Source organism: Dasypus novemcinctus, chromosome 29, assembly GCF_030445035.2.
Source record: "Dasypus novemcinctus isolate mDasNov1 chromosome 29, mDasNov1.1.hap2, whole genome shotgun sequence".
In the NCBI taxonomy this organism is placed as follows: domain Eukaryota; kingdom Metazoa; phylum Chordata; class Mammalia; order Cingulata; family Dasypodidae; genus Dasypus; species Dasypus novemcinctus.
In genome coordinates this window covers 18,291-85,816 of record NC_080701.1, presented here as the reverse complement: position 1 = coordinate 85,816, position 67,526 = coordinate 18,291, and the positions used below count along the sequence as shown (strand labels likewise).

Sequence of the window (67,526 nt, the reverse complement as noted above, 5' to 3'; positions counted from 1 at the left end):
CTTGCTCCTACATTTGCTGAAGTGCATGGAAAAAGGTGTATTTTGCTGTTGTTTGCACTCTTCTATATATTGGGCATTAAGTAAAATGTACTGTTCACGGTGATCAAATATTCAATATCTTTGCTTATATTTTCTCTGCTTATTTTATCAATTGCTGGAAGGTTGTAAAAAAAAACTCCAACTCTGTGACATATTGTAGTTCTGTCACTTTTCTAAAGCCATGCCATCAGATTTGTATGCATTTTAAAATGCTGTGTTTTCCTGGGAAAATTTTATCATTATTATAGGACACTCAATTTTTAGAATAGTCCTTAGTATCTCTTTTATTTGACATTGATAAGGTAAGAAAAGATTTACTATTTTATAAGTGCTTACATGGTATATTTTTTCCACCTTTTATTGTCAGCTTTGCTGCATGACTTAGATGAATTTCTTAAATCTATATATCTCTATAGATATATTTATTTTAAAGCTACTTGACAATTTTGATTATTTAAGAATAACACTTATATTCAATATGAGTAATGTTAAATATAATTCAATATAATTCACATGATTCAATATAATTCCATAATTAAATTTGCCTTCTTTTCATGTGCTATTTGTGCTCTGTATTCTATACTCTTTTTTCTTTTGAATACTTTCTTTTGGACTGATTATTTTTGTTCCATTTTTCTCTTTTATTTATTTGAATGAGATGCACTATTTTAATATTCTTTCAGAGTTTACCTAAGAAATTACAACATTTTATTTGCCTTACCAAAATCTGCACTTACTCTTTATCAACTTGCCAAAAAATGTATTTTAAAAAACTTTAGATCCATTTATCCATCTTATGATATATATTACTTTATGGTATATTTTAACACTTTATTGATGTTCTAGCCAGTTATCCTTATTATATGATCCATTCAATATTCGTTTAAATAAATGGGTTTAATTAGCAGTTACTTTTCTTCAATCCATCTTGAGTATTGAGCCTTCTATCTGGGATCATTTTCTTTCTGCCTGAAGGATAATCTGTCACATTTTTTTTAACAAATCAATTTTATTGATACATATTAATAAAGCATACAATATATCCAAAGTGTACAATCAATGGTATTTGGTATAATCACACAGATGTGCATTCATCACTTCAATCATTATTAAAGCATTTGCATTATTTCAAGAATAATAATAAATAAAAATAAAATAAAAATAAAACAAAATAAATAAATATTTATAAATATTTAATAATAAATAAATAATAAATCAAACAAACAAGAAAATTCCTCACCTCTCAATTTCTCTCCCGTGCTGTGCATAGCTGTTATTTCCAGCTATTCTTGCACAATTGTTTATTAAGCAGTTTTATTGAATATATACCATATGATCTATCCAAAATGTTCAGTCAATGACATTTTTTTTAGTTGTTAAAAAGTCCTTATTGGAAAGTGGATTTGGTCCAATGGATAGAGCATCTGCCTACCACATGGGAGGTCCAAGGTTCAAACTTAGGACCTCCTGACCCATGTGATGAGCTGTCCCACATGCAGTGCTGATGCTCACAAGGAGTGCCATGCCATGCAAGGGTGTCCCCCGTGTAGGGGTTCCCCATGTGCAAGGAGTGTGCCCCATAAGAGGAGCCTCCCAGCACGAAAAGAAAGTGCAGCCTGCCCAGGAATGGCGCTGCACGCACGGAGAGCTGACACAACAAGATGATGCAACAAAAAATGAGACACAGATTCTGTATGCCATGGACAAGAATACAAGCAGACACAAGAACACACAGCAAATGGACACAGAGAGCAGACAACGGGGGGAGGGGGGGCAGGGAAGGGGAGAGAAAGAAATAAAAAATAAATCTTAAAAAAAAGTCCTTTATTGTAAAATTGTAAAATAAGTAGAAAAATAGATTGAAAGAAATTACAAATTTTAAAAGAGAGTGCAAGGCCAAGTTAGATTTTAATATAATCCATTATAAAAAATAGATAGCATAGCAACAAACCTTTATAAATGTAAATAATAATTCAAATACAATAGAAATTAAATATAACATAATTCTAATTTTAAATTACAGCTCTAAATATAGGACATAATAATCCCTAAGAATGAAATAAATTATTGGTTTAGTTATTTAATTTCTATTTAGGTCATAATTTTTTCTAGATAATCAAATTCCTATTTGGGAATTTGTCACATCTTATTGGAATGAATTACAGCAGATAACAACTTGCCAACTCATAATTTATAAGGCAGAAAAACAAAATTTTGTTCAACAGTAGTCATGCTAAATCATTATTGATCCAGAGAGATAATTTTAATTAAAGAATATGAATAGGAAAGGGCTAAAGAAAATGAAGTATCCAAAAATATATCTCTTCTTCAGTTCTCCTCAATTAAAAGCAAGTATTTATTTTATATGAAAAAAAATTACAGAATATTGATCACAGAAACAATTTGCCAGGTGCACTGAATAATTGTTGTTCATATACTATAATGTTATATTTATTTGGTCTACTCCAGCTCTGTTTTGGTTACTCTTTGCATGGAATATATTTTTCTAACCTTTCACTTTTAACCTGGCTGTGTCCTTATGTCTGAGGTGGGTCCCTTGTAGACAACATATGGATGGCTCTTATTTTACCCATTACATCAGTCTATGTCTTTTGATTGGGGAGTTTAGTCCATTAACTATCAGTTTTATTATTGTAAAAGCATTACTTAGTTCATCCATTTTGTCCTTCAGATCCTTGTTGTCATAGTGTTCTATTGTCTATCTTCTTATTCTTTAGTTTATCCTTCTTAATAATCTTCATTTCTAAACTCTTCTCCAAATCTTTCACACTTTTTTTTCCCCTTTCAGGCTGTAGCACCCCCTTTAGTATGTCTTGCAAATCTGGTCTTTTGGTAACATATTCTATCAGTTTTTGCTTGTCTGTGAAGACTTTGAATTCACCCTCATTTTTGAAGGACAGCTTTGCCAGATACAGAATTTTTGCCTGGCAGTTTTTCTCTCTCAATACTTTATATACATCATACCATTTTCTTCTCTCCTCCATGGTTTCTGATGAGAGCTGGGCACTTAATCTTATCAAGTTTCCCTCTTATGCGATGCTTTGCTTTTCCTTTGCTGCTTTCAGAATCCTGTCTTTATTACTGATATTTGTCATTCTGAATAGTAGATGTCTCCAGGTAGGTTTATTTGGATTTATTCTGTTTGGGGTGCAATGTTCTTCTTGGAATTGATTTTTATGTCCTTCATAATGGTTGGGAAGTTTTTGGTCATTATTTCCTCAGATATTCTTTCTGCCCCTTTTCCATTCTCTTCTCCTTCTGGGACACCGATAATGCAAATGTTTGTGTGTTATGCATTGTCATTCAATTTCCTGAGACTGTGTTCCATTTTTTTTCCATTCTCTTCTCTTTCTGTTCTCCTGTCTTTTCTACTTTAGATGTTCTGTCTTTGAAATAACTAATTCTTTCTTCAAGCAATTCATATCTGCTCTTATGTACCTCTAATGTATTTTTAATCCCATCTATCATGTCTTTATTTTATTTTTTTTGAAACCTACTTTTTCTTTTTCTTTTTATTTATTTATTTATTTAATTCCCCCCACTCCCCTGGTTGTCTGTTCTCTGTGTCTATTTGCTGCATCTTGTTGTCTTGTTTCTTTGTCCGCTTCTGTTGTTGTCAGCGGCATAGGAAGTGTGGGCGGTGCCATTCCTGGGCAGGCTGCACTTTCTTTCGCGCTGGGCGGCTCTCCTTACGGAGATGCACTCCTTGCGCATGGGGCTCCCCTACGTGGGGGACACCCCTGCATGGGGCGGCACTCCTTGCGCGCATCAGCACTGCGCATGGGCCAGCTCCACACAGGTCAAGGAGGCCCGGGGTTTGAACCGCGGACCTCCCATGTGGTAGACAGACGCCCTAACCACTGGGCCAAGTCCGTTTTCCTATCATGTCTTTAATCCTCATAAGGTCTGTTACTTTTCTTTTCAGACTTTCAGATTGTTCTTTATGATTTCCTAATGTCGTCTTAATATACTTTATTTCTTTAGTCATATTTTCTTTAAATTACTTGAAAGGATATTGGGGAGTTGTGTGATTATCAGTGATTAATTGTCTTAAATCTTGTATCTCTTCTGTATATTTGCTTTGTTCTTTTGGCTGGGTCATCTCTCCCTGTTCCTTAGTATGGCTTATAATTTTTTGCTCATGTCTAGGCATCTGAATATGTTGGTTCATTTACTCTGATGGCTGATTTCTCTCTCAGCTATTTTTTTCACCATTTTTCTTTGATATTTGGTTCAATTTATTCTCAGTCTTTATTTTTTTTAAAGATTTATTTTATTTATTTCTCTCCCCTCCCCCCCTGCCCCAGTTGTCTGTTCTCTGTGTCCATTTGCTGTGTGTTCTTCTTTTTGTCCACTTCTGTTGTTGTCAGCAGCATGGGAATCAGTGTTTCTTTTTGTTGCATCATCTTGTTGTGTCAGCTCTCCATGTGTGCAGCACCATTCCTGGGCAGGCTGCACTTTCTTTTCGAGCTGGGAGGCTCTCCTTATGGGGTGCACTCCTTGCACGTGGGGCTCCCCTATGTGGAGACACCCCTGCACAAGTACTCCTTGCGCACATCAGCACTGCACATGGGCCAGCTCCACACAGGTCAAGGAGGCCCAGGGTTTGAACTGCGGACCTCCCATGTGGTAGATGGACGCCCTATCCACTGGGCCACATCCGCTTCCCTTTTTCTCAGTCTTTAAAATAGACCAGCTTAAGTTTTCAAAACTGGGCTAGGGATTCACTAGTGGGATCCAGATTTTCTCTGGGGGGCAGGGGTTGGATACAGAGAGCACGAAGTTTTTGTACATGCAATTTATAGGCCAGCCAGCAGATGGCACTAGTTAGTGCACCTTTCCATGGAGGTGTTTGTCTCTGCTTTTCTGTGTTGCTGTGTTGAATCTCCAGATGGGAGATTCAAAGCAGGCTCTGCTGGCTGAATTCACTGAAGAAAAGCACCCTAACCTCTTCCACTTTTCCCTTGCAAGTGCTGGCAGGGAGGAAGATGTCTGTTCCCCTCTCAGTCAGGTACAGTGGACCAGGTATTTTACCTCAGCTTAATATCTTGGGGTTGGGGGAGGGGAGCCCTTCCTGGCTGCCACAGGGGCTTGGTAACTCGTTTATAATTTCGACTTTTTGGTCTCTCTGTCCCTCACCCTCTTGGCAGTTGTGTAGCACTGTCCTGGTTTGTTGACACCAAAGCAGGCTCCTTGGACAGCTTTTGACTCTTTCTTTATAGTTTTTGTGAAAACATTCAGCTCTGCCGGTTAGTCCATCACCATCTTCCCACAATCCTCTCACAGTTCTTTATTTAAAAAATATACTTTTTATTTATTATTTTTAAAAGAAACTTAGATCACATAAGTGTTACACAAAAAATATAGGGAATTCCCATATACCTTGCTTTCTAGCCCTCCCACATGTACATTTGTCACAATCGATGAACACATCTTGGAGCATCGCCACTAAGTGGTGACTATAGTTTACCTTGTATCCACTCTCTCCCACACATTTTTTTGCAAGTTATTACATTATATACTGTGGCCTCTATCCATTAGTGAAATATCATTCAGGATAATTCACAAGTCCCAAAAATGCCCCTAAACTACATCCATCTCTCCTCTCACCCTACCCTAAACCTCCAGTGGTCACCGCCTCCACATCCATGAAAAAAGATTTCCATTGTTAGGACCACAACAAGTCTACAGTAGAATAACTCTAAGTCTGCTATAGACCATCATCCATTTCCTAATCTTGAGGATTCTGTGATGGCGATGCCCACTCCACTTCACATTGAGAGTGGGGTTAGTTCCCATGGGGCATTTGGATGGGACTCTCTTGCCTGCAGTTGCAGACTCTCTCCTTTCCTTGAGATGGTCGCCATCAGTTATCTTATCCTTGTCAGTTGTCCTGGGTTAGTCCAACAAAGCGGAGAGCAGGTGTTGCAAGTGCTAAGATTCAGGCCCCAGCTGGCACATGGACGGACCAAAGTCCAAGTGTCTTGGACTTACAACTGTCAACTCTAGTACTAACGATAGGTTCAAACAGAGGGGCAGCAGAGTCATGGGTGGGGAAAACACAACTGAGTCCAACTCTGCCACACTGGGGAGCATAAACTCCAAAGCAGGGCCCACTGAAGGGTGCCAACCCACTTTCTGCCCTCTCTCAGTGCCTGGGTGTCTCCATAGCCCTCAGGAGCCCCATTCTTTGAGTTAATATTTCCTGTGGCAGTCTACGAGTTCCTGCTGAGACATGCATAGGTGTAACCTCTGGAATGACCTTCTGACTCACTTTGAAGTCTCTTAGCCTTATAAACTCATTCATCTTTACCCTTTCCCTCTTTCGGTCAAGGCCTTTTCCCAGTTGCATTGCTAGTTGGTGCTTGGTAGCAATCCTCCAGTGCCAGGGAACCTCATCCGGGGGGTCTGGGCAGGCAGGGCTTCCCTGAGGGTGCTGTCTGGGCTGCACTGAGGGGATGGGGCAGAGGGGACAGAGCCCTCCCAGCAGTACCTGCACGGACCTGCTGAGTCCGGTTCTGTCCATATCCAGCCCCTCTGCTCTGTCCATTCAGCTTTCCAGGCCTGAGTCTGTCCACGTCTGTGTGACATGACATAAAGTCCTGGCCCGCCCCCCACCCCCGCCCCCATCCTGCCTGAGTTCTGCCTGACCCTGATGGAGCACCACTGCTGCCCGACAGAGCATTGTTGCAGCTCGATGGAGCACCACTGCCTCCTGATGGAGCGCCGCTATGGCCCGACAGAGCACTGCTGCTGCCTGACGGAGCACAGCTGCAGCCCAATGGAGCACCGCTGCGGCCCAGTGGAGCACTGCTGCAGCCTGACGGAGCACCGCTGCCTCCTAATGGAGCACCACTGCAGCAAACACACCTCTGAAGACATGCTCTCCCAGATCCCTGCAGACCCCTCCGGCTTTCCTGTGGGTCACCCGCACGTCACTGTCCACAGGCCCTGGGCTGCCCACGGCTCTGTCCACCTTTCTTGTCTAGCTGGAAAACAGTCTTGCATGGGGCCACTCCAAACCTCAGTGTCTGGAGTTCTAATTTAAATTTTGAAATGTTGCTAAACATTGTCCTTTCCTCTTGAGCCAATAGTCATTTAGGGCAGTCAATGAAAACTCTTGTCACTAAGATTTATCTGGCATGATGTTTGGGTTTTGGCTGGGCAGCTATTTTGTTTTGCTTGATGTCTTCTTGTGTTGTGCCTGGGAATACAGCACATGCGGTCTACTTTGGAGTTCCTGAGGAGGGGGACGCATCCAGGCCACTTCCCCAGGATCTTGGTTGACCTCCCTCTCCTCTCTTCTCCCTCTCCCTCTCCCCCTCCCCTCCCTCTCCCCATTCCCCCTTTCCCCCTTCCCCCCTTCTGTTCTTCTCCTCCTCTGGTAGAAACTGCACTAACAGCAAATGACGGCTATTCTAGAGCATGCTGAACAACAAAAAACATGCCTTTGCAGCTGTCGAGGTCAGTAATTGTGCAATGGCTCCTGGAGAAAGAAGAGCCCAAGAGCCCAATGGCCTGTCACCCCTGAGGCACAGTCAGGGCTCACCCAGGTTGAGTGGGGATGAAGTATTTGGGCCACAGTCAGGGCGACTGAGGGGTGGGCAGAGGGCAGGGCCGACCCCTCACAGCCGGAGGTGTTGGGAGAATCTCCACGGATAGCCGGGAGCCGCGGGCCCCAGGGGCCCCATCCTCTGCGCTAATACACAGCGGAGGAGTTTCCAGGAGTCCAGGCGGGATGTGCTCCTGGAGCAGGGCTCGCGTTTCCAGGAAGGGGGACCGTGGACTCCTCGGCCGGAGGTCCAGCTGGAGGAACCCTGAGGGGGCGGTGGCCGCGCCTCCATTTCACACTTTCCTCCTGCGCTTTCAGAGTGTCCCTTTCCTAGTTGGAAGCCAGGTGGCTGGGACCCTGGCGGGCAGGGAACGGGAGGCTTCTCCCAGCCACTGGACCGTGCTCTGCTCCGGGCCACTTGGGCTCCGTCCCATGGGGCAGTTCCAGGGCTTCGAGGATCAATTTGAGTCCCAGCCTGGGGTACTCCACCCCCACCCCCACCCCCACCCCCACACCACCGCCAGGATTTGGAACAGGTGCTTCTGTGGGAGGCGACCTCGGGACCTTCTGTGGCGGGGCAGGGAGGTGCTCGGGGGTTACTACTGTGGCTCGGGGCTCGCGGCCCCGTGGGCTCCTTTGAGGGAAGCGGCCTGGGGTCTGTCCCGGCTCCCTCCTGCGGAGCTTGAGGCTCCTCCCGCGCAGAGCGCAGATATCAGCGGTCCAACCTGCCCACCGGGAGAACCAGGCAGCTGGCGGCTGCGGGGCAGTGCAGACTGGCGCAGGGCGGGGCCTCTCCGCGGTGGGGGGCGTGGGGGCCGGACCCCGCAGGATTGCTTCTTCCCGCAGCCTCCCCGGCCTGGGTCCTTCACCGCAAGTCTGAGGGGTTCGGAGGCCGGCAGGGCGAGGTCCTAGTCCTCTGCCAGCCTGGGAAGTCCCGTGGAGGCAGGGGTGGGGGCAGTGGGAACCCGAGACCCCCGCGGCCTCAGGCCCAGCTTCCGTCCGTCCCGCCGGGGTCTCCTTCCCGCTGAAGCCCTGCTGCACCCGCGTCCCTCATTTCAAGGGGAAACACACCGGCAGCTGACCAAGCCCACGACCATGCTGTCCGTGCCCCCCACTCCCAGGCCGCCGGGGGGTCTCCGGGGTGGCACGAGCGGCCCCCACGCCCGCCGTGTCCCTCGAGAGCGGGGATCAGCCCTCACGGGAAGACCCTGCAGTCCCCGACGAGGGCGTCCGGAACCTTTCACAGCGTCATCCCCCCCCGAGGCCCGCGAGGTTTCTGGGCTCGGCTGTCCCTGGGGTCTCTGGCCCTGGGGACCACCCTGGGGTTCCCGCGGGCCCCTGCTCGGCGGCGGACGGCGCGGTGCGACGCGGTGCCCGCGGGCAGCTCGAAAGCCTTTGCCCGACCCGCTTAGGGGCCACCGGGCTCTGCAAGACCCTGCAGGACGGACACTGAGCCCCCGAGGCCGGGGCGGGGTCAGGGCTGACCACCCCCCGCCGCCCCCCCCCCCCCCGCGCCTGCGCTCTGGCGCCCCCGCGTCGCCGCCGTGGGGACAGTCCGTGACGGCCCCGCGCGGGCGCGCTCTGGGCGTCCACGGTGCCGCCGGCACTTCGTTTGCCCTGGGACTGTCTGGGCACGGACAGCACGGCCCGCCCGGGCCCCGTCCTGCCAGGATGAGTCACGCACATCCTTGCGCCCACTAGAGAGGCACGGACCCAGCGGCAGCGGGGCGCAGGGCTCCCACGACACGAGCAGCCAGGGTCGTGCGCGCTGACCCTTCGCGGAACGACCCTCCAGTGAATCTCCACACTCCGCGACGAGAACAGCGATGGGCTCAGGAAGCAGGGACGTGCCCGGAAGGTCCACGCGTGGCCTCCCTCACAACTCGTGCCCGGTTCGGAGGAGCCCCCAGGAATAGGCTAAGGCCCTCTCCGGGCTGGAAAGAAGAGGGGGCGAACCCCTGGGGAGGGCCTGGCGGCCGTCGAGGGCAGGCTCCGGGCGCTCCTGGCAGCGCCCCTGTGCTCCGCAGGCTCCAGCAGCGCCGGCCGGCCTAGCGGCCGCGAGGGCCCTCACCGTGGCCCCCGCTCCTGCCCGGAGCTCTCAGAAACTACCCCTGGCCCCGTCGGTTCACCCCCGGCCCTACCGCCCCTGTCAAACAGCGGCTGCCAGGCTGGACACGGGCCCGGCGCGGTCCTCGCAAGGCCGCCCACGGCCTGTCTTGTCCGAGGCTCTGGGCGGTCTCAGCCTGGGGCCGGGACAGGAAAGGGACGGCCTGGGTGGGCGTGGTCCCAGGACTGTCAGACCCCTGACCCCTGGGCAGCCTTCGCGGAGGCGGGTGCGCGGGCCTGGGGTCAACTCGCAAAATCTCCAGGACCCTCTTGGCGGCGGGTAGCCGGGCCTGTGCTCCCGCCGCCGGGAGGTTCCGCAGGACGCACGGGGAAGGGATCCTGCCGTGGCCTCCTCCGCTGTCCCTGGACGGAGCTCGGGCTCCCGGGTCCTGGCGGCCAGAAGGCGCCTGCGCTCTGGCGCCACCCCGTGGCCACCTGGCAGATCGACCCGGAAGGCCGGCGGGTCCACCCAGGGGCTGCCCACAGGTGAGCACATCACAGGGGTGCACGTCTCTCAACCTGTAAGGCAGGGATCGCTGGTCCGAATCCAGTGACCCCACGACGAGCTAGGGGAGGGTTGGGATGAGGGGCAGGGGGAGTTCATGTTCGTGTCTGAGAGTCAGGGCCACAGTGAATGTGGCGGTGACGGTGACACGAGCTGGCACCCAGCTCCTATTTCGCCCATTACGAAAGGCCCTGACCCACCTGGTGTCCCAAAGGCGGTGCACACCTGGCCTCCCTCACGCCTAACCCTAACACTAACCCTACCCCCCACAGGTGGGCTAAGTCTCCAAGTGCTGGAAGCCAAGGTTGGTGGGTTCCCGAGGTCCCAGGAGGCACCTCAGGCGCGGCCCGGGCCTCCCTTGTCCAGCGGGTGGTGCGTGTCCACGGGAGTCCCTCGGTGTCCCTCCAGGCTCTCCACCGCTTCCTAGTCCGAATCTCTGGGAGGCTGCCTGAGCCTGTTGCGGGTTGGAAAGGAACCTCCTGGTTTCTCTCTCCCCTGCCCCAGGGACAGCCCCTGTGGAGGAGGGATCGGGACCCCTCTGCGGCAGGTCGCTGGGGCTGTCCGGCCCTCGGGGCGAGCAGGGTTCGCTGGACGCTCGGGGAAGGCCCCCTTGCCCACCCTGCCTCGGAAGGGCTGAGCCTGGGGGCCTCCGGCCAGGGCGCGTGTTCTGCCGCAGTGCAGACCGCCCAGGAAAGCGGGCCCTGCATCTCACGGCTGACCACCCCGTGTGTAGGCCAAGGCCTGCTCGGGGGCCTTTCCCTGAAGAACCTTCGGGAAATTTCCTAGACTCCGCATGGAGGCAGAGACAGGCTGCAGGATCCAGGGAACGGACATCGCCCTGGAAGGCCGACCCTGCGTGCCAGCTGAGGCGTGCTGAGGCGTGCCGCGGCGGCCTGGATCACCAGGCTTGGCCACTCCAAGTGTGCAGGACAGGGACCCGCTGGGGTCCCCAAGCCGAGTTAGGGTGACACTCGGGGTGTGGGAGAAGCGCTGTGTTCCTTTTTGGGTCATCATACTGTCAGGGTGACAGTTAAAGTGGTTTGAGGCTGATGACCAGCTGGACCCAAGTTGCCTCAGTGGCCCAGGAAGGCCTCGTCACTTCTGGTGCCTGGTGGCCCTTGTTCCTCACCCCATGTGCTGAGACCGTTTCCGGAGGTCAGGAATTGCCAGAGGTGGGCTGGGAGGCCCGGGAGGGCGCTCGGGCTGCACCGTGGGAGGCCCCGGAAGCCCTCCTGGTGGGCCACGGTCACCCACGTGCTCCGGGTCCACTCTCCAAGCAGACTGCGCTCCCCCAAGGCCAGAAGTCCTCGGAGGGTTTTCGTCGGTCTTTCTGTCTTTCCTTCCTCTGGTGGTTGTCCTCCATCGGGTCCTCTTTGGAGACGGCGGCAGACGTATCCCACGAAGTAGGTACGATGGCAGGAAGGTGACCGTGGGCTGGGGAGCCCCGGCTGAGCGTCCTGCGGGTGGGCTGTCAGGGTCGTGCTCGCCGGCCTTTCCTAGAAGAATCTTCAGGAAATGTCCCCCACACCTCATGAGGGCAGAGAGAGGCCGCAGGGTCAGAGGAGGGAGTGGGAGGTCCAGCCCCGGCCTCCTGGGGGCTAGTGCCCATGGATCCGGTGGCGCCCCCACCCCACCTACTCTGCTTGAGCCACAGGCGCCCCTCGGCCTCCCCGGGGGCTAGCGTCCGTGGTTCCTGGGAGGCCCCCGCCGCACCCACCCCGCCCGAGCCACAGGCGTCCTTTGGTCTCCCTGGGGGCTAGCGCCCATGGTTCCAGTGGCGCCTCCACACCCGTCCCACCCGAGCAACGGGCTGGCCCCCTCCACACGTGGGGACGTCCTGGGAGTTCCCCCGGCTGTGGCAGGACCGCCCCGTGCGCTCCTGGCGGGGCTCGGGGGTTGGACAAACGTCACCCCAATTCCCTGCCTCTGCTAGGGGGGCACGTTTCCGCTCCAGCCGCCCTTGGGCCCTCGGCGTGGCGTCCCTTCGTCGGCCCAATGTCCACCCGGCTCCCCGCCCACGTGAGCCTCCAGAACCTTCTCCAGAGCCTCCCTCTCCACTCCCAATTGCGCCGCGCAGACCGCAAGCGCCCTTGTCCTGCCTCGAGGCCCTGCGAGGCGCCCCGAGGCCGTCTCAACCCCAGAACTGTTCTAGTCCCGAAGCAGCATCCGCCTGGGGACCGTGGGGTCTGCCGGGGTACTCGGGGAGCCCCCGCCCTGACTCGACGGCCGTCTTCCTGGTGGGAAGCGATGGGCAGGGCAGAGCCGAAAACCTTGTGCCCGACGCCCTCAGGCGACCGCCACCAGGCCCTGCCTGACCCTGCCCGCCAGGGTGCCCAGGAGGATGAGGCGGGTCAGCAGCCCCCTCCCACCGCCCTCACCCCCGCCCTGGGGGGCCAGGCTCAGTCCCGGGGGGTCCCTGCAGGCCTCGCCCGCCTGCGCTCTGGCGCACCGCCTGGCCGCCTGGGGGATCGTCCGCGCCGGCCGCCCGCGGGTCCGACGTGCCCCTTGCAGACAGGTGCCTGGTGCGCCTCGGTTGCCAGGTGGCACTGCCCTGGGCGGGGACAGCGCGGCCCGCTTCCGGGCCCCACAGTGAGGGTTAGGAGGAGGCAGAGGTGGAGTGCTGGGTTTCAGGTTCGAGAGAGCCGGGAGGTGACCGATTCCGTGAGAGTGAGGCTGAGATGCGTCTTGGCTCCAATTGACCCAGAGGCAATCCCTCCCTCCCCTCTGGTCATCAGCCTGACCCTTGCATTCTTGCCCTGCTCTATGGCCTGGACTCGTTCTGAGTCACGGGAGGTCTTGGGAGGAGGGACCTCTCGGCCAGACTCTTAATCGCCGCAGGTGAGGGTCAGCAGGTGTCAAACTGCCTCTGGTGCCCATTGACAGGTGTAGCGCCAGAAATGCCGGGAGCTGTCCCGGCGAGAGCAGTCCAGGCAGGTGTTCAGCCCGGGACCAAGTGGGAAGGCCAAGGGACGGACCAGAGGCCTCCCCCCTTCTCCCCGGGCCCGTGGCAGCCCTCAATGCCGCCTCAGACCCGGGAGAGGGCAGTGTCCCTGCACAGGGTCCTTGCTGTTGCCCTGGATATTGCTGAAGGCTCCCGCGTGTCCAGCAGGTGGCCCCCACCGCTCGCCCCAGCCGGGGCCATGAACCGCCTCCTAAGCCCCCTGGGCGCCTCAGGACCGTACCACGTAGCTCTGGAAGGGTCCCGTGGGACATGGCTGGGCAGGTGAGCCCTCCTCGGAGCTTTTGAGGTGTCACCAGTAACCACAATGTTAACATAATAATGAATTATAATAATAAAAAAGAAGCATCAGCTGACAGTCTGGAGTGTGTGCGTGCAGCCAGCTGTTTGGTGTGTGGTATCACACAGTAAGGTGTCTCCACATAACAGGAACTGCTTATTCTTCGCAAAACCTCTGGGTCTGCCAGCAGTTCTGCTGCTCCGGGCTGGGCTCAGCCGGGCAGTCCCTCTGGGCTGGGGCTCACTCAGGACAGCTGTGCAGTCCCTCTGGGCTGGCCTGGGGTTCACTCAGGACAGCTGTGCAGTCCCTCTGGGCTGGCCTGGGGTTCACTCAGGACAGCTGGGCAGTCCCTCTGGGCTGGGCTGGGGCTCACTCAGGACAGCTGTGCAGTCCCTCTGGGCTGGGCTGGGACTCACTCAGGACAGCTGTGCAGTCCCTCTGGGCTGGCCTGGGGTTCACTCAGGACAGCTGTGCAGTCCCTCTGGGCTGGCCTGGGGTTCACTCAGGACAGCTGTGCAGTCCCTCTGGACTGGCCTGGGGTTCACTCAGGACAGCTGTGCAGTCCCTCTGGGCTGGCCTGGGGTTCACTCAGGACAGCTGGGCAGTCCCTCTGGGCTGGGCTGGGACTCACTCAGGACAGCTGTGCAGTCCCTCTGGGCTGGGCTGGGGCTCACTCAGGACAGCTGGCTGGAGTTGGCTGCTCTGGGGTGGCCCCGGCAGGGTCAGCCAGCCTGGGCCAGTTTCCCACATTCCAGCAGGCTAGCCCTGGCTCACCCTCATGGGATTGCAAGAGCTAAAGAGAAGGCGCCAAGGCTCCCAGGCTTCCTGAAGCCTGGCCCTGTGTCCTTCTGGTCCTCCCACTGGTCAGTGCAGGCCACACCAGCCCAGACTCAGGGAGTGAAAACCACCCACCTCCAGGCAGAGGAGCTGCAGTCACGCTGCGAGGCAGGAATTCTGTGGCCAGCAGTTTCCATGAAAGTTGCAGTTTGGGTTCATTAAAAGCATCATCTTACGTAAAATGCCCCCCAAAGCTTTTAAACCTGTGTTTAGTGCCTTTTGTGATTTTCTCTCTCAGTGGTCCTTGACAAGTACAAGAAATCTACCTAACTCCAAAGGGACTGTCCCCTGGGGAATTATTTTTGGATTAGCAGGCGACAGTAACATATTTATATCCAATGCAGCTGTGCCATCACTGAGTACTCCATAGTGTGTTTTCTTATGACTTGTATTTTAATTTTGAGTGACTCAAAGGAGCTTGGGGTTTTGGGGGCCTTGTGGTACATTGGGTTTTTTCTTGGGGATTTAATGATTCTGCAAGGATCAGCCTCAAACGAGGTAACAAAAACAGAAAACATTTAAATATTTACTTTTTAGTTTTTTTTTCTGTCTTTTAAGAGCTCTCAGAGGACCTTCAAAACCTTAGCAGAATAAAAAATTGAGCTCGTTCATGGAAAAATACATGATTTCAGTTGTGATTATAAATTTGAAATAAGTAAATATCAAAAGATAAAATCAGTTTTAATAGCAAAGTAAATAAATGGACCTGTATGCTTCCCTCTCACTGCAGCTCTTACTAAATGTCTGGGTTAAGTTCTGAAATCTTTCACATTATTACTGTATTTAATGCTGAAAATTTTCATCATAATATTACATGTGTGTGTAAAAAAATAGATCTATAGTGAAAAAAATCCATATTTCATATCCAGTTTTTCCTTAATGGCCAATAAATCCAAAATGTTCTATAATATACCAATATTTCCTCTTTAGTCAAGAAGTATCACTTGCCTTCCAGGGTGCAACATGAGGATTTTACCTGAAAGCTATTCACTACCTCCCCTCCCTGCCTTTCAGTCCTGAACTTGAACACTTTTCATCTTTCCTTTGTTTTTCTGTGTTTGGTAGGCCTTTATCTCTCCTTTCCATCGACTTTAGACCAGATCCTTCCATTCCTGTGCAGGTGCTGACACTGCTTCCCTCCCCGCCCCATTTTCTCCTACCTCCTGCACCAACCTGGGGAGCATTTGCACCTGGCTCCCTAACCACTGTTGAATCGCCAGGGTTTTCTTTATTAATGAAAACAATTGTTGCTTTGGCTGTTTTCACTGAAGCAAATTCAGTGAGCCAATGATTATTAGATGCTTCAGTCTTGATTGGGAAAAGATTTTCAGCCAAAACACATAAATGAGACACCCCATAGCACCTGGAGAAATATTTGCCTGGACTTTAGCTCCTGATCCATTTAATGGTTATTCTCCTGCCTCAGCTCGGGCATGGCACCAGGACAGGCAGGTCCTGTCACCTCCAGGGACCACCCGTTGTGCACAGTTCGGGCGGCCAGACCTGCTGACATGCACACTGGTTTCCTGTTTTGTCCAGTATCAGGTAATGTTGGCATGTCCATCCTGTGCCTAGTATGTACGTACTTCTGTAGGAAACATGCACAGCAGAAATGCTGGGTTCCAGGACATGCAAACTTTATATTTCACCACTACTGATAATTTCCCTCCCAAGAGGCAGTACAAATTTATATATCCCACAACAGTTTATGAGAAAGTGTTTTGCTGCTACACATTATTTTCAATCTTTTACAAAGTGTTTTTACCAACACAATGGGTAAAAAAATGGCACTTCATTATTTAATTTGCATGTACTTAATCACACATGAGGTAGAATATCTTTTCACATGTTAGATAGTATGTTATTACTTTTACTTTTTAAAAGAAATTTATTTATTTATTTCTCTCCCCTTCTCCCTCCCACCCCGGTTGTCTGTTCTCTGTGTCTATTTGCTGCATCTTCTTCTTTGTCTGCTTCTGTTGTTGTCAGCAGCATGGGAATCTGTGTTTCTTTTTGTTGCGTCATCTTGTGTCAGCTCTCCATGTGTGCAGTGCCATTCCTGGGCAGGCTGCACTTTCTTTCACGCTGGGCGGCTCTCCTTATGGGGTGCACTCCTTGCGCATGGGGCTCCCCTATGCGGGGGCACCCCTGCGTGGCACGGCACTCCTTGCGCCCATCAGCACTATACATGGGGCAGCTCCGCATGGGTCAAGGAGGTCCGGAGTTTGAAACGCGGACCTCCCATGTGGTAGATGGACGCCCTAACCACTGGGCCAAGTCCACTGCCCTATGTCATTACTTTTAAAACATTTTACTATTATCCTTTGCTAATCTATATACACTTCCAAAATAAATTACCAATATTGGTATTTCCCTTTTACACATCCCTTCTTTTATCAAATGTTTGTTGAACATCTATTATGTTCTCAATGTTGTAATAGTGTGTGGTTTTACTCCAACTGCATTGAATTATTGAATTTGTGGGGCAATGGACAACTTTAGGTATTAGGTCTTTCCACTCACCAAAATGGGTATCCTCATCTTCTAGTTGGCAAGTTTTTGAGTATTCTTTATTAAACATTCTTATTTTTATTACAATTTTTTTCTAGACATTTCATAATGTATGTGGCTGTAATGAAGGGAATGACTCTATTAATTTGCCTGTGGATCACATGTCAGTGATGAGCAGCTCTTGACTGCACTTGGGAGGGCTTGTAGATTGGCACCCTGTCTTTGGCTGGCTGCCAATGCCTGGCACTCGCATTCAGGGGCATGATCTTGTGGACGTGCCCTGAGCCCTCCACCCTTTTCCTAGCCTCTGCTGCATGACCACGGAGCAGCGCCAGGCTCCACCTTCTCTGTTGGATGACTCCACCCCAGCCCTACCTCAACTAGGAATGGCAGTTGGTGGGTGTATTAGTCAGGGTTCTCTAGAGAAACAGAATCAACAAGAGATATTAGTCAATAGTGTGTGATTCTGTAAGAGTCTCTCACGCAGCCATGGAGATGCACAATTCCAGGTTCTGCAGGCAGGCCACACAACCAGCGGCTGCAATGAAAGTCCAATGAAGGTTTTTGACAAGTTCTAGGAGATGTTGGCTGTCCAAAGATGAGCTGGGAAATTCTCTCCCAGTGCTGGAATCACTTCCCCTTTTAAGGGAATCAACTGATTGGGTTAAGGGTCACTCATTGCTGGTGGCAATCTCCCTGACTGATGTAATTATAACCAGGTATCTATGATTTACCACTGCAGTAAAGTCAGTGGTGACTAAAGTCCATAAATGCCCTTGTAGTACAGTTAGCCCAATCCTTGCTTGACCAAACAGTTGGGCACAATTAACTGGCTGCGTTGACACAATGCATCACAGTGGGAGAGCCCACCTGCGGGTCCTTCTCAGGTGTGTGTGCAGGAGACAGACCAGATCTAGGCACCCTCTGCCTCTGTGCTGCTTATTTCTCCAGGGAGACACATTCTAAGTGACTGCTGTTTTAAAGTTCCTGGGAGAATTTTGTTTTTGCAATTATCAAAGTTAGGAGAAGTACTTGCAGCTTTTGATCAGGTTCCTGGAATCTCCAGCCCTGGTTAGCAAACTTCTTAGGGGACTTTTGCTGTGCTGGTAATGAGAGAAGCTGAGGACAGTCCAGATCCATTGGCTCACACAAAGGTATCTAACAGTCTGTCTGCATAGTAAAATTACTCTAATTCATTCCGTGGGATAAAGGCATGATGGAGCCTTTGCTTTCCTGGTAGAAGAAGATAGTAAAGAAAGAAATGCTGTGGCTTCTCTGTGCTTTTCTCCTCTCCTACCAGAAGGACAGCAATTGCATAGTCCAGTAAATTAATCCAAAATGGACTTCTAGTCTTGCCTTAACTTGGGTCCCAGTAACTGACTTGGAAGGACTCAGTGTTGTTTGAGGGGTGAGGAACTGAGAATGGTTATCCACCCACTTGTGTCCTCCTGGGCATCCTCCCAAGTGGAAAGGGTAACCATATAACCAGGTGGGGGTGGGGCAAAATGCTGAGTATCCACCTCAATATTCCGTGCATGGTTAACTCTCCATCAGAGGTCTTAGTGCAGTTATATGGAGTTCTTTCATGATACCCAGGTGGGTAGATAAGATGGTTGGGTCTGCTTGTGAAAAACTGTATTGCAGGAGATGTTGTCCTGCTCCCTCACCCCCTCAGCCACCTCTGTGCACCTGGGCCAACCACCAGCCTCCAGGGTCACGTGGCAGCTGGCACCTACTGCTCACCCCCAGGGCCAGAGTTTTAACATCTAAGGGTGGGAGTAGCTATACTAATATCGGACAAAATAAACTTTAAATGCAAAACTATTGTAAGAGACAAAGATGGATACTATATATAAGTAAAAGGGATAATCTTTCAAGAAGAAAGAACAATTATAAATATTTATGCACGTAAGTGGGGTGCCTCAAAATACATGAGGTCAACACTGGAAAAACTAAGTGGAGAAATAGATGCCTCTACAATTGTACTGGGAACTTTAACACACCATTAGAAAGAACACCTCGACAGAGAATCAATAAAGAAACAGACTTTGAATAATACATTAGAGGATCTGGGCATAATAGACACGTACAGAACTCTACACCCAAATACTGTGGGATATACATTCTTCTTGAGTGCAGATGGATCATTCTCCAAGATAGACCACATGGTAGGCCACAGAAAAATTCTCAATGAACTCAGAAAGACTGAAATTATACAAAGTAACTTCTCTGATCACAATGGAATGAAGCTGGAAATCAGTAAGGGCCAGAGAACCAGAGTAGGCACAAAGATATTGAAGTTAAATAACACAGTCTTAGATAAGCAGTTGGTCAAGGAGGAAATTGCAATAGAAGTCAGTAACTACCTTGAAATGAATAAAAAGACAACATATCAAAACCTATGGGATGCAGCAAAAGCTGTGCTGAGAGGGAAATTCATAGCCATAAATGCATATATCAAAAAAGAAGAAAGAGCTAAAATCAAAGACCTAACTGCACACTTGGAGGAATTAGAAAATAACAACAAACTAACCCCAACGAAGTAGAAAGAAGGAAATAACAAAAATTAGAGCAGAACTAATGAAGTAGAAAATAAGAAAGCACTAGAATAAAATAAAACAAAAAGCTTGTTCTTCAAGATCAATAAAATTGACAAAACCTTAGCAAGACCAACAAAGAAGAAAATAGAGGCAATGCAAATACACAAAGTAAGAAAGGAGGAGGGGGATATCACCACTGACCCCACAGAAATAAAATGTATCATAAGAGGATACTTTGAAAAAGTATATGCCAGGAAGTGGCTGTGGTTCAATCAGTTGGACTCCTGTCTACAATAAGGGAGACTCTGAGTTTGCATCCTGGGGCCTCCTTGTGAAGGCAGGCTCATCCATACACTGTGGAGTGCCACCAGCCTGCAAGCACCACGGAGAGCCAGCTCAGCTAGGTGATGCAACAAAAAAAGAGAGACAAGCAAAAACACAGAAGAGCATGCAGTGAATGGACACAGAGAGCAGACAGCAAGAAAAAAAAAAAAAAAAAAAAGCTGCAAGCAGGGATAAAAAAAAGCATATGCCAACAAGAAGGATAATTTAGAGGAAACAGACAAATTCCTAGAAACACACAAGCAGCCTATGTTGATGAAAGAAGAAATTGATAAACTCAATAGACCAATCACAAGTAAAGAAATAGAACCAGTCATCAAAAACCTCACAACTAAGAGTCCATGACCAGACAGCTTCACAGATTAATTCAACCAAACATTCCAGAAAAAACTAACACCAATCCTGTTTAAACTCTTCCAAAAAATAGAAGTAGAAGGAACATAGCTTAATTCATTCTATGATGCCAACATTACCCTAATACCAAAGACAAACAAAGATACCACCTGAAAGGAAAATTACAGACCAATCTCTCTAATGAACCTAGATGCTAAAATCCTCAACAAAATACTTGCTAATTGTATTCAACAACACATAAAATGAATTATACACCACGGCTAAGTGGGTTTCATCATGGGTATGCAAGGATGGTTCAACATGAGAAAATCAATCATTGTAATATACCACATAAACAGATCAAAAGAAAAAAATCACATGATCCTATGTATAGATACAGAAAAACCATTTGAAAAAATACAACACCCTTTCTTGATAAAAACACTGCAAAAGATAGAAATAAAAGGAAATTTTCTGAACATGATAAAGGGTGTATATGAAAAACCCACAGCTAAAATCATATACAATGGTGAAATCCTAAAAGCTCTCCCTCTAAGATCAGGAACAAGACAAGGATGCCCACTATCACCCTTTCAATTTAACATTGTGTTAGAAGTACTTGCTTGAGCACTGAGGCAAGAAAAAGAGAAAAAACATTCAAATTGGAAAGGAAGAAGTAAAAATTTCACTATTTGCAGACAACATGATCCTATACATAGAAAGCCCTGAGAAATTTACAACAAAGCTTCTAGAACTTATAAATAAGTTTGGTAAAAATCACAGTTATAAGATCAATGTACAAAAATTAGTAGCATTTCTTTACACCAATAATGAGCAATCAGAGGAGGAAATCAAGAAAAAAATACCATTTGCAATAGTAACTAAAAAAATCAAATACCTAGGAATAAATTTAATGAAAGATGTAAATGACACTGTTAAAGGAAATCAAAGAAGTCTTAAACAAATGGAAGAATATTCCCTGTTCATGGATAGGAAGATTAAACATCTTTAAGATGCCTATCCTACCCAAACTAAGCTACAGATTTAATGCAATCCCAATAAAAATCAACACAGCATTTTTCGCCAAATTGGAAAAACTAACTATGAAGTTTATTTGGAAGGGCAAGAGGCCCTGAATAGCCAAAGACATATTTAAAAAGAAAAACGAAATCCTAGGAATCACACTACCTAACTTTAAAACATAATGCCAAGCTACAGTGGCCAAAATTGCATGGTATTGTGTGGGAGAAGATGGACCCAAGGGTATCGGGAATGAAAGATAAAGAAAGACTGGGTTCAGGGGATCTGTGAGCATTGAAGCCTCAAGCTCATCAGACAAGTTTATTAATCTCAGGGGCTTCTTTATATACCCCAAGTAATTGTGAGAACCAGCAACTATTCTAGCTAACTATTCCCATTACCTCATTCTAAATAACACAGTGCACAGTGGGTAAGATAGTTACTAAAACTCATAATGTTCTATTATATTATTAAAACAAATATACTCATTAATCTTGTTGCTCAGGTTACTTGAAATATCAAGTCTGGGTTCTGCTGGAATGTTGTGTTTCCCAGAGAGATTAGCCACCTGCACGTACATCTCCAGGGAGAGCATGACCCAGTGTTCAGAAAGTAACTTGCTACCATGGAAACAACATGCCTTTGTTTCCCACAGTATTGGCACAAAGATAGACATACTGAGAAATGGAACCAAATTGAGAGTTCTGATATAGATCTTTGCATATACAGGCATCTGATATCCAACAAGGCCGTTGAGCCCACTCAGCTGGGAGAGAATGGCCTCTTCAACAAATCATCATTTGGAGAACTGCATATCCATTATAAAAAAATGAGAGATGAATACCAACTCACACCTTATAAAAATTAACTCAAGATGGATCAAAGATTGAAATATAAGAGCCAAGACCATAAAGACCTTCCAAAATAATGTAGGGAAGCATCTACAGTACCTTGTAATAGGAAATGGGTTCATGAACTTCACACCCAAAGCACGAATAGTGTAAGAAAAAATAGATAAATTGGACCCCCTCAAAATTAAAACATTTTGCACCTCAAAGGAGTTTGTCAAGGAAATGAAAAGACTGCCTACTCAATGAGAGAAAATATTTGGTAACAATATATCTGATAGGTATCTAATATCTAGCATATATAAAGAAACCCTATATCTTGAAAATAAAAAGATAAAACACCATTTTAAAAATGGGCCTGTGATTTGAGCAGACACTTCTCTAAAGAAGAAATACACATGGTTAGAAAGGACATGAAAAGTTGCTCAACATTATTAGCTATTAGGAAATGCAAATCAAAACTACAATAAGGTACCATTTTACACCCATTAGACTGGTGGCCATTAAAAAAACAGAGGCCTACAAGTGTTGGAGAAGATGTGGAGGAATGGGAACCCTCAACCTCTGCCGGTGGGAATGTAAAACGGTCCAGCCATTGTGGAGGACAGTTTGGCAGTTCCTCAAAAAACTAACTATAGATCTGCCATATCATCCAGCAATTCCACTGCTGGGTATATACCCAGAAGAATTGAATGCAAGGACACGAACAGATACATGCACACCAACGGTCATAGTGGCATCATTCAGTATTGCTAAAAGTTGGAAACAACCCAAGGGCCCATCAACAGATGAATGGATAAACAAAATGTGGTATATATACATACAGTGGAATATTACTCAGCTGCAAGAAGAAATACAGTACTAACACAAAGGATAACAGGGATGAATCTTGAGGACCTTATGTTGAGTGAAGCAAGCCAGGCATTGAAAGACAAATATTACATGACCTCTCTGATAAGAATTAAGCAAATTGAGCAGACTCAGAGAGCTAGAGTCTGGAAGACAGATTTACAGGAAATAGAAAGGAAGAAGAAGTTTGTGAGCCAATGCCCATAAGGGCAAAATCTATGATAAGGTGGAAATGAGTAACTGTGCAGTGAAGGGATATGACAGGGTTGTAGTGATACTATTGGGTTGGGCAATGCAACCTTGACAGGGGCTAGGGTGGGGAGGATGGGTTGGATGGTTCATGGAACTGGGGGGAGCACTGGGGGAGGGAGCAGGTGAACACTGGGGATTGGTGGGTTTGTGGTTGAAACTGCAATGTTGAGAAAGCTGTTTTGGCAATATGACAAGGAAGGGTTACTGGTTTAGCATGTTGGGTGGGTGGGGGGGCATGTGGGACAGGGTGCACCTGGGGCAGTCTTCTAGAGAATGTGTGAGTGATCATTTTGTCATAGTGTGTGGTATCAGTGAGTGGAGGCCCACATAATGAGCAGGAAGGAGTTGGACTCCCATCCTGCAGAGGCCCAATATGTTCTCAAACAGAGGAAAGGATGCTTCTTGAGACATCTTGGATCACAGAACAATTAAGACTATGGCAGGGGAGGATCATTGGTGTGGGGTGTTAGTGATGGGGAATACATGGGAGGAAGTACACCTGGATATACATATAAGGTATATAAATGTGTTCAAATGTTCATGGCTTATTGCCACAATGGGTAGAGACTACACAACAACCAAAAGAATATTGAATTCTCATTCTGGGGAGCTCTACCACATTCTTTACAACAATTCCCCAAGTACAGGGGCAATGACTAGTGAAGAAGGATGGTCCACGGATGGGCCCTTGATAATGATGGCTATGCTTATGAGCCTTTGCTCTTGAAATTGGGGGTGCCTAAGAGTTACCCACTGAAAGTCTCCATGTTGCTCAAATGTGGCCTCTCTATAAGCCAAACTCAGCATATAAATGCATTACCTTCCCCCCAGCATGGGACATGACTCCTGGTGATAAACCCCCTTGGCACTGAGGAATTACTACCAAGCACTGGCTGGTGATGCAACTGGAAAAAGACCTTGAATAAAAGGGGGGAAAGGTAAAGACAAATGAGTTTATATCGCTAAGAGACTTCAAAGTGAGTTAGGAGGTCATCAGAGAGGTAATGCTTATGCATGTCTCAGCAGGATCTCTTCGACTGTCAAAACAGATACTACCCTAATAGTGGGGCTCCTGAGGGCTCTGGAGACACCAGCTCTAATGGTCACTTGAGATAGCTCTGGAGTTTGGTGCCTTGGCAGTGGAACCTCCTTTGGAGTTTGTGCTTCTGAGTATGACAGATTTGGACTCAGATGTGACTTCTCTACATGTGCCTCTTCTGTCCCTTTTATTTGAACCTATAGTAGGTACTGGACTTGGTAGGTATACATTCAGGAGTTTTGAATCTCTGGGCTATGTGCCAGCTGGACCTAAGCCTCAATGGAGTTGTCACACCTACTCTCCAGTTCACTGGACTCACCCTGGACAACTAACAAGGAGGTGAAGATGGACAACCACCACACCAAGGAACCGAGAGAGTCTACAACCACAAGCAAGAGAGTCCCATTCATTAGCCATATGGAATCAAAGTACCCTCTCAATTATAGGTGGAGTGGGCATCACTATCCCAGAATTCTCAGGATTGGGGAATAAAATATGGACTAGAGTGGACTTACTGATATGCTACTATAGACGTATTGTGATTCTCACAATGGAAGAAATTATATAATTGATGTGGAGACAGTGGACACTGGAGGTGCTGAAGTCAGGGAGAGGGAAAAGAGTGTAACATGGGGGCATTTTCAGGACTTGGAATTGTCCTGAATGACATTGCAACAACAGTTACAGACCATTATATATCCGGCCATAACCTACAGGGTGGGAGAGAGTGTAAATAATGTAAACTATAATCTATGCTTAGTAGCAAAGCCCCAAAATGTGTTCATCAATTATAATGAAAGTACCACACTAATGAAAGTTGTTAATGTGGAGAAACGTGGGAGGTGTGGGAGCGGGGCATATGGGAATCCTGTATGTATATATATATATATATATATATATATATATATATATACATTTATGTAACATTTTATGTAATCTAAGTATCTTTTAAAAATAAAAAAATAAACTAAAATAAAATAAAATGTAGCTGGATTTAAGCCTACCATCTCGCTATTTGTTTTCTTTTTTTCCTATTTGTTATATGTTCCTTTATTATCCCTTTTGCCTTTTTAAAAAATAATCAAGTTTATGCGGCTGGGGCGGCTTGCACCCCGACGCTGACGGGGGGGGTTTGGAGGGGTCAGCTGGCTGCAAAGGCGTCTGAGGCTGCGGCAGACAGCCTCAGAGGGGCTCTCAGGCGTGGAGGACGCGCGGCGAGGGGAGAAAGAATGCCGCGGAGACCAGGTCTGGTACGCAAGTCCGGTTTATTGCGGAAGGGGACATAGCTTTATAGGGTTAGGGACTGCGTGGAAGGATTTGATAGGTGCGGGCGGGTACTGCTTCCTGATAGGTGATTGTAAGTGGTTGCTAGGCAGAGGGCTGGCGGAGAGGTTTGGAATAGGGTAGGGGAAAGGGGGAGTGAGAGCTGGCCGGATGTTGGGCTAGGCGGGAGATAGAAAGGGGGAGGGCAGCACCGGCCAGCCGTTAGCAGCAAAGGCCTAGTCAGGCGTGGTCACCTTATCTAGGCCCAGTGGGCAGAGGCGGTATCACTTCTTGCCGCACCGTTTGCTACTGTGGCAAGCCGGGCGCCCTTCCTCCCACAAGTTTATTTATGTTTTATTTTTCCATTTTCCATATTATCACATTAGTAACACATTCTTTGTTATTCTTTTATTATGTTAGTGATCACGGTATGCATCATTGCATTGCATTCTTCCTGAAATTAACACTTTTACTATTTCCTGAATATTGCAAGAATCTTTCAACAGATTAATCAATGCTTTTTCCTCCTTTGTGCTTTTATGGTCATATATTTTACTTCCACATATCTTATAAAACCTACATGGCATTATTAGTATTGCTTTAAACAGTCAGTGGTTATTGTTTACCCACATGCTCACCCTGTCTGGAGCTTTTCATTCTTTCATTCAAGTCCTGGTGGCCGTCAGTATTCGATCCCCCTCAGCTTGAAGAGCTCCTCTAATGTTTCTTGTTGAGCAGGTCTGCTGGTGAAACAATCTATGACCACTTGCTTTTCTGAAAACATCTTTATTTTGCCTTCATTTTTCGAGGTTATGTTCACCACATACTGAAATAAAGGTTTTTGTTTTGTTGCTTCCATCCTCTTGGAAGATGCTATTTGTGTTCTGGCTTCTATAGATTCTGTTAAATTCTGGTGTCTATAGATTCAGTTGAATGGTTGCCAGTCTTTTTGTTATTCCACTGAGATGGTGCCATTTTCCTCCTCTGGTTATTGTTTTTTGTCTTTATTTTTTTAATATTACATTAAAAAAATATGAGGTCCCCATATACCCCCCACACCCCTCACCCCACTCGTCTCCCCATAGCAACAATCTCCTCCATCATCATGAGACATTCATTGCATTTTGTGAATACATTTCTGAGCACTACTGCACATCATGGTCAATGGTCACATCATAGCCCACACTATCCCACGTTCCAGCCAGTGGGCCATGGGAGGACATACAATGTCCGGTAACTGTCCCTGAAGCATCATCCGGTTATTTTTTTTTATTCTTCTATTTTTATTAGAGACATTGTAGGTTTAAGAAAAATCATGAGGTTAAAACAGAGTTCCCATATACTCTCCCTCACTCACAGTTTTCCCAAAGATATTAACACTTTGCATTAGTATGGTGCCTTTTTAAACAATTGATGAAAGAATATTATTATAATTTTACTATTAACTATATTTCATTGTTTACATTGTCGTTCACTGTTTGTGTTGTACAGTGGGTTTTTAAAAACTTTATTCTAGTAACTAAAATTTTCCCTTTTAACCACATTCAAATATATAATTCTGTGGTGTCAATGACCTTCGAAATGTTGTGCCTCCCATCACCGAAACTTTCTTTTATTTCAAACAGAAATTCTCTATTGAATAAGCATTAACTCCCCATTCCCTACCCTCACCCTGGTCCTTGCTAACTTGAATTCTAGTTTCTGACTCTATTAATTTGCTTATAGTAATTATGTCATATCAGTGAGATCATACAATATTTGTACTTTTGTGTCTGGCTTGTTTCTCTCAATATGTTGTCTTCAAGGTTCATCTATGTTGTCACATGTATCAGAACTTCATTGCTTTATAAGGCTGAATAATAATCCATTGTATTTATGTACCACATTTTGTTTATCCATTCATCTGTTGATGGACACTTAGGTTGCTTCCATCTTTTGGAACTGTAAATAGTGCCTCTTTGAACATTGGTGTGCAAGTGTCTGTTTGAGTCCCTGCTTTCAATTCTTTTGGGTGTATACCTAGAAATGGGATTGCCAGGTCATATGGAAATCCAGTACCTTCTGAGGAGCCACCAGACTCAGAACTCACAGTGGCTGCATCTTTTTACAGTTCAGACCAATCAACCATGAAGGAGTGCTCCTATTTCTCCATATCCTCCCTAATACTTGTCATTGTCCTTTTAAAAAAAAATAGTAGCCTTTCTAGTGGATATGGTATCTCATTGTGGTTTTGATTTACATTTCCCTAATGGCTAATGATCTTGAACATCTTTCATCTTTTTTTTTTTTTTTGCCATTTGGATATCTTCTTTGGAGAAATGTCTGCTCAAGGATTTTGCCAGTTGGGTTGTTTTCTCAGTTGAGTTGTTTGTCTTTTTGTTGTTGAGTTGTAGGATTACTAAGGTATATTGAACCCTTACTGGATGTGTGGATTACAAATATTTCCTCCCACTCTGTAGGTTGTCATTTGACTTTCACAATGAAGTCCTTTGAAGCAGAAACGTTTTAAATTTTGATGACGTCCAATTGATCTAATTTTTCTTTTTTTTTCTTGTTTTTTTGATGTGAAGTCTAAGAAACTATATTGCCTAACTGTGGGGAGCCCTGCAAAGCAAGACTCTCAGAGGCCTGCAAAGCAGGCTCCAAGGTTCCCAGAGAGAATGTGGATAAAGGAGAAAGTGCACCTGGAGAGACTGGAGATAAAGAAGGAGGCACCCCTGGGCAAAGTTATGTGTTGATCAAGGCTATGTTGATTATGGGTAATGAAGTCTAGGAAAACTGTGTTATCAGAAGGCTAATAAAAACAAAGAAGAACTTGTGTATTCATAATGACCTAGTAACAAGAGCTTCCTGTGAGAACAGCTGTATGCACTGCTTGTACTAAGGGTATACAATAAACTGCATGATTACGTTGGGGCTGTGTGGTAGCTGTTGCACTCCTGCAACTACTCACATCCCACCTGATCCCCACTTTTTTGTGTCTTTCATTTCTCCATCCCCTCACCTCTCCCTCCTCGGGACTGTGCAGACTCTGTTTGATTGTGACTACACTGCGCAGGTTGCAACACTTAAGGTCTTGAAGATGCTTCCCTATGTTTTCTTCTAGAATTTTTATAGTTTTGGTTCCTATATTTAGGTCTTTGATCCATTTTGAGTAATTTTTGTACAAGTATGAGATAGGGGTTCACCTTCAATCTTTTGCATATTGGTGTCTATATCTTTCCATATATAGGATCATGTCATCTACAAATAGGGAAAGTTTCACTTCTTCCTTTCCAATAAGATGACTTTTCTCTTTTTCTTGCCTGATTGCTCTGTATATAACTACCAGTACAGGGTTGATAACAGTGGTGACAGGGGGCATTCTTGTCTTGTACCTGATCTTGGAGGGAGAGCTTTCTGTCTTTCATCATCTAGTGTAATGTTAGCTGTGAGTTTTTCATGTATGTCCTTTATCATGTTGAGAAAGTTCCTTTCTATTCCTAGGTTTCTAAGTATTTTTATCAAGAAAGGGTGTAGACTTTGTCAAATGACTTTTCTGTATCAATTGAGATGATCATGTGGCTTTATCCTGTCATTCTTTCAATGTGATGTATTACAATAATTGCTTTTTTATGTGGAAACACTTGTATACATGGGATAAATTCCACTTGGTCATGGTATATAATTCTTAATGTGCTGTTGAATTTGGTTTATTAATATTTTTTTGAGGATTTTTGCATCTATAATCATAAAAGATAATGATGTGAAATTTTTTCTTGTGGTTTCTTTATCTGGCTTTGGTGTTAGGATGACGCTGGACTCATAAAATGAGTTATGAAGAATTTGCTCCTCTTCAATTTTTTGGAAGAATTTGAGCAGGATTGGTGCTAATTCTTCTTGGAATGTTTGGTAAAATCCACCAGTAAATCTATCTGGTTCTGGGCTTTTCTATTTTGGGAGGTTTTTGATTACTGATCCAATTTCTTATTGTAATTCTGTTAATATCTTTTATTTTCCCTTGTTTCAGTGCAGGTAGTTTGTGTGTTTCTAGGAATTTTTCCGTTTCATCTAGATTATCTAACATGTTGGCACAGTTTTTCATAGTATCTTTATTGTCCTTTTTATTTCTGTGGGGTCAGTAGTAATGTCTTTTTTTTCTCTATTAAGTAAAAATTAGATAATATTGTTGCCAGTTTTCTCTAGTTCCTTGGCTATGTTACAAAAAAGAATTTAAGAACATGCCAGTTTAGTTAGGCCAGGGGTTTATTAAGAAAAAAGGAGAAGAGAAAGAGATTATGGGCTCCAGGTATACTTGCAGACTGGTCCAGGTAGGGAAAGGAAAAAGGTGAAAAAGTATAAAAAGGGATGATTTTACTTCTTGCTTTTTAAATCATTAATTATGTTTGGGGGAGGTCCCTGCTGTTTGCAGTTTTGATTGGTTACCTTACCCAATGTTTCCCTGGTGGCTCAATGATAAGGCCTCTTGAGAATATCCAGAGCCTTTCCTTGATCCTGGGGAAAATCTTCTAAATATAGGGTCTCCTGAGGTTCCTCTACCAGCCTCAGGGGGGTCTCCATGGCCACGTGTTTCCCACAGCTGTGCTTTTCTGCCAGGTCCCAGATTCCTCTTTTCATTCTCTAAAGTAGCCTGCTTTGAAGGAGGGAGCAGGGAGGAGCAGGACAATGTCCACATGGGGCGGGCGGGGTGAGGCTGAAACAGGGCCTGGACACGGGCGCGGTGGCACAGGACGGCCGCTCCCAGCAGCTCAGCACAGCCGGGCTGCATCTGCGTTTCTGCCCCACAGGCTTCCCAGGGATCCCTCGGCCCAGCTGACTGCCACCCCTGTGTCCAGGCCACGTCCAAGTCCATCCAGCTGGGGCCACTAGACACAGTGCAGGGTGGGCGGGCTGCCCTGGCCCCTTAGTCCTCCTCTGCCCCTTCAAATGAGGCAGACAAATGCAGTTGCTAGGCAACCAACTGCAACAGGGCTACCCAGGGGCCAAAGCTTCCCCACCCCCCATGGGACAGACACCCCAGAAATAGACTTAGCAGCACTCGGACAGCGCTTTCCATGTGCCTGCCCGGCCCTAAACGCTCTACAAACGCTCACCATCATGCCAGAAGAAGTAGGTGCTCTGATCATCATCACGCATTTTACTAGAAACCGCAGAGGGCAGGCGCCTGCCCAGGGCTCGCCGCTGTGAGGGCTGCACCTGGGGCTTGGATCCAGGGTCTCGTTCTGCCCAAGTCTCCAGCCTCACCACACAGGGAGGGTCTCTACAGCTTAATCCCCTCCACGTCCATTCCATTCTACTCAACCCAAAACCACACCTCACACTCTGTCTTTGCCCCACACTTACACTGTTATTGATTTTCTGAAGGACAGCAGCTCCTGGTCTTTGCAGAACACTCAGATGGAATCACCAAGGCAAGGAACAAATTGACATTCAATTTGTAATGTCAAGTTGAGAGGAGAATTTTATTCAATGTAAGACTGAATGGGATGTAAAAAATGATATGAAACATTTGTGAAAAGTAACACTAGATTTAAATCTTGCTTCTTTTTTGCATTAAAATCAGGGAACTTGATACCGATTCTGATTTGTTTCTTTTGTAGAAGCCCCATGAAGCTCAGCTGTCCAGGGAAGTGCCTTCTGGGCCTGTGAAGTGGGCTCCGACCTGAGACATAGAGAATACACTGCCGTGTGCTGCTTTTGTCCTGGTCACTGGGCCCGACACGCCCAAGACCTCAAACACTATTAAAATGTTTGGCCATAATTAGTGTGATTAATGATCAGAGTTTCTTTTATTTAAGTGCCTGACACCTGGAAAACAACTCAAGCCTGGACTTCGTGGTGTCCACATTTCCAGATTTCCTATCTTAGGAATTAAACAATTCACTTTTGAAGCCACCTTCTTGTTGGGTGTGCATAACTTGATAAATAAATCATCACGAGAAAACCATGCAGTGTTAGCCTCGCTGTCAAAAAATAAATGCTTCAAGAGATGAGCACAACGCCACTAAACGACATTTTGAGTTTGGTGTTCAACAGAGTACTTCTGCCTACCTGATATCAACATGCCACTGGGAATGTCCTCCATTATACATTTCCCTTCTCCATCTCCCACATGGAAATAAAATGCAGTTGGAGTGAAAAGCTAAAACTTAAAAGAAGTGCTGACTTTTGCATTTCTTTCGCTTTTCCCACTCTTGGCACTGCTTTCTTTGAAATGGATCGTTGCAGTGGGCACTGTTTACTGAGCATTTGTATAGTATTTCTATCGCAGGGTGACACTGTTACCGTTTTCCACCGGACTGAGGCGTCCCTCAGGCCGGTGGGCTCGAACTAGTTGGCCCCCGGGGGAGTGAGGACGGATACGGAGACTATGCACATTCCGGAGACAGGGTTCTGGACCAAGTCTAACTTTATTATGTAGGAACAGCAATTTATATTTCAGGGCAATAGGGAAGGGGGCTAGGTGGTATTAGATTGGCGGGGGCGAATATATGCCCAAACAAGGAGAGGGGTAAGCTATGGTGGACCGTTAGGTTGATCACGTAGGCTGAGCTTTTTCACGCCATACTGCCTGATTGGTGGGGATCAAACAAAGGGAGAGGGGCTTGGAGAGGAGGAAGAAGATGTGGTGTAGCTGGGCAGGGCCTGGTTGCCATTCTAACTTGTGGTCAGCGGCCATTTTGTTTAGCTGTGTGGTTGCCTTAGAGACAGCGTCGGCAGCTGATAAGTTACGCCTTGTCGGCTGTGCGCAGGGTGCTCTTGGGCGCTTTTATTTCTCCTACAATTTCATTGGACAATTTTGTAAAATTGATTTCTGTGAAGAGACATATGGTGGCCGCCCTTGGGCAGGCAATTGCAGAAAATTCCACAGAACGAGATAATAGGTGATGGCGTCAGAGCTCACTGTGAGCATTTCCTGTTAGTCTTGAAGGTTTATGGTGTTCTTACTTTAGAAAGCTCCTAAAGATTCTGAAGTGTTCTGAGGGAGTAAAGACCAAGGGAGGCCCAGGGGCCAGGAATGACCCACGAGCTTCGAGGCCGGGCTCCAGGACCGTCTTCTGGCTGTTTCCACTGCTGGCAGGTGGGGGTTGGGATGGGGCGATGACAGCGAGGAGAGGCAAGGATACGGGGCAGGGCGAAGCCGGCTGCGAGGGGAAGGGGCTGCGAGGGGAAGGGGCTGCGTCTGAGGCCTTGTCCTCGCGTTGTCTCGGAGCTCCCTTCATGCAGCGGGGATTATCATTCAAAACATTTCACCTGAAATAATTATAGACTCAAGAAGTTACAAGAACAGTCCAGAGAGGCCGAGGACCCACGGCTGGCTCCTCAATGGAGATTTGGTGAGGAGGTGTGGACACTCGAAGCAAGCGGAAAGAAATAGAGAAACTTGGCCCTGTATCTCCAAGCAGACTTAACCCGGCAGCCTGGGTTCTCCCTCCGCACCGTTGTTTTGTTTTGTTTGCTTTTGTTTTTAATTTGAAGTATATCACTCATACATGAACGTACATAAACAATAAGTGTATAGCACACCACACACACGCACACACTTTAGAGTATTTTAAAGCCGATTCCAGACCACAGGCCATGGCCACCCACTGCACTTCAGGGAGCGTCACTGACCGGTGCGGATGCTCTCAGCCGATGACACCTGACAAGTGATGGATGTAGGATGACCGAATACCCGAAAGTGACTTGTTTCTCTCTCTGTTGCTAGGATACAAAGAAAAGAATTGTATGTAAATCAGAAGTTAATGAAATGCAACCCTTTCTTTGGGCAAATTCTGCTTTTGGTGGTCAAGAATATCCTGTTGAAACAATGAGGTATAAAAACCAGCTTCAACCAGTTGGCCAGACCTGCACAGAAGTAGCCCCTTGCTGTCCTCACTTCAACTTGTTTAATTAACATAGTAAAATTCCCACCCGGGGGTGGAGTTATCTGCCCCTTTCTTGATCATGCAATATATGTGCAAGCGTGATTTCCTGAACATACTAATCATACAATTATATAACCAGCTCAGTGTGTTCCTCCATATGCATAAAAACTAATGCACAATCAAAGCAAATGCTAAGTAGTAAACAAGAGTGAAAGTGCAGCACAGGGAGTCGGGTCTGAGTCACATTGGGCTGGCCTTGGCTCCTCACCTCTGCAGACGTAATAGATGTGAGTTGGCCTAACTCTCCTGTTGAAGGTTTCCTCATGCCATCTCTGGTTATCCATCAAGGCCCTGCTTTGAGGCCTAACACAAAGAGAGCGAGTCCTCCTCACCCGCTTACAGTCAGACGTCCCTCTCAAGGCTTGGTGTCCTTGACCAGGGGCCAGACGAGCTTCACCCAGTGTGTTTTATTGTGACTTCTGTGGGGGCTGAGGGTGTGCCCAGCCCCCAAGGTCTGGCTGACTTGAAGCCGGGCAGGCCCAGCTCTCCAGGCCTGGAGGTAGCCCAGGACAGGTCCCTGGAGAAGGTGGCAAGGCTGCAGCGCAACCAAGCTGGAGGGTGGACACAGGCCTGGCAGAGGGACCTGGGTGGATCCGTAGGGACAACTCCCCAGCCAAGCGGTGTGGGAAGCTGTCCTCCCAGCCTAGCTCTACTGCACCCTGCTCCCCTCCAGTCTTGCTCTACTGCACACTGCTCCCCTCTTGCCTTGCTCTATTGCCTTCTGTTCCCCTCTTGTCTTGCTCTACTGCACTCTGCTCCCCTCTTGCCTTGCTCCTCATTGCATACTGCTCCCCTCTCGCCTTGCTCTACTGCACTCTGCTCCCCTCTTGCCTTGCTCTCCATTGCACACTGCTCCACTCTTGCCTTGCTCTTTATTGCATACTGCTCCCCTCTCACCTTGCTCTACTGCACTCTGCTCCCCTCTTGTCTTGCTCCTCACTGCACACTGCTCCCCTCTTGCCTTGCTCCTCACTGCACACTGCTCCCCTCTTGTCTTGCTCCTCACTGCACACTGCTCCCCTCCTGCCCTGCTCTACTGCACTCTGCTCCCCTCCTGCCTTGCTCTATTGCCCCCTGCTCCCCTCTTGCCTTGCTCCTCACTGCACACTGCTCCCCTCTTGTCTTGCTCTACTTCCCATGGCACCTGGCAGCTGGTTGGCGCCTGCCTCCCCAGGCACCTTCACCACTTGGCCTCCTGGGTGGCCGCCCACAGTGCACCTGGTAGCCCCTGTGGGGTGGTGGTAAGCTGCCTGTCCTCGGCTGGTGGCTGCACCCCCTGGCCCCCGTTACCCCTGAGCCCTGGTGACACCGGGTCAGCCCCCTCCGTCTCACAGGCCATCTGTCCTGTTTCCTAGAAGAGACTGACTTTTCTCTGAAACTGTCTTTCCTACTTTTACAAATATCCCTTACAGGAGAGGATGACACGGCAGTGGTGAATGGAACTTCTTCACGCTTCTCTCTACCCAGGGCATCCGGCTGAAATAAAAACTGGGAATTCAGGGTCGGGGTGCCCCGGCCACTCCACCATCACCTCCTGTCTCTGGGGCCCCAAGCCCAGGCCCAGCTTCTTGTGCACATTCCCTAACCGCAAAAAAAAAAAAAAAAAAAAAAAGGACCCTCCAGGTGCGGCCTCTGGGCCTCCTTGGAGGGAGGCGATGGGAGCAGGAGGGAAGCCGCCGCAGCACCGCGCCAGTTGGGAGCCGAGCAGGGACCAGGGCAGCCCCGCGCCTCTCCCGCCGGCTCGCTCAGCTACCGGCACCCCAAAACCTTCCGACAGGGTGAACAGAGGGTCAGGATTTACCCCGGTCGCCTAAGCCCGCACGCCCTCCAAGGCTGCGCGAGAAATGCCAGGTAATTCCAGACGGCTGGTGGCGCCCGGCCCCCTCCGAAGGCTCGCGGTGCCCGAGGGGAGGGGGCGCGGGCCAGCCCCAGGCCGCAGGCAGCTGTTCCGCGGCCGTTTCCCTGGAACCCGAAGGCGGCTGCCGTGAGCGGGGCGCACAGACGTCGGATTTCCCGGGACAGTTGGCCCCGGTGAGGCGGGAGATGCTGCCGGTGAGCGAGGCGGGCCCGGTGGACCTGGTGGGGGCGGATTCGGCAGGAAGCGGGGTCTGGGGGTCGCGCGGGGAGGCGGGGGCGGCCGGTGGGGCCTGTGGGCGGCCGGGAGGTGCCTCCGAGAAGGAGCACAGGCGGCCCTGGACTGAGCCTCCGCCCGGACCTGCCCCTCGGGGGCCACGCGTGGTTTATCCACCCGCAGAGCAAGCCCGCGCGGGAAGAGGCTTCAGGCCGAGCCGGGTCCCGGGAAGAGCACAGGCGCCCGGTAAAGACCTGGGATCAACACCGGCGGGGCCGGGCGGGAAGGGCCCCTGTCCCGTAGCAGATCCCCAGTGGACAGGAGCGTCAGGCCTTGTTCAAATGTGGCCGCGCGGGTGCAGAACGGCCCGGGCGCGGGTCTGGCCAGGAGGTCGGTCCTGGGCTGGGACCCTGAGCGCGGAGGCCGCGTCGGGGGTCGGCGTAACTGTCACGGGAAGGAGGCGCGCGGGGGTGGGCACCGGGAGGAAGGAGGCCGGTGGCTGCGGGGGCGGGATGCGGGGGTGGGCAGCCGCCGGCCGGGCAGGGGCGGGCCCTGGGAGACTGGGCGCTGCTCATGGGCGGGTTCTGCGGGCGAGCCCGAAGCCTCCGGGTGTAGACACTTTGAAGCCTCTGATCCAGCTGTGCTGGGAAGGGGTGGCGTGACACGAGCAGTCCACTTTTCAGCGGTTCTGAATCACTTGGGGTCCTCGGGTATGAGCAGAGAAGCTGCCCTTGGCTCACCTGGGTCTTGGGACCGTGGGGGAGGCTGGGCCAGGCCTGGGAACCTTCTGGAATTGCTTGTACGGGGCCTGGAGGGGCGTGCACTGGGCAAGCCCACCCTCCTGCAGTCCCTCTCCAGGGCTGCAGGCTGCTCCTGGCTTTGGGGCTTCCAGGTGAGGTGCCACCAGGATCACCCTCGACCCCCAATTAGTCTTCAGCGGTGGGACAAGGACAGAGGTTCCCAGTGGAAATTGGGGTGAGGGTCCCACATCACTTCAAGTCGCGCCCCCTGGAGAAGAGCGCCGAGGTGAGCTGGAGCTCCTTGGAAGGGGTGCTGCCCTGCCTTGTAGCAATCCCAGTCTCGGTAACAGCCATTTCAGTTAGACCCCCCTCCCCGCTGTCACCAGGGTCCATTCAGCTCCAGTTCTCAGCTCAGACGTGGGGCGTCTCCTGGTGCCTGCCACGCGCTCCCCACGCCCAGACCATCTTCACCCTTGGAGTAAGTGCAGTTGTTGGTTGTGATGTGCTCTCTGGGAACCACAGGATGGGCTTAGGGTGGAGTTTCCAGCCACATCTGGATCAGAATCCAAATTTTACCCCAAATTCACCGTGTTTTCAGGAATGTTACCCCAAATGGTTGATGTAGAAATAAATACGAGCCAAGACTCCCTACCTTCATTTTCCTTTCATCATCCTCATGGCAGCACCTACCTCTCTGGCTCATTTTGAGCCCTAAGTGAGTCCATGTGTGAAACATGTTTAGGAGAAGGAAGGCACAGATTAAATGAGCCCATGTCTGTGATGTGTAGAGGGCAAGCAGACCTGGCTATTTTGGGTCCGGGTATGTGGTTTAGAGAGGACAGGGTCAGGCGTGGATTAAACAAGTCCATACGTGACGTGTAGGACAGGGACAGGCCTGGAGTAACTGACTGCATTTGTGTGTCGTGTAGGACAGGGACAGGCCTGGAGTAACTGACTGCATTTGTGTGTCGTGTAGGACACGGACAGGCCTGGAGTAACTGACTGCATTTGTGTGTCGTGTAGGACACGGACAGGCCTGGAGTAACTGACTGCATTTGTGTGTCGTGTAGGACACGGACAGGCCTGGAGTAACTGACTGCATTTGTGTGTCGTGTAGGACACGGACAGGCCTGGAGTAACTGACTGCATTTGTGTGTCGTGTAGGACAGGGACAGGCCTGGAGTAACTGACTGCATTTGTGTGTCGTGTAGGACAGGGACAGGCCTGGAGTAACTGACTGCATTTGTGTGTCGTGTAGGACAGGGACAGGCCTGGAGTAACTGACTGCATTTGTGTGTCGTGTAGGACAGGGACAGGCCTGGAGTAACTGACTGCATTTGTGTGTCGTGTAGGACAGGGACAGGCCTGGAGTAACTGACTGCATTTGTGTGTCGTGTAGGACAGGGACAGGCATGGAGTAACTGACTGCATTTATGTTTTGTGTAGGACACGGACAGGCCTGGGTTTTCTGGCCCATATATGTGATGTGTAGGGGACAAGGGTAGGCAGTTTGTGCTCATCGTTAGCTCTCTGGAGCTTACCACTGTTGCGATGCGAAGATACCTTTTCAGACCCTGTACACCTCACGGCACTATTCTGAGGCTCCAGGCAGACAGCTGCCGGTTCAAGGTCCATCCAGCCAGAAAATAAAAGACCTGACTCCACTCCCAGCTGTGGTCCAGGGCTTGCCTCACCTGGCTGCACACCAGAATAACCCAGGGGTGTTTCTTTGTCATGCCAACTGTGACAGTTTGAAATTACTTATGAATCCCCAAAAGAGAAAGATGGTTTGTAAACTAATCTGTTCCTCTGGGTGTGATACCCTTTGATTGTATTAAATTCAGTGAGGGGCTTCTGATTAAGTTTACTTGATAAAAATCAACTTAGGGCTTCTGATTGGGCTACATCAGTAAGGCGTAACTCAGGTTGAGTCCCACCCCTTTGGTGGGCTGGTATAAATGGACACTCACTCAAGCCACATGGGAACAGAGAGAGCTCCGTAGACACTGGAGGAGAGAACCTTGTTGTTTTGATCCTGCCATGTGACAGAAAGGAGAAGGGTCAAACAACTAAGGCCCTGGGGAGAGAGGGACCATTTGCCAGATAGCTCACAGCTGACTTTGGGAAAACAGCCAAGGCTGACATAAAAAGCCTGGAAAGAAACGAGCCCTATGCCAGGAGAGAGGAAGTCCAGAGACAAGCTGAACCCTCACAGAGAGCAGCGAAATCTTGCTTCAAAGCACGGAAGCCCATGTTGAGACTGGTGAGAGCAGCCTTGAGTTGGAATGTTTAGGGCCTTGGGACTAAGATTTTACCCCAAATAAGCACCCTTTATAAAAGCTAACAGATTTCTGGTACTTCACATCAAAACACATTTGACAGACTAATAAAGGAATAAAAGTCCTTTACTGGGGGGCAAGTTCAGGGCCACCTCTCCTCCACGGGACGGCGCAGCCTCAGGACCCTCCATGTCCTCCTGGGGTGGGCGTTGTAGGGCTTTCACCCTATGTTTATTTTGTAACGTGATTGCACTGCTCTGCCTCCTGCCATAACCCTCCACCCCTCCTGGACCTGGTGGAGCTTAGCCGGGACCCCCTGCTCTGCATGGTCATCCCCGGGCTTTGCTGGAAATGCCTCAGCGTTTCTGAGTGTGCTCAGGGAGGCCCGCTGCTCACGTCCTGTCCTTCCTTGATGAGGCTGTCAGTTGTTTGTTGCCTGGAAAGTTGTTAAGAGGTCAAGTTGTTGATCACACTCAAAAAGTAGGACTTTTGTTGTTATTGACAACTCTCTGAGGTCCAGGTAGGTCTGCTCCAGCTCTTGCCGTTCTTTGTTGTCTAATAGCATAAAGCCCATCACGCAGAGGGCTCCCCAGATGACATGCCACCAGGACAGCAGGTGGAGGTCAGTCTCAGATGAAGGTCTTCAGCCCTGGCCGTCAGGGGAACAGCGGGGGCTCGGACACTAAGGGCTGGGATGGGGCAGGCAGGAGGGGTCCAGGGGGCATCCAGTGCGGGTCCTTGGCTGGTGGTAGATAAACGGGGGCTCCAACAGAGGGTAGGGATGGGGGGTCCACAGGCTGGAGGGGGTCCAGGGGGGGTCGAGTGCAGTTCCATAGTTGCTGTTGGATTGGCAGGGGTTTGCACACTGAAGGCTGGGATAGGGGGTCCACAGGTAGGGGGGCGTCCAGGGGGCATTGGGAGTCGTTCCCTAGTTGGTGTAACAGCTGGGGCTCCAACACCGAGGGTTGGGATGGGGGGTCTGCAGGCAGGGGGGCGTCCAGGGGGTGTCTGGTGCGGGTCCATGGTCGCCGGGGTAACACCGGGGGCTCGAACCCTGACGGCTGCCATTGGGGGTCCGCAGGCAGGAGCGGGTCCAGAGGGCGTCGATCCGCAGACTCCCGGTCCCGCAAAGGGGAGCGAAGGAAGATGCGAACAAGGGGAACCCCGCTGTCTGGGCAGGGGGTCCGGGAGCGGTCGAGGGGGCGAGGGGGCACCCCTCACCCGCCTGGAGCAGCAGCAGCAGCAGCAGCCGCAGAGGCGACATCGCCACTCGCGGAGCGTCGGCTTGGCCTCGCCCCAGCAACCGGCCTTTTATCCACGCCCTCGTCCAATCAGAGGGCGGCTCGCAGCTTGGCTCTTGTGACGTCACCACCCCTCCCGTGATGTCATCTTCCATCCCCAATACCTACCTCCTTCCGTCCTTGCAGCCCCCGCCTCCCTCTCAGGCTGTCCCAGAGGCGGCCAATGGGTCTGGGCCAGTGACCAGCACTTGTCACTACCTGAAACACCTGCAGGTGTGTGTGTGTGTGTGTGTGTGTGTGTGTGTGTGTGTGTGTGTTTGTGCGCGTGCGCGCGCGCCTCTGGTCACGCGGTGCCGTCCCTCCTGGAGCCCCGCCACTATCTGAAGCTGTGCTGAGTGCACTGTGAATGGGTCTGGGGTCCCATGGGGACTGTAAGCACCCCTCAGCGCCAGTGAGGTGACCCCCCCCCTTTGAATGTGCAGCTTGGGGCCCTGACCCCGGTCGCGGGGGAGGGGAGACCCTAGGGCAGGGGTGGGGTGGGTGCTCCAGCGTCCGGAAGGGGCCTGGGGCCAGGGCGTGGGGCTGGAGGGCTGGGAAGCCGGCACAGCCCTGCCGTCCCCACCTGCCCGTCTGGCTCAGCTGCCCCTTTGCTGGCCGCAGCCTTTAGCCCCAGTCCCTGCGGCGCTAGGCCCTGTCCTCAGGGTCCCGCCTCCACACCACGGCGCCAGTCTGCTGGACTCCTGGACTTTGGGGTCCCCCACCTCCTGCCACCCGTTTCAAACTTGTTGGAATTTCCCCGACAGCCATGTCTTCCTTCTGACTACATCGTAGCACCCAGAATAAACAAACTGTTCTGGTGTCTTGAGGCAATGGGTTCAGAGAAAGTGGGCCCGACTCAGGGAGTGAATCTTAACTGGAGGAAACCAACCAGGTCTCCTTTTAGCTCTGTTGGGGGTGGCAGTCGGTGGTAGGATGTGGACAGTGTCTGAAAGTTTTACTCTTTAACTGAAGGAAGGCAGAAGGCTGGAATGAGTCATCATCTTTGATTTTGACCTGGGGGTGAACACGTGATGTTAGGAGCTGTGGCAGTCAAAATGAGACCATGAGGAAAGAGGTCAAGACCCTCTGAGAAGCTGATGCTAAAGCCTGTCCTTTCTGGCAGGACAGATTAACCAGCCTCGGGGTCTCTGTGCTGTCACTGCTGTGAAAGCAAGCCAGGGCAAACCAGGCCTCGCCTGGGCGGGGCTCCCGAGGATGGAAGGGCCTGAGTCGCTCGTCCTCTCAGTTGACCCTCCCTGCAGGCAGGAATGCACCCTCAGCCAGACCCTTCCCGTGGGCTAAGCACGGAGCACTGGTGGCTGGACAGCAGTTCTTTGTCTTGATGTGCCCCCTCCACCTTCCCACACTGGGAAAGCACCAGGTCAGCCGGCCCCGCTGAGTGAGACAGCGTCTCCCTGGCCCCTGGTGTGGCCACCTGACTAGTTTTGAGTAGAGAGTCTACACAGGATTTCTGCAGATCTGAAAGGGAGGCAGCAGCCCTTCACTGCCATTCCTGCTTTCTGCTGCAGGTCTGGAGAGTGGGTGTGATGGCTGGAGCTCCCCAGGCTGCTGAGACCATGAGGTGACTCATGGAGGGTGGAGTTGGGGGTCTCATGTTGGAGGGAGCACCAGGTTCTCTTACACGATGGTCTCTCTCCACGGCCGTTGGTGTTTTGGTTTCTTTGCTCCATGCAAACACTTGCTGCTTCATTAATCCTGGCTTTTCCCCTACATGACAGCTCCCAGGCAAGAGGTCCAAAGCAGGCCTGGAGCCCTGAGTTCACCACCAGTGCCTCCTGGTCCCCAGAGAAGAGGTCTGCCCTGTGGGTTTTTTTTTTTTTCCTGCTTTATTTTATTTTAAATGTTACATTAAAAAAATATGAGGTCCCCATATACCCCCCATCCCACCCATGCCACCTTTCCCACATCAACAAATGCTTCCATCATTGTGGCACATCCACTGCACCCGGTGAATACATTCTGGAGAACCACTGCAGCACACCAACAGTGGTCCACATTGTAGTCCACACTCTCCCCCAGTCCACCCAGTGGGCCATGACAGGACAAACAATGTCCAGCATCCGTCCCTGTAGCACCACCCAGGACAACTCCAAATCCTGAGTCCGACTCCATCACACTCAGGAATACAAACTCCAAAGTAGGGCCAACTGACATGGCCCTGAACTCCAGAGCCATCTGTCTTGACCATAGAACCTGTGGGTCACTGCAGCCCTCAGGAGAACCAGCACCTGGGTTTCCATCTACCGTGGCTGTCTCTGGTACTCTGCTGAGGCATGCATAAGCATCACCCCCTGATGACTTCCAGACTCTTTTGGAGACTCTTAGCTGTATAAACTCACTTGTCCTTTCCATTTTCCCCTTTTTATCCAAAATCAAAAAGCAGTTTTTAACACCTGATATTATATGTAGGCTGAGATATTCTACCTGTCTGAGTTGACCTCTTTGTTCATGGTCTTTTTGTAGTTACGTCATCAGCTGGTGCTTGGTAGTAATCCCTCGGTGCCAGGGAGGCTCATCCCTAGGAGTCATGTCCCATGCTGGGGGGAAGGCAATGCATCTACATGCTGAATTTGGCTTAGAGAGTGGTCACATTTGAGCAACCTGGAGACTCTCAGGAGGTAACTCTTAGGCACCCCACAGCTATAGGCCAAGTTCATATTTCAGGCACATAGGTTCATAATTGGAGCCATCAGTATCAAGGGCTCATCATTTGACCATCCATCTTTATTGGTCTTTGCCATTGCATTAGGGGGATTGTTGTTGTTCCACTGGGGAATGTGATAGAGCTCCCCTGGTCAGGAACTCAGCACTCTCTCATCTGTCGTTTCCAACTGAAACCACTATGAAAATATCCAAACCTTTCTATGTACCCTGTATACATTCCCTGGAGAACTCCCTCCCAACTGTGTGCCCCCCACTAATGACACCCCAGTAAGTGCTCCTCCCTTGCCATAGTTGAACCTCTCTGTAGTCTAAAACTTTTTCAAAAAGGAAGCCCAATATATTGCCAGGTTCCATTAATAGAAAAATGGAATATAGTGATGAGTTTAAAGGTTAGATATAGAATACATAGAAATTTAGAAAAATTAAATAAAGGAAAAATAAATTGAGGTATCAAAGAAATGAAAAAATGAAAAAGCTTTGTTTTTGACATTTTGCCTTTCATCATTGCTACAGGTGTTGCCCTGTATGTACAGTGGCAAGGCAATTTCTTCCATTTCTTCCTCAGTGTCTACCTCCTTTCTTTCTTTTTTCTTTTTCCTGATTATTACGTTTCTCTTGACCTAAGTTTTGGGTCACAGTAATTCACATATATAATATATGGTACTCCCACATATCCAACATCAAACCCTTTGTCCCTTCCCCAACAGGGATCTTTTTACATGTTCATATTATATTTGCTGCACCTAATGTACAGATATTGAAACAATAGCTTTCAAACATGGTTCCATTTGGGTTTACATAATGGTTTATATTTTAGACTATATAATTTTCTAAATTTTTAGCTATCTTATGTTTCACATTATGGTTTACATTTTAGCCTATAAACTTTTATACATTTTTAGTGTAATTTAACATGACCTATATCCATCATGGCACGATCTTGTGGAACATTTCCATTGCCCCACAGTTAACCCTGATTTCATGTATTCAACACCTCTTTCCCCCTTTCCTCAGGGCCCACCATGACCATCAGTCTTCATTACTTAAGGGACCATATTCAGAGATACTTGCAAAATTGTTGAGGGCTTGACATACTTGACTGCCCTAACCCATTGGGAGCCACCGATTCTCTCAAGAGATACAATTCCCTATGTTTGAGAACATCAGTCCTCCCCAGGATGTACATATACCTTCACTCTCATTATATGGGTCTCCACCCAATGATATAATCCACTATGAGCACTCACACACTCCTCAGAAGCTTGCCCTGTGTCAGCTGCCCCACCCGATAAGCATCACAAACAGGCAACCTTCCATATTACATTCTCTAAAGAGTTTTCTCTGCACCACAATTTCAACCACATGCCTGACAATCCCCCATGGTCAAATGTTCCCCTTACCCTCTCCCCAATTTCTTGGGCAATCTGACCCATCCTTCCATCCCTAGCACCCCTAAAGCCCACGCAGTCCCAGACAAAGTTATCCTGATGCCCCCATTTTATCCCTTCCTTGTACAAATACCTACCTCCAGCTTATCATAGATTTCACCCAAGTAGCTGTCAGCTCACAACTTCCCTCTACCTTCCAACTACCTTTAAGTTTATCATCCAGTCTCTAGCTCTCTGAGACAGCTTGGTTTACTTATTTCATATCATTGAGGTCATGTAGTATTTGTCCTTCAATGCTTGGGTTGCTTCACTCAACATAAGGTTCTCAAGATTCATCCATGTTATCATATGTGTTTGTATTGTATTTGTTCTTAAAGCTGAGTATTCCATTGTATGTATATACCACATTTTATTTATCCATTCATCTGTTGATGGGCATTTGGGTTGATTCCAACTTTTGGCAATAGTGAATAGTGCTGCTATGAACATTGGTGTGCATATATCAGTTTGTGTCCTTGTTTTCAGATCTTCTGGGTATATACCCAGCAGTGGAGTTGCTGGGTCGTATGGCAAATCTATAGCTAGTTTTTTGAGAAATCACCAAACTGTCCTCCAGAATGGCTGGATCCTTCTGCATTCCCACCAGCAGTGGATGAGTGTTCCCATTTCTCCACATCCTCTCCAACAATTGTAGTCTTCTGATTTTTTGATAGCTGCCAGTCTTATGGGAGTAAGATGGTATCTCATAGTTGTTTTGATTTGCATTTCCCTAATAGCTAGGGATTTTGAGCATTTTTTTCATGTGATTTTTTGGCCATTTGTATATCATCTTTGGAGAAGTGTCTTTTCAAATCTTTTCCCCATTTTTTAAATGGGCTGTTTGTCTTTTTATTTTCAAAATATAGGAGTTCTTTATATATGCAAGATATAAGTCTCCTATCAGATATATGGTTACCAAATATTTTCTCCCATTGCATAGGCTCTCTTTTCACTTTCCCAACAAACTCCTTTGAGGTGCAGAAGGCTTTAATTTTGAGCAAGTCCCATTTATTTGTTCTTTTGCTGCTCGTGCTTTTGGTCTGAAGTTCATGAAGCCATTTCCTATTACAAGATCCTGTAGATGCTTCCCTACTTTGCTTTCCAAGGTCTTTATGGTCTTGGGTCTTATATTTAGGTCTTTGATCCATCTTGAGTTGATTTTTGTATAAGGTGTAAGTTGGTAATCCTCTTTAATTCTTTTACATATGGATATCCAGTTCTCCAGGCTACATTTGTTGAAGAGGCCATTCTCTCCCTGTTGAGAGGGTTTGGTGGCCTTGTCAAACACCTTATGGCTGTATATATGAGGATCTATATCAGAACTCTCAGTTCGGTCCCATTGGTCTGTGTGTCTATCCTTATGCCCATGCCATGCTGTTTTCACTACTGTAGCTTTGTAGTATGTTTTGAAGTGAGGTAGTGTGATTCCTCCAATTTCATTTTTCTTTTTCAATATGTCTTTGGCTATTCAGGGCTTCTTTCCTTTCCAAATAAATTTCATAGTTAGTTTCTCTAGTTCATTAAAGAATGATGTGTTGATTTTTTTGGGGGATTGCATTGAATCTGTAGATCAGTTTTGGTAGGATAGACATCTTAATAATATTCAGTCTTCCTATCCATGAACAGGGAATATTCTTCCATTTATTTAGGCCTTCTTTTATTTCCTTGAACAGTGTTGTGTAGTTTTCTGTGTATGTCTTTTACCTCTTTAGCTAAATTTATTCCTAGGTATTTGATTGTTGTAAATTGTTGTAAATATATTTCAAAAAATTCCTCAGATTGCTCATTATTGGTGTACAGAAATGCTACTGATTTTTGTGCATTTATCTTGTAGCCTGCAACTTTACTGAACTCATTTATAAGTTCTAGAAACTTTGTTGTAGACTTCTCAGGGTTTTCTATGTATAGGATCATATCACCTGCAAATAGTGAATTTTTGACTTCTTCCTTTCCAATTTGGATGCCTTTTATGTCTGGTTCTTGCCTCAGTGCTCGAGCAAGTACTTCTAAGACTATGTTAAATAGGACGGGTGATAGTGGGCATCCTTGTCTTGTTCCTGATCTTAGAGGGAAAGATTTTGGGATTTCACCACTGTAAATGATGTTAGCTGTGGGTTTTTCATATATACTCCTTATCATGTTCAGAAAGTTTCCTTCTATTCTGATCTTTTGCAGTGTTTTTATCAAGAAAGGGTGCTGTATTTTGTCAAATGCTTTTCCTGCATTTATAGATATGATCATGTGATTTTTTCCCCTTCAATCTGTTTATTTGGTGTATTACATTAATTGATTTTCTTATGTTGAACTATCCTTGCATACCAGGAATGAACCCCACTTGGTCATGGTGTATAATTTGTTTAATGTGTTGTTGAATACGGTTAGCAAGTATTTTGTTGAGGATTTTCATGTCAAGGTTCATTAGAGAGATTGGCCTGTAATTTTCCTTTCTTGTGATGCCTCTGTTTGGTTTGGTACTAGAGTAATGTTGGCATCATTGAATGAGTTAGGCAATGTTCCTTCTGTTTCAATTTTTTGGAAGAGTTTAAGCAAGATTGGTGTTAGTTCTTTCTGGAATGTTTTGTAGAATTCACCTGTGAAGCCATCTGGCCCAGGGCTCTTTTTAGTTGGGAGGTTTTTAATGACTGATTGTATCTCTTTACTTGTGATTGTTTTGTTGAGATCATCAACTTCTTTTGTCAATGTAGGCCTCTTATGTGTTTCTAGGAATTTGTCCATTTCCTTGAAATTGTTGTTTTTGTTGGAATATAGTTTTTCAGAGTATCCTCTTATGATAGTCTTTATTTCTGTGGGATCAGTGGTGATATCTCCTTTCTCCTTTCTTATTTTGTGTATTTGAATCTTCTATCTTTTTTTCTTTGTTAATCTAGCTAAGGGTTTGTCAATTTTTGAAAAATTTTCTTAAAGAACCAGCTCTTGGCCTTATATTTTCAAGTGTTTTCTCTTTTTCTATTTCATTTAGTTCTGCTCTGATCTTTGTTATTTCTTTCTTTCTTCTTCCTTTGGGGTTAGCTAGTTTGTTTTTTAACTAATTCCTTCAAGTGTGCATTTAGTTCTTCAACTTTAGCTCTTTCTTTTTTGATGTACGAATTTATGGCTATAAATTTCCCTCTCAGTACTGCTCTTGCTGCATCTCATAAGTTTGGATATGTTGTTCTATCATTTTCATTAGTTTCAAGGTAGTTATTAATTTCTTTTGAGATTTCCTCCTTGAACCACTGTTTTTCTTTTTCTTTTTTAGATTTATTTTTTATTTATTTCTCTCCCCTTCCCCGCCACCCCCCCCCCCCAGTCATCTGTTCTTGGTGTCTATTTGCTGTGTGTCTTGTTTTTTTTTTTCTTCCCACTTCTGTTGTTGTCAGCGGCATGGGAATCTGCATTTCTTTTTGTTGCATCATCTTGTTGTGTCAGCTCTCCGTGTGTGTGGCACCATTCTTGGGCAGGCTGCACTTTCTTTTGTGCTGGGCAGCTCTCCTTACAGGGCACACTCCTTGCGCATGGGGCTCCCCTACGCGGGGACACCCCTGCATGGCAGGGTACTCCTTGTGCACATCAGCACTGTGCATGGGCCAGCTCCACATGGAGGCCCGGGGTTTGAGCCATGGACCTCTCATGTGGTAGATGGACGCCCTATCCACTGGGCCAAGTCTGCTTCCCAACCCACTGTTTTTCTAAGAGTGTGTTGTTTAGCTTCCAAATCTTGGTGCCAAATCTTGGTCTCTGGCCCTTGCAGATTTCCAGCTTCATTCTACTGTGGTTAGAGAAATTATTTTGTTTGAATTCTATCTTTCTGAATTCATTGAGACTTTTTCTGTGGCCTAGCATGTGGTCTATCTTGGAGAATGATCCATGTGCACTTGAGAAGAATGTATATCCTGCTGTATTTGGGTGTAATGTTCTGTATATGTCTATTAGGTCCAGATCCTCTAATATATTGTTCAAAGTTTTTGTTTCTTTATTGATTCTCTTTTGAGATGTTCTGTCCAAAGTTGATAGTGGTGTATTAAAGTTCCCCACTATAATTGTAGAGGCATCTATTCCTTCACTCAGTTTTTCCAGTGTTTGCCTCATGTATTTGGAGGCACCCTTGTTAGGAGCATAAATGTTTATGATTGTTATTTCTTCTTGAAAGATTTTCCCTTTCACTAATATGTAGTGTCCTTCTTTGTCTCTCACAATTGTTTTGCATTTAAAGTCTATTTTGTCTGATATTAATATAACTACTCTTGTCCTTTTTTGGATATTGTTTGCTTGTAAGATTGTTTACCATCCATTCACTTTCAACCTCCTTGAATCTCTGGATCTCAGATGTATTTCTTGCAGACAGCATATAGATGGGTCATATTTCCTTATCCAATCTTCCAGTCTGAATCTTTTGACAGGTGAGTTTAATCCATTAACATTCAGTTATTATTTTCAAGGAATTACTTATATTAGTCATATTTTCTTTGGATTTGTGTTTGTCATATTCTGTTTGATTTTCTTTTTCTGTTTTTGTATTTTTAATTGCTCTTACACTCTCCTCCAACTCTGTCTCGTTTTTTTCTTTCTTCCTGCAGAACTCACTTTAGTATTTCTTGAAAGGCAGGATTCTTGTTGGCACACTCTCTTAGTTTCAGTTTATCTGTGAATATTTTGAACTCTCCATCATTTTTGATAGAGTATTCCTGGTTGGAAATTTTTTTCTTTTAGTACCTTGACTATGTCATAACACTGTCTTCTTGTCTCCATGGTTTCAGATGAGAAATCAGGACTTAATCTTATGGAGTCTCCTTTGTATGTGATGGTTCCCTTTTCTCTTGCTGCTTTTAGTATTTTCTCTTTGTCTTGAGCATTGGATAGCTTGACAAGTATATGTCTTGGGGTAGATCTGTTGGGATTTATGCTGTTTGGGGTGTGTTGTGCTTTCTAGACATGTACATCCGTCTCCCTCAATAGGTTTGGGAAGTTTTCAGCCATTATTTCCTTCAACACCCCTTCTGTCCCCTGTCCCTTCTCTTCTCCTTCTGGGATGCCTATAATATGTATGCTTGTGCATTCTGCATTGTCAGTCATATAGGACCAAGTTCACAGATGTCTTTGTGTGTCTGTGTCAGGCCAGACTTTCTGTTATGTACACTTTGTCAGTCATATAAGACCAAGTTCACAGACCCTTGGTATTCCATGTACATTCTGGGATTAAACCATTGAATTTGTTTTTTTTTTAGCAGCTGGAAATTTTATTGGGGTTGGTTTGGACAAAATGTATATCAATTCTTCCCATCCAAAAACATAGATTCTTTCTCTAGTTATTCAGGTCTCTTTCACTTTTTCTTTTCATTTGAATATATATTTTATTTAGTTTGCAGCACTAACACCATGATGATAAATGGTCACAAGTTTTTTTTCTTTGTATATATCCTTTATTCTTAATATGTTTTTATATATTCTTGAGGAATTGACCCTTTTTATTTTTTATTTTATTTATTTTTATTGTATTTTTTGAAGATACATAGATCACAAAAAATATAAGAGCTTCCCATATACCCTCTCCCCCACTCATCCCACATCAACAACCTCTTTCATCATTGTGGCACATTCATTGCATTTGGTGATAATATCTTAGAGCACTGTTGCACTGCATGGATTATAGTTTACATTGTAGTTTACACTCTCCCCCAGTACTTTCAGGGGATTATGTCAGGATATATAATGTCCAGCTTCTGTCCCTGCAATATCATTTAGGACAACTCCAAGTCCTGAAAATGTCCCCACATCACTTCTCTTCTTCCCTCTCCCTGCCCTCAGCAACTCTTAATGGCCACTGTCTCCACATCAATGCTACAGTTTTTTCCATTACTAGTCACAATAGTTCTATAGTAGAATACCAGTAAGTCCACTCTAGTCCATATTTTATTCCTCTATGCTCTGTACTCTTTGATGGTGATGTCCACTCCACCTCTGTATCGAGAGGGGGCTTCTCCTGGTTGATGGATGCACTTCTCCTGCTTGCAGTTGTAGGCACTCTTGGTTCCCTGGTATGGTGGTTGACCATCTTCACCTCCCTGTTAGCTGACCTGGGTAGGTCCAACGAACCAGAGAGTAGGAGTTGCAAACTCTGCTGAGGCTCAAGGCCCAGTCGGCACATAGACAGACCAGAGATTCAGTCTCTATTTGTATCAAAAAGCACACAGCTTTCAAATGTGCTGTTTTTTACAAATAATTTAAATATAACATTATTTGTTACTAGAGTCAAAGATGACATTTAGATCTTTCTGTTTTTGGGCATTTAGTAACATTAAAATGATTGTCTATTCTACTATAGACTTATTCTAGCAATGGAGGAACTTTTATCATTGATGTGGAGGCATTGCCACCAGAGATTCTGAGAGGAGGGTGAGGGAAAAACAGGTGTAATATGGGGGCATTTTTGGGACATTGGAATTGTCTTGAATGACATTGCAATGATGGATACAGGCCATTATATATTTTGTCATAACTTACAAAATTGTGTGGGACAGAGTGTAAACTATAAACTATAATCCATGCTTAATGGTAGTGATCCGATATGTGTTCATCAATTTTAACAAATGTACCACACTAATGAAGGATGTTGCTAATGTGGGAAAGTGTGGGAGGGCTAGGGAGTGGGACATATGGGAATTTTCTACATTTTTTATGTAACATTTATGTAATCTAAAGTATTTTTTTAAAAATAAAGTATTAAAGCCATAAATAAAATTATTAGCTGGGCAGAGCTAAGAAATTCAAAAGCAGTTTCTTTTTCTTCTGCCAGTTCCTCTGCAGTAAGATCCATCCTCTCACATGAAAAATCATTAATAGGGAGACTCAGCAAATTCCCAGGTCTTATTCTTGCTCACGATTGTGAACACCTGGAGCAGATAATCAGGAATGCCATAGGAGTTGCCACCAGAGATAAAACCCATGGACCCAAATGCCCCCTCTGGGGTTCCAAGTCAGGTATCTCTAAGGTGCTCACAGATGACTTTTCAGCAGACATTGCATGGAGAGTTCCGGAAGCTTGGTGACGGCAGTGCCATGCTGCCACACTGTCGTGAGGAAGCCTCCCTGAGCCAGCTGCTATCTTTCAGAGCTTCATAAACACCAACTTCCTTTCCTTGCAATTTCACCTTGGCATGGTTGGCATATGGATACTGAGTTGGGGAATGGTTTCTCCAACATTTTTTATGTTATCAGCAGTTATACCAGGTTTAAGAGCAGTTTGACATTTAGCTCAGTTTTGATCCAAAGGATCTAGTAACTGAAGTTTTCTTTGGGAATGGATGGAGTCAACTTTGACGTAGCCAGGCAGTTAGTATTGGCTGGGTTTCCCATGAAAATAGCCCTGACTGACTTCTTGGCATATTTTTCCAAGGCTGTGCCTTGGACTTTGAAGATTTTCACATTTGCTTTCAGGAAATCTTTCCTCTCCATGCCATGCCTTCTTGGCATTGAGTCCATGAGAATGGCACATCCAAGTCTTTGAAGGCAACCTCTTCTTCATCTGCTTTGATGGCATCTTCCAGTAGAGGAAGTGCACAGTCTTGCAATTCCATAAGGACCCTGTCCAGGACCCCCACCATGGTGAGGGGGATATCCAACAGCATGGGAACCAAAGCCTGGTCTTTATGAAAGACAGAGCCATTTCCAGTACTACACAGCAGTGACTATGCAATTTGACCAACTGCTGTAGACACAAGGACTCTGATCTGCTCAGACATGGTTGAGCACCTTCAGAATCAACCTCATGTGGTCAGGTCACCTCTACCATGGAACTGACTCCTCTTTAACACCCTTGAATAGAGACTTTACGTGTTCACCTCAGCAATGAAGTGCATCCTTTGTTAACTGCTAGGCTATTTATAAAATGTGTTGCTAAGCTGGGTGGTACCAGGTCCTAACCCATTTATTTGCTCATCATAGAATCCATGTAGTGAGTCATAACATGGATCTTAAGAAAAAGAAATAGAAGACAGTGGAAGGGAACAGAATAGAACATTTCAAAGTGCTTGTGTGCAATTGTAGTGATTTTCTAAACACTTTGTTCCCCTTGGTATTTCTTTCCATGGTTGGCCAGAAGAGTTTGGGAGCCATCAGCAAAGACGAATGTAGCAACCTCAGCCTCTGATTCATTCTGTGAGTTCATGGATGTAGTTGGGCTTCCTATACAGGTAACTAGACAAATACTGACAGAGTTAGCTCTTCCCTTGCAACACTCAACATCTTATTTCCTGTTCTTAACTTACAGCTTTGGTCGTGACCTCCAGTGGAAGATGAACTGTGGGAGTCCCCATCTCTAGGGAGATGAATTGTGATCCTTGTTTTATAGATAGGGAGCCTGACTTGGAACCAGTCCTGGGCCCAGGACCTGGCCCAGGCAGAGCCAGCCAGGAGGGACAGGCTTGTCCACAGTCCCTGTGTGCTGGGGCAGCTGGAGGGTGATATCTGGAGACAGGGAGCCATGTGTAGCTGGTTGCAGGGTCAAGGTGCTTCCACCATGAGGTAAGAGGTAGGGAGAGGTCAGGGGGCCCAGCTCACTGAGCTCAGTCCTGGGGAGGTAGCAGGTGCCCTCCACAAAACAACATGCCAGTTTCTACTGTCATCAGTCCCTTTCATAGATGGGGAAACTGAGTTACCTCTCAAGGCCACAGTGAAAGTGCAGGGCTCTGGTGCAGCCCTGATCCCCAAGGACCCCCACCTCTGGGAGGAGGCAGGTGCCTTTGGCACCGCAATCACCCCTCCTCCGCCCCTCCTCCCACTCCCCACCTCCAGCTTCCAGTCTGCTGTGTCTGCAGCCACCTGGGGCTGGGGGCTGAGGTGTCAGGTACAGTGAGGCAAAGCTCCTCACAGGGCAGCCAGGGGTCTGTGCTGGGTGTGGTGGTGCGCAGGACACGGACCTGGGAGAGACCGGCCAGGGTCCCCTGCAGCAGAGGCAGCCCACCGGGTATCACCACTCCAGACAGGGTCAGGGCTCTCATGGCCTTTGGGGGTGCAGGGGGTACCTGGGTCACAGCTGCAGGGCCTTGTCCAGGGCTCGAGGTGGGGAATGAGGGCATGGGGAGGGGGCTTAAGCTGAGGGGACAGGGCCAGCGCCGAGGAAGACCCTTCACCGTTGAGCTGCTGCTAGGGGGTCAGGGGGAGGTTTCACTTTCAAGATCAGGATCCTCCAACTGTTTCCGGTGGTTAGATGGGTGGAGAGGGTGCAGCGACCAGAGGTTCTGAGTGCGGGAACACTGAGGAAGGGTCCGAGGGGCCGGACAGAGCTGGAATCCCCATGGCGACTCCTACCCCAGAGGAACGGGTACCACCCCGTCCACCTCCCCACAACCTCACGGTCCTTCTCAGTTCATTCGAGTGTCTGAACCTGCACTCCCCAGGGGTGCTTCTAGCAGAGATCACACCCACCCCAAGGTGCAGCCCTCTTGCCCCACTGTGGACACAGGAGATCCTCAAGGAAAAACCATCTCAGCAGCAGCTTCAACAGGTAGAGAGTCTCAGTGGGAAGGGAATCTGGGGGGCTGGATGGGAGATCCTGAGAACCTTCTGGGGCAGCCACCCAGCCAGGTGGGCTTCACCTCTATCCATCAGTCAAGTGTGCCTGGGGAAGGGACCATTTCAGACGTGTTAGGTTTCACAAAGTTATCTCCTCTGCACCATTCTCCGGAAGCTACTGGAGGAAGCACTTCAGCAAAATGAAGGCACAAATGAGAAAAGAGAAAGTGGTGGAATCAGAAAATGAGCTACTCAACACAGAGAACTCCCAGGGTGAAGCTGTGCTGCAGACTCACCAGATTCATTCATTCATTCACGCATTCATTCAGCAAACATGACTCATTCAGCAGTAAATATAACAAAGCTGTTGTCTCCTGAAGCGTATGTTTTAGTGAATTATACTAAAAAATGCTTTCATATGAAAATACCAGTTATGTTTCTAGTTAAGACATTTAAAGAGCTGGGAAGCCATTACTCTAGCCACATAACAAAACAAAGCAAAACTTGAAGATCAATGGCCTTCTCGGACCCATCAGAGAATTGAAGTCACAGGACAAACGATCTGGAGAGACAGGGAGATCCTGACAATCACAGCTGAGATCAACTTACCTGGAGAAGCCGGTACTCATCACTAATCAGGTTCACAAATTAAATCCAACAGTATACAAAAGTAATTATATATCACAAACAATAGAATTTATTCCAGGTTTGCAACACTGGTTCAACATTCAAAAATATGGACTTAGATGTAATCTTTGTCCACAAGTCTCTCCTGTTACTTTTACCAGACCTGTGGTTGGTCCTGATGTTTGGTGTATGCTCAGGACACCTGAATCTCTGGACTGACCATGTGATAGCCAAGCCCTGAGCCTCAACAGACCTGCAACTCCTGCCCTCTGGTTTATTGGGCTTACTCCAGCCAGCTAACAGGGAGGTGAAGAAAGTCAACCACCACACCAGAGAACCAAGAGTGCCTACAACTGTAAGCAAGGGAATTGCTTCCATCCATGTGGAATCTAAGCTCCCTCTCGACATAGAGGTGGAGTGGACATAACCATCCCAGGGTCCACAGAATGGAGGAATAGAGTATGGATTAGAGTGGACTTACTGATATTCTATTCTGGAACTATTGTGATTAGTAATGGAAGAAAATGTAGCACTGATGTGGAGAAAGTGGCCATGGTAGCTGCTGAGGGTAAGGAGAGGGAAGAAGAGATATGATGTGGGGGCATTTTCAGGACTTGGAGCTGTCCTGGGTGATACTGCAGGGACAGTTGCTGGACATTGTGTGTCATGCCATGGCCCACTGGGAGGACTGGGTGAGAGTGTCAACTACAATGTAAACCACCATCCACGTGGTGCAGCAGTACTCCAAAATGTATTCACTAAATGCAATGATTGTGCCACAATGATGGAAGAGGTTGTTGATGTAGGAGGAGTGGGGTGAGGGGTTGGGGGCTATATGGGGACCTCATATTTTTTGAATGTAACATTAAAAAAATAAAGACAAAAAACCCCCACAAAACAACAGCAACAACAACAAAAAACAATGCAAAGCTACAGTGGCCAAAAGTGCATGGTATTGGCTCAGTAAGTGAGAGAATCCTCACATTGGATACCTGACTTGCAGAGTGAGGGTTATTAGGAAAGGCCCAAGTGGAAGCCACTAAAACTGCTCCTACCTAGCAAAATATTAAATCAAAAGCAATACTGGATTCCTGGAGGGATTGCAGAAATGAGGGCTACCATGAAAGATTATAGGATGCAGGGGTGGTGATTCCCACCACACCCCATTCAAAATCTCTTGTTTGGACTGTGCAGAAAACAGATGGATCTTAGAGAATGACAGTAGATTATTGTAAACTTAACCAGGTGATGATTCCAATTGTAGCCACTGTCAGAGATGTGGTATCACTGTTTGAGAAAATCCTGAAAGATCCATTTGTTTTGTCCATGGATGCAGGCCAAATAGGAGAGTAGGGAGTGGAACAAGAGAAGGCTTTTTGACAAGCCCAGGCTGCTGTACAAGCTGCATTGACATTTGGACCATATGCTCCAGCAGATCCAATGGTGCTGGAGGTGTCAGTGACAAATACAGATGCTGTCTGAAACCTTTGGCAGGCCCATGCAGGAGAATCACAGTGCAGACCCTTAGGATTTTGGAGCAAAACTCTGCCATCCTCTGCAGATAAATACTCTCATTTTGAGAAATGGTTTTTGGCTTGCTACTGGACCTTAGTAGAGACTGAATATGTAACTATGGGCCACCAAGTTACTATGAGACCTGAGTTTCCTATCATGAGCTGGGTATTGTCTGACACACCAAACCATAAAGTTGGGCATGCATAGCAGCACCCCATAACAAAGTGGAAGTGGTATAAATGAGATAGGGCTTGAGCAGGCCCTGAAGGCACAAATAAGTTACACAAGGAAGTGACCCAAATGCCCATGGTCACCACTCCTGTCATGTTGCTTTCTTTTTCCCAGTCCATAGTTTTGGCCTCCTGGGGCGTTCCTCACAATCAACTGACTGAGGGAGAGAAAACTCAGTCCTGGTTTGCCGATGGTTCTGCATGATATGCTGGTACCACCTAAAGTGGACAACTGTAGCATTGCAGCCCCTTTCTGTTATGTCCCTGAAGGACAGTGGTGTGGGCAAATCCTCCCAGTGGGCAGAAATTTGAGCAGTGCAACTGGTTGCTCATTTTGCTTGGAAGGAGAAATGGCTGGAGGTGCATTTGTGCAGTGATTCATGGGTTGTTACCTATAGTTTGACTGGATGGTCAGGGACTTGGAAGTTAACATGATTGGAAAATTGGTAACAAAGAGGTCTGGGGAAGAGATGTGAATAGACATTTCTAAGTGGGCAAAAACACAAAAATACTTGTGTCCCACATGAATACTCACCAGAGGGTGACTTCAGCAGAGGAAGATTTTAATAATCAAGTGGATAAGATGACCCACTCTGTGGCTAGCATTTAGCCTCTTTCCCTAGCCACTCCTGTCATTGCCCATTGGGCTCATGCATAATGTGGCCATGTGGTAGGGATGGAGGTCATGCATGGGCTCAGCAACATGGACTTCCCCTCACCAAGGCTGACCTGACTAGAACCACTGCTGAGTGCCCAATCTGCCAGCAGCAGAGACACACACAGCCCCCAATATGGTAACATTCCCCGAGGTGATCAGCCTGCTACCTGGTGGTAGGCTGATTAAATTGGACCACTTCCATCATGGAAGAGGCAGCTATTTGTTCTAACTGGAATAGTCACATCATGTGGACATTGGGCTGCCTTTCCTGCACTCAGCAAATATTAACATATGTGGATTTACTGAATATCTTATCCCCCACTATTATATCCCACACAGCATTGCTTTTGATCAAGGAATGCACTTCACAGCAAGTAGTGTGTGTGAATGGGCACATGCTCATGGAATTCACTGGTCTTACCATGTTGCCCATCATCCTGAAGCAGCTGGGTTGATAGAATGGAGGAATGGCCTTATAAAGACTCACTTACAGTGCCAACTAGGTGGGAAAACCTTGAAGGACTGGGGCAATGTTCTCTAGGATCTGTGTGTGCTCTAAATCAGTATCCACTCAATGGTGCTCTTTCTCCCATAGCCAGGATTCATGGGTCCAATAATCAAGGGGTGGAAATGGAAGTGGCACCTCTCACTATTGCGCTTAGTGATCCCCTAGGGAAATTTTTGCTTCTTGTCCCTGCAACCTTAAGCTCTGCTGGTCTATAAATCTTTTTTTTTTAAGTTTTATTTTTTATTTATTTCTCTCCCCTTTTCCACCATTGTCTATCCTCTGTGTCCATTTGCTGTGTGTTCTTCTGCATCTGCTTAAATTATCTGGTGGTACTGGGAAACTGCATCTCTTTTTTGTGTTATCTTGCTGTGGCAGCTCTCCATGTGTTCAGTGCCTCTCCTGGGTGTGCTGCACTTTTTGCACATGGGGTGGCTCTCCTTGCAGGGTGTACCCCTTGCATGTGGGGCACCCCTACAAGGGGACACCCTTATGTGGCACGGCACTCTTTGCATGCAGCAGCACTGTGCATGGGCCAGCTTACCACACAGATCAGGAGGTCCTGGAGATTGAACCCTGGACCCTCCATATAGTAGACAGATGCTCTATCAGTTGAGCCACATCTGCTTCCCATGGTCTACAGGTCTTAGTTCAAAAAGGAGGAGTGCTTCATCCAGGGAACAGAACAATGATTCCTTTGAACTGGAAGTTAAGACTGCCACTTTGGGCTCCTTGTGCTTTTGAATTAATAGGCAAAGAAGGGAATTACCATACTGGCTAGGATGATTGATCCTGACTATCAAGAGGAAATGGGGGAAATGGATGTGGTTCAAGTGGGTGAGCACCTGCTTCTCATGTACGAGGTCCTGGGTTCATTCCCCAATACCTCCTAAAAAAAAAAGAGTAATTAGGACTGTACCTACACAGTGGAGGTAAAGAAGCATTTGCCTGGAATACTGTAGATCTACTAGGGCATCTCTTAGTACTACCATGTCCTATGATTAAAGTCAATAGTAATTTGCAACAACCCTATTCAAGCAGGACTCACATGGCTCCGAATCTTCAAAAAAAATTTTGGGTCACCTCACCAGGCAAAGAATTTGAACTCGTGCATTACTATGGTTGTGTGAGAAATTTTATAAATTCTCATACTATTTACAGATATTTCCTGTCCTGTTTCCTTAGAGAATCCTGACTAATACAGCTACCAAGTCTCTTCAACAATTGGTGCTGGGAGAACTGCACGTCCACAGCTGAAAGAATGAAAGAGGATCTCGATCTTACTCCCTCTACAGGGAAAAATTCAAAATGGATCAAAGACCTAAACATAAAAGCCAGGACTCTAAGACTCCTAGAAGATAATGTAGGGAAACTTCTTTAAGATCTTGTGTGTGGGAGGAAGGGCGCCCGGCTTGCCACAGTAGCAAATGGTGCGACAAGAAGTGATACCGCCTCTGCCCACTGGGCCTAGATAAGGTGACCACGCCTGACTAGGCCTTTGCTGCTAACGGCTGGCCGGCGCTGCCCTCCCCCTTTTTATCTCCCGTCTAACCCAATATCCGGCCAGCTCTCACTCCCCCTTTCCCCTCCCCTATTCCAAACCTCTCCGCCAGCCCTCTGCCTAGCAACCGCTTACAATCACCTATCAGGAAGCAGTACCCACCCGCACCTATCAAATCCCTCCACGCAGTCCCTAACCCTATAAAGCTGTGTCCCCTTCCGCAATAAACTGGACTTGCGCACAGACCTGGTCTCCGCGGCATTCTTCCTCCCCTCGCCGTGCGTCCTCCATGCCTGAGAGCCCCTCTGATGCTGTCTGCCGTAGCATCAGACGCCACTGCGGTCTAGTCTGACCCCTCCAAACCCCCCCGTCAGCATCGGGGTGCAAGCCGCCCCAGCCGCAACTGGCGCCTGAACAGGGACCGGGGCCGGTCCTACGTGACCGCTGCCTCACCCCCGTGGGACCTCGCTCCCACCCCTTCGCCGCGCTCTCAAGGTAAGGACCCCCGTTATCGGCCCCCGGCAGAAAAATGGGCGGGCGTCTATCTTCCCGCCAAGCGCCGCAAGTCAGAGCACTTGCTGGCCTACTAGCCTGCCACCAATGCAAAGTTTCGGGCAGGCAACTCCAGGTTTACTGGGATCTACTGGTCCCCTTCAACCCCTGGCTTTCTACTGCCAATCTCTCGGACCCTGATACCTATCTGAAATTGGCCCCGCCTATCAACAAGGCCAGCCACAAGCCCGAAAATCCACACAAGCTTATAAGGCAATCAACTCTGTTCCAGCAAACGCCCACCCCCTTTCACAACTCTTTGGGCTCCCTACTATCTACATGACAATGTATCTCTGGGCTAGTGAAGGCTGATATAATTAATCCACTGGTATGAGAGAAAAACGTGGCAACATTTGTGTTTTGTTTTATTTCCATGCTAATTCTAATTGGACTTCTTTAACCAAGATATTAAAATTAGTACAAAAATTTTATCAAGGTTTAAAAAGAAATTTTCAGTTTTAAATCAATAATTATCTCCAGAACTTCAAGTCTCACTATAGTCTTATAGTAATTATCCAAAAATGTGTGCTAATGGTCTGCCTAACTGCTGCTCAGGTTATTTTAGCTGATTGCTGATAACTGATAGGAATGTTTCCGAGCACAAGCTTGCATGTTACAGGCAACATGGATTCCAGAGAAAATCTTAATAAAAACTTAAAAGCAGCTATACCAAGAAAGTAAGAATTATGAATTAATTGTAAACTGTATGTTTCTGTTACTGTGTTGTGATTGTTCTGTGTTTGTCTGTTCATTAAATGTCAGTGTATATTTTAATACCTCTGGATGGTAAATATAAATTAATAAAAATTTATAAAAGAGCTCTATCCAAATGGCCAAAAATTAAATAAGCGCTTATATTAATACTTAAGTTTATTATATCAATACATGAGCTTAAATGTTAATAAAATATCTACAATAATAGAAATTGTAAGTCTTGATTGACAAGATTAACTGTACATCTTCATAAAAGGTTGTTCTTGCCCAGATTAAAATGAATAACTTATTTTTCTTCACAGGATAATATAAAGAATGTAAAGCTTAAATGAATATTAAAAAAGGTTAAAAGTTTGTGAAAATGCTAACTGAAATGTAATAAGTTTTGCAAAAAGGCGTATTTTGTCCTAAAGTAAAATAGCTAATTTTTCATGAACTCTTGAAACTTAATTTGCAGATGGCAAGCTGTAAAAGGTATTGTGATAACTTTAAGTAAGGGAATGTGTTCTATAAACATAAAATTTGTCTTCAATAGTCTATATGGTCATAAATAAAAGGTTTAATAAAGCATTGTTTACATTAAAGTATTAAATGGCTAATTCCAAAAGGTCATTCTTAAATATATATAAAACTGAATTGATGATGATAATAATAAAAGGTAATTTTATAACAGGAAAGATTGGCAGCAACCAGCCTCCCCTGCCAACTTGCTTCTAGAAAACTGTTTCTAATATTGCATGCTACTAAGTATTTAAAGAAAAGTTCATTATTTTAACAAGCTTGTTTAATGTTCACAGTATTGTTATAAGAGGTTTGCTTGATAACTTTGATGTAGGCTATATGGAATGTGTTTTTATTATTAAGGAAACAGAAAATAATTTTGTCCTGAAATAAAATAATTGACTATTGGAAAAAGTAGAGTATAGGACGAAACCTGAGTGAATGCTAAAACTGCAGAAGATTAATGGACAAAGAATTTTTACAGTTAAAGTTAAATAAAATTTAATGGGTCTATCTATAAAATTTTACAAGCTTTGGTGTCGGGTAGTATGCTGATGCAAAGTTGAAAATTTTTGTTCTTTCTCAAGGCCTCTCACCATTAATCTGTTTTAGTAGAAGTTCTTATCCTCAGTCAGTATACAAAGAGAGTCTGTCTTATGTTTCTTGTGCTTATCATTTCCTCGGTGTTCCAAGAAAGAAAGCTTTATCTCTTAAAGGAACATAACGTTCAAAACTGCTTTCTCAAGACCTAATCCTGAACAGTGGCCTTTTGTTCCAAACTAATTATAAGAGATTTGTTCTTTTACCTTGAAAGAAAAATTAAAGTAATAATTAAGTTCATTTAATATGTTATAAGCTAAATAAAGGTGTTTTACAGTGTTATAAAATTAACAACTTTTTCTTCCCTTAAACCCTCTATTAATTAAAGTCGTATGGATAAAAAGTTTCTATGAATGCTTAAAAGTGTATAAAGTTACCAATATTTCAGCATAATATTAAAGAGAAGTACAATGTGGTTGATTATAGTTTTAATTATTATAAAAGAGTATATGTCACAAAAACAACCCCTTACCATAGATTAAAGTAACAACACTAGTATGCAGCAATCCCAAATACTGCTAGTTTGTTACAAAAAGTTAAAGTCCAGCTGTATGGCTATCACTTTGTTTTAAAACTTGCTGAGACTCTCTTTAGTGTCTTACACAAATCAAGCCAACTGCATTCCTTTATCTGTAAAGAACCCAACAATAAACTTTTGCAGTGCTTTTCAAGGCTATGTGCACAGCCCAACCATCTTGTACAGTATTTACTAATAGTAATAGTAATGAAAAAGCAGCATAAAAAAAAAAAAACAGCATGTGTTACTTTCCAAAAAGAACAGGTTTAGCCAACTCCTTATTCATCTGCTCAATGCACAGAGCTTTGAGCCATCATTAAAGTTTTACAAATGTTTTAAGAGTCCTTGAATATTGTCTCTGATTCTGAATATGTATGCCTTACTGATAAGCACACCACTGCCCTTTTCTCCGAAAACCCCCATGCTCAAATTCTTCTAGAAATCTTCCACGGGACCTTTAACTGCCATTACCCCCCCCACACACACAAGTTGCTCCAGGGCCTCACAAGGCTCCCCCTCTCCCCACTATACCACCCTTTCCCTGGCTCCAAGCCTCTCTCCAACTCCACTACTGTCTTCACGGACGCCTCTAAGACCAAGTTTACTTATATTGCCTACTCTCCCAGCCGTGACTTGCCAACCGTTTACTGCCAAACCCATCCCGGATCGGTTCAGGTGGGCGAGCTACTAGCCATCCTCACTGCCTTCCAACACCATGGCAATGAGCCCGTCAACATCTTCACTGATAGTACGCCCTGCAAGTTTGTTCAGTTATTGCCCACGCTGTTTTCTTTCCACGTGACACGCCCATTGATCAAGCACTCCATGCCTTGCAGCAAGAGCTCAAGCTCCGCACACAGCCATAGTACATTTCTCATATTCGCAACCATTCAGGGCTGCCCGGGCCTCTAGCCACGGGTAATTCTGCTGCCGACCAAACCATCTCCACCCATACAATAGCCACTGTCGGAGACTTAGTCAATCAAGCCAAACTTCTCCATTCTAAGTTCCACTTTTCAGCAGCCTCACTTCAATGTCTTTTGCCGGGCCTCCCCAAGGAAACATGCAAGCATTTGGTGCGTGCCTGTAAAACATGCGTCCCCTTCTTGCCGCTTGGACTGTTGCAGCCACAAGGGGTCAACCCCCGCGGCCTCAAGCCAAACTCCCAATGGCAAATAGACGTCACCCATGTGCCATCATTTGGGCACCTCAAGTATGTCCATGTCACAGTCGACACCTTTTCCCACCTTTGCTACGCTGTCCCCTTACCGGGAGAAACAGCCAAGCATTGCATTAAAGCATTGCGGCAAGCCATCTTATTCATGGGGGTTCCTTGGGATGTTAAAACCAATAATAGGCCTAGGTATCGCAGCTCCTCATTCGCTGCATTTCTCCAGCTCTACAACGTTACTCATCACTTCGGCATTCCATACAACCCCCAAGGGCAGGCTATAGTAGAATGCATCCACCGCCAGCTCAAAGTGCAAATTCAATAAGAGAAGAATCTACGCCCACATAGTCAACCAGGCAACATTATCACTGCCTGCCTCATTCACATAAACCTCCTCTCCTTTGATAAAAACGGTCTTTCCCCCCTCCATAAGCATTGGGGCCCCTCCTACGCACCAACAGTTGCCCCGATGGTGTTTTGGAAGGACCCAGAAACAAACAATTGGCAGGGACCCAGTCCCCTTCTCACCCAAGGCAGAGGGTTTGCTTGTGTCTTTCCAGAAAATGCCTCCCAGCCACTCTGGATCCCCGAAAAAAAACGTCAAACCTGCCACTGGCCAGCAGCAGGTTCCAATGACGGATGATGAGAGCACTCGCCCATTGGATGGAGAGGCTAAATATGGCCACAGATCTAGCTCATGACACCCTCCTCCTTGGACAGCTAGTACAGCTTGCTGTCCGCACCTTAGCTTCAAACAAAAAACCTAAAAATCTACACTCTCTCCTGCTTTTCATGTTAGCTCTGCTCCCCTCCACTACGGACCAGGCTAGTATAAGCCATCAGCCCTTTAACTGGACACTCTCTCTTTGGCAGCAGGAAAAGCTCCTCGCTAATAACATTACTGTGGGTGCTCCCTCCTTCACAGTGCACATATGTAATCTTGCCAACCTTCCTGTCATCAGTTCCCTCGTAAACGTTACACACAATACTCACCGGTGTTGATACAACTCACTTACAGGCCTTGATGGCCCCTATAATCATGAAGTCTCAGGCTTCTATATTTGTCCTTCCACGGCCAGAGGCTGCTATGACCCAGCGCACTATTACTGCCCCTCCTGGGGGTGCAAAACCATAGCCCAGGGATGGTCAGGAGCTCCCAATAGGGACCCCTACCTCTCCCTTTCTTTTAAGGATAAAAGTCACAGGAGCAGCATTAAGCCCTACTGGAGCAGCATTACACTCACTGTCAAAAACCCTAAAAATGCAGGCTGGCTACAGGGCCGCACCTGGGGAGCCCGACTTTACATAAGCAACTATGATTACGGTGCCTTTTTCATTATAAAGAAAAATTCAATCCGCACACAATCCGCCGCCGTGGGCCCAAATCAAGTTCTCAATCCTCCCCACACACGGCCTCCCCCTCCTCCCTCTGTTTCTCCTTCTCCTCCCGCTACCACCTTAAATCCTTCCATCACTAGGTATCCTCCCCACCGCCAAACCCTGCCACCCCCCAACCCTCTTGTAGCCCTCCTCAACGCATCATTTATCTCCTTAAACTTATCCCAGCCCAACCTTACACAACGTTGCTGGCTCTGCTTCTCCGCCGCGGCTCCCTTCTATGAAGCCATAGCTACCAACGGCGCCTATCGCGCCTCCCCAGACTCCACTGGTACCTCTTGCAATTGGAACCAAACAAAAAGAGGACTCACCCTCCAATCAGTTTCCCAGACTGGACTCTGTATAATAAAAATCGGCGGCAAAGTTCTCCCCTCCATGCAGTCTCTCTGCAGCCTAACTCACACCCCTAATGCAGCCGCTAAGTTCCTAATTCCCCTTAATAATACCAAATGGCTATGTTCTTCCTCCGGCCTCACTCCATGTCTCAATGTTCAAACCCTTAACTCCACCAGCGACACCTGTGTGCTCATACTCATTGCCCCCCGCGTTCTCTTTTATACTGATAACCAATTCTTTGACTCCTGGCAGCACTTCAGCTCCCCGCAGCACGAGCAGAAACAGGAAGTCTTCACCGCCATCACAATTGCCACCCTTCTAGGTCTTGCCTGTGCAGCCACTGGAGCTGCAGCTCTCAGCCTCCAAGATAATTCCTTTTCAACCCTTAGGCAAGCTGTCGATGCAGACATTGCCCGCCTTGAGACTTCCATGGCCCCCCTTGAAACATCTCTCAACTCCCTGTCCGAGGTCGTTCTCCAAAACCACAGGGGCCTAGACCTCCTCCTCCTAAAAGAGGGGGGCTCTGCACAGCGTTAGAAGAAGAATGCTGCTTCTATGCTAACCACTCTGGCCTCATTCGAGATAACCTCGCACAAGTTAGGGAGGGCCTCCGCAAGAGAAAGCAGGAACGTGAAGCCGGATGGTCTTTCTCTTGGGGGCTGCCCAATGGAATCCTTTCTTACTTTCTCCCCTTTCTAGGCCTGCTCCTCACCCTTGTCCTCCTATTAGCCCTAGGACCCTGGATCATCAGGCGAATTGTCCGGCTTGTCAAAAATCAAGTTAACTCTGTCCTTAGTAAGCCCATCCAGGTCCGGTACCAGCGAATCTGCACCACCGACGAAGACGCACCAGGAGTCTCCATTAATTGCCGTCCTCCCCAAATGGCCAGCCGCCTCTCAACGCACCCGAGCCCCAGCTCCCCTGCCCCTACCCCTTCTCACCGCCCATCCTAACCCCTTACCCTTACCCTTTCCCCTCCCCCGCCCAGTTTATCTAAGGCCGCCAACATTCCATCGAGGCGCTGGACTGGTTAGCCAATGACAGGCAACGGGATCGGCCCGCCAGTCAACCTAAGGCAGGGACACGGCCTTTTGCTGCCGCGCTTCCCCATGATGGGTAAGACTGGCCACCTGTGTGGCACGGGCATTGCCCGGCTGGGCGCAATCCCGACCTAAGACAGGCACAGTCCCCCTCCCTCCTCAAATCAAGCTTTTCGGAGGAGCTTAATAAAAACAAAGGGGGAAATGTGGGAGGAAGGGCGCCCGGCTTGCCACAGTAGCAAACGGTGCGGCAAGAAGTGATACCGCCTCTGCCCACTGGGCCTAGATAAGGTGACCATGCCTGACTAGGCCTTTGCTGCTAACGGCTGGCTGGCGCTGCCCTCCCCCTTTTTATCTCCCGCCTAGCCCAACATCCGGCCAGCTCTCACTCCCCCTTTCCCCTCCCCTATCCCAAACCTCTCAGCCAGCCCTCTGCCTAGCAACCGCTTACAATCACCTATCAGGAAGCAGTACCCACCCGCACCTATCAAATCCCTCCACGCAGTCCCTAACCCTATAAAGCTGTGTCCCCTTCCGCAATAAACCGGACTTGCGCACAGACCTGGTCTCCGCGGCATTCTTCTTCCCCTCGCCGTGCATCCTCCACGCCTGAGAGCCCCTCTGATGCTGTCTGCCGTAGCATCAGATGCCACTGCGGTCTAGTCTGACCCCTCCAAACCCCCCCGTCAGCATCGGGGTGCAACCCCCCCAGCCGCACTTGTGGTAGGTGGGGCCTCTTAAACCTTATATCCAAAGCATGAGCAAGAAAAGAAAAAATAGATAAATGGGGCTTCCTCAAAATTAAAGACTTTTACACCTCAAAGGACTTTAAGAAGTGTGTAAAAAGGCAGCCTGAGGAAATACAAAAATTAAAAAAAGAAAGAAAAAGGAAAAAAGGCAGCCTGCTTAATGTCAGAAAATAATTGGAAAACACACCTCTGATAAGGGTTTTATATGCATGAGTTATAAAGAGATCCCACAACTCAACAATAAAAAGACACATTTAAAAATGGGCAAAGGACTTGAACAGATATTTTGCTAAAGGATAAGGGCCAATGGTGAAAAAACACACAAAAATGCTCAACATCACTATCTATTAGGGAAATGCAAATCACAGATACAATGAGATATCATTTCACACCTATTACGAGTGACCAGTATTTAAAACAACAACAGCAATGAGAACCACAAGTGTGGGAGAGGATGTGGAGAGATAGCAGTGCTTATTCCCCGTTGCTGAGGATGTAGAATGGTACAGCCACTGGGGAGTCCATTTGGTGGTTCTGAAAGAAGTTAGGTATAGATCTGTCATGTGCTGGGTTCAGGTTAGGGGTTAGGCTTAGGGGTTCGGGGGCTACAGCAGGCCTGTTGGGACAAGATGGTCCTTGGGGCAAACAGAAGCTTCTCTCTGGCCCCTTTGGCAGTCTGGACAGTGTCTGCCCTCCAGTCTGGGAGGCCATGCAGGGCCCCCCAGTGTAAACAGAGCTGTCCTTCTACCTACCCCCACTGGCGAGGGTCTTGGTGGTCATCCCGACTCTGAGATCCCCTGAAAGGCTAACGCCTGTGTCCAGGGGCCTCCTGCAGACCTTTCGTCCACCATCCTGGAAGGTCAACCGCTCTCCCAAATGAGGGATTCCAACAGCAGTCTGGCTCCTAGCCCGCTATCCATCAGGAACCAGGACTTGGGGGTCCAAATTCAGTGTTCCTCACCCCCCCAGCGAGTCAAGGCAAGGATTAGGGAGGGGTGCTGGTTTGGGAGCTCAGGGGTCTTGGCTCCACCGGAACAGAGGCCTCTCGGGTAGCTCCTCACAGCTTGACCCCGGCCATGGGGGCAGGGAGCCAGTCTGCCCCCAGGGTGTGGGAGGGCGCCTCCCATCCACCTGTGTTCCCTCTGGGGCCCCTCAGAGTCCCCTTGTGACAGCAGGGGGGCGGTTCCAGTGGAACCGAGCCGCTCCTCCTCAGCCAGTTTCCTTCCAGGAGGTTGCGGGATGAAAACTTCCTCTGCCTGGGCCCCGGGGAGGGCGTCACCCGAGGTGGTGGGGACCTCAGGAGTCCTTCTCAGGGCCTGTGTGTGTGTGTGTGTGTGTGTGTGCGCTGACTTCCCCCCACAGCTGGACCAGCGAGGTGGAGGGAAGGTCTGGAGAGCTCGCTCCGGCCTCACCAGCGGACAATTCTCCGGGTCCTTCGTGGACTGCAGGTGTCAGTGCGCACCAGGCGGGGACCTTTGATGCGTGTTGGGGTCAGCAGAAAACACCCTCAGGGGGTCCCTCCTGCTTTGAGTCCCGCTGAAGCTGCCTCAGAGGGTCAAGGGTGCAGAGGGACTAGGATGTGAGCACGTGCTCCATGCTCAGCTGTTGCGGCGTCTTGCAGGGGACGGCGGCTGGACGTGGGCGGGCGGGGCGTGGGTCCAGCCTCTCACCGTCCGAGGGCGCGGGGAACCAG

The 67,526-nt window shown here is 47.4% G+C and overlaps 1 long non-coding RNA gene and 1 pseudogene across 2 annotated transcripts; one reads left to right on the top strand and one right to left on the bottom strand.

Moving 5' to 3' along the window:
- Nucleotides 1-39,743: 39,743 nt before the first annotated feature.
- Nucleotides 39,744-58,500, top strand: LOC131276528 (uncharacterized). 2 transcript variants are annotated; one of them, XR_009183994.1, is made up of 5 exons: nucleotides 39,744-39,831; nucleotides 51,805-51,863; nucleotides 51,976-52,229; nucleotides 53,105-53,211; nucleotides 57,940-58,500. It is a non-coding gene; the product is annotated as an uncharacterized lncRNA (long non-coding RNA). The 2 variants fall into 2 exon arrangements; XR_009183993.1 differs by having other exon boundaries at nucleotides 53,073-53,211.
- Nucleotides 49,959-51,448, bottom strand: LOC101439256 (malate dehydrogenase, cytoplasmic-like; annotated as a pseudogene).
- Nucleotides 58,501-67,526: the final 9,026 nt, after the last annotated feature.